Here is a 69,583-nt window from a genome sequence, read left to right as displayed (position 1 = left end):
CACTTATTTTGGGTTGCCCAAGAACACGAGTTTATGAGATGACCCTTCAGTGCATAGGTGTTGTGTAATGGGTTTTTGTTGGGGTTAATTCGGATATTAAGGTTGTGATTTTTTTAGTTTGGATTAATGCTAAGAGAAGTTGGGTAAGAACTCTATCCCGATCTCTCGATATATTAATTTAAGCGGGAGATGTCGGATAAGAACTCTCCTCCGATCTCCACGTATTTTATTAAGATTTAAGCTGAGAATTCCGGTAAGAACTCTCCCCCGATCTTGTAGTGTATTCTGTTTAAAATTTAAGCGGAAGATTTCGGATAAGAACTCTCTTTCGATCTCCACATATTTTATTAAGGTTTTTGGCCGAGAATTCGGGTAAGAACTCTTCACCGATCTTGTAGTGTATTCTACTTAAAATTTAAGCGGGAGATTTCGGATAAGAACTCTCCTCCGATCTCCGCATATTTTATTAAAATTTTAGAAACAGGATTCTGGTAAGAACTCTCCCCCGATCTCTTAGTATTGAGAATCTTAATTGAGAACTCGAGTAAAAACTCTCCCCCGGCCTCTTAATGTTGAGAATCCTAATTGAGAACTCGAGTAAGAACTCTCCCCCGGTCTCTTTAATCTATCGCGTTTAAACTGAGCTCAGGTAAGAACTCTCTCCCGAACTCTTAATATGTTTATTAGAATGGAGCTTTGTAAGAACTTAGAACTAAGAATTTTGATAAAGGGTCCTTCTTGACCCCTTTTGTGGGAATGAGGTACCGGGGACACAAGAGACCCGTGTATAATTTTTTCTAGCCTACAAGACCTTATAACTAGATAGTGGACAAAAAACCGAACTCCTTGCAGATCTTCCGCATGGTCACTTTATCCGAACTCTTTGGTCCGATCTCTTTTAGTTGCTCACTCGGGATCCGAGCTTATTTTGATTCCTGATCTATTATATCATCACTTGGGCTCATTCCGTGGCCCGACCTCTTAACTTATTTGTTTAACATAATTCTGTCCCCCATCCTATTCAGCCCTTTTGCTATGCCTATTTTCCCTTATCATTTTTTATTTATTCAGTCCCAAAACTCTTGTTAAGATATTCTTACCTATACTCTTTAGCGTATTCACAAGCCGCTGAGGACTCGAACATCTACTCTTGACGGAAATGAAAACTAAATGACGATAAATGGAATTTACGAATGAAATAAGAGAAGACACTGGAAATAACTATTGGTGTAAGTAATCTATCTTGAGTTGTAGTGCGACTGGATATAAAAGAAATTTTAAAAGACAGCTGGAGAAAACAAAACGAGGATATTTGACAAAATAACGGTTTAGATGCTTACCTGTAGGAAGTTGAGGAGACAAATGAGTTAACTCTAGTATCCAGAAGTCTTACAGAGGTGAAAGTTGACAGTAGAAGAGCTCGAATTTGCCCGACGTAATGGGAATAGGTCGGAACGAAGTTGAGCTTGGAGAGTAATGTACTGATATTAGAGCAGTGAGGATGAAACTGAACGAAATGGCTTTACAGAGTAATGAACAAGCACTGAAAATGAAAATTTCAGGGTTCAGAGCTCCTTTGATGAAGATACTTAAGAAAACTTGTTTCTAAAGTTTCTTAATGCTACAAAAGCTCAAAATGGAAAAGTAGCAAGACTGAATCAAATTTCAGAGTCTTTCCACTATAATCACCACCACCTTTTTTATCCGTCCCCTCTACAGTATTGCATGCAGGTATTTATAGGGAACGAGTGCCCATAATGAAGGGTCAGGATCTCACCAGGGGAAACGGAGGGTTTAGATTCAAAAGGACATAATTTGATGTCTGAGAATTAAAGAGAATCCAAATGGAGGGTCGGGATTCCGTTCAGAATATCTTTCCTTTTTTCTCTTAATCCAATGGCTCAGGGTCTTGCCTTACAAGATGGATCCAAAGGCTAGAAATAAAAAGCGTCGAACCTGTAGTCTGCTTTTTAATCCGAGGGCTCCGGATCCATCCTTACGATTATGATCAATGGTGGAGATCAAGACGTACAGGACTGCCTTAACTATTTTAGCGTCTGGCGGCTAGGCGGGCGTTTCTGCAGATAAGGCGTGTGGTGAGGATCTGATCACGCATGCAACGCTTTAACTAACTCGGATATGACAATGAAAAGAGTTAATTGAAAGTTATTTAATCCTTCTATGTTTTCCGATCTCTATAGGTCGTCCCCTGTTTCTTCTGATCTCCCCATTATGTCCCTCTCCTTTTCCGATCTCTCTCTCGTATCGGGTCCCCTCTCATTTCCCATTCTCTCCCATTCTAGATCTTTCCTCTTTATCTGATTTGCATTGGTCAACGCAATAAATTCTTCAGTTACCGATGTGTCCGCTTCGGGTTCTGTATGCAATAAATGCCAAGGCCCTATATATATACAGCGATAGGAAATTATCTTCACACCTCACTTTTCCTTTCTCAGTTTATTTTCAATGATCCCCTTCCCTAATTCTAGCCTTTTCGGTGAGAATTCTAATTATGAAGGCCCTTTTGTTCTTATTTCGGCTGTTTCCTTTGTTCCTTGCCTGAAAATTTATGATCCCAGCAATCAGAGAGTTATGAGAACGTCATCTAATGACAGTGAGGGAACCGGACTAATCTACCTATCAAGATCGAAAGTTACAACCGTGCCGATCTCGAATCGGTCTACCAGTTCAATTGGTAGACCGATCTCGAGCAAGAGGACTGCTAATTTCAATCTTAACATCGATGACCGCCTCTTGAAGTTCATTTAGCTTCCGACCACATTGGGCATCCCGACTGCAGCTCGATTCTAGTCAATGACATCAGCGATGACTCCGCTCAATATCATAAGAGTCATAGTCACCCTATCTGAGCTACACATCTATCCAATACTTGTGGCTGGCTTTCTGATCAAACACATCTTTTGATTCAGCCACAAGACTAGGCTTTGACATAGGCTAGCATCTGGAGTAGTCCTAAACTAGGTAGAATGTAGTGCTGATCTTTAGGGATTGCCTAAATGATGTAATCCGATCTTTAGAGATCGCCCCAATGATGTAATCCGATCTTTTGAGATCGCCCAAATGATGTAATCTGATCTTTTTGAAATAAAAGAAAAAATTTATTTAAATGTTTTTGTTTTATTATTGCATTAGTTATTTTCCGATCTCTTATATGTGTATCCGATTTGATCCCTAAACGAATCGCCATTAGGTAATCCGTGGTTTTGGAAGTTTGTTCAATCCGAAGACCTTGGCTAACCAATCTCATTTATTCGATTTTTATTATGTTTCTGGAACCTTCTTACGGCGTGTTAAGGAAGCGGCCGGTTCCGCTAACTGATGCGTCACTTGGGACTTCGCGAGTATTTAATGCTCAGATAGGTATAAATAGGGGAGAGGTGAGACAGTTGTTTCTTTATGTCATATTCAGAACGTCCCTAGCAATTTCAGCATTTTCTCTCATTTTCCCAAGTTTTCAGGCACCGATTACACTCCGGTAAGGGTTTTTATTCTTTTCTCGGTTAATTTCTTTTTGTTTTTCTGAAAATGAGTGGTGCCGAGGGTCAGAGAGCTGCTAGCCCACCTTCCGTCCATATCTCATGGACGTCGGACGAAGTTGAGGTGGTCAGGCTGAGTGGACAACCTGAACCTTCTGCAACCTCTGTCCCAGCCCGCGGTCGGGCTACCCAATCCAAATAGGCCTCTACTTTAGGAAAAGAAAATCTTCCCATGGATGAGTTGTCGTCGGTCCTTCAAGAAATCGATCTGTAGTCCATTAGTCAAGAGTACAACCTTCAGACCGACTCTTTCGAGCTTATCCGATGCCATGGCAATCTCCGAGCCAATCATTTCTTTGAAGAAAATGATGTGATCATGGTGTATGAGGAACAATTGAAGGCCAGACTTCGGTTTCCCTTGGACAATTTCTTGAAGGCCGTTCTGAAGTTTCATCATGTAAGCATAGCCCAAGTGCACCCGAACTCATGGTGGATCCTGGTGGCTTTTAGAGGGTTGTGCCGAGCCAAAAAGCTCGAGCCTACAGTAAAGGTTTTTGTTGAGTTGCATAGGCTCACTCATCGAAAGGACGACGAGTACTAGTTTTTCCAAGCTAAGCCGCACTGTGGGCTTTTTACCGACCTCCCCTCTTCGCTGAAGAATTGGAAAAACCAATTCTTTATATTGAGGAGCAAGATTCTGAATGACTTTGAGGGTTTCCCACGCAGTTGGCAATACTTAGTCTCTTCGGTTCCAAAGAAGATCGTCCTAAATAGAGATGAGGATGCTATAGTAAAGGAATTGAAGGATCAAGCGACCACTCTCAAGTATTCTTGTCTGGATGCCGTTATGGCCAAACTGAAGTGGTGGTTAATGCAGATGATCGCCAATGAAGATTATGAACTGCAGCTTTCTGATCTTGGACCCGAGATTTGTATAACCTGAATCTTTAGCCTCCTAATTTAGGTGATCTCACTAACTTGTTTTGCTTGCAGGTATGGCTGGAAGTGAAAGCGTGAAGGAAAGCAGCAAGAGAAAGAGAGAGGTCGCCCGGAAGGTGCAGAAAATGAAGATTTTTGCGGTATCCCAGACGCCAGGGCAAGATTCGGCAGGAGTGCCAGGCTCTTCGTCCTGACCTTTGGGACAACCGACCCCAGAAGTAGAGATTGCTTCTTCCCCTCCTCGATGTGAAGAACCGCTATCTCCACCTATTTTTTCAAGTGCGGAGGGAGGGTCTTCCCAACTTGCCGTGAGGACCCTTTCTCATGGCGCACAAGTCCTCATTCACTCTCTCAAGAAGAACCGCTCAGTTGGGGGGAATACAGGCTTAGCCAAAGTTTTAGGTGCCACCATATGCCTCCAGGATGACTGGAACAAACTGAGTCCTGATAGTATTGATAATCTCCTGGCTCAGACGATAAGCTTGAGCGTAGAGAGACTGGTGAATCATCACATAATCAGATAAAAGGCTCATCTCTTGAGGTAGGAAATTTTGAACGCGGTCTAGGACGCTGCTTTCGCCCAATCCCAGCTTTCGTCCGCTCAGGACTATATCATTGAGATTGAGGGTCGAATGAAATCTTACAAGGATAGGATAGCCGAACTAGAGCGTGAACTAGAAAAAGCTTGGGCCCTCCAAACTGCCGATGTCACTCGCCTTACCGAAGAGATCAAAGTGAAAGAAGAAGAGGGTGTGATGAGAAAAGTTGGTGCTTATGTGAATGCACATGGCGATCTTCTGGCCAAGCTCGAAAGGCGTTATCCTGAGGAAGACTTCTCTTGGATGGTGAATCTTGGTCCTAGAGATGAAGAGGGGAGCAAGGAGGAGCCCGAGAAAGAGAGAGAGAGAGAATGAGAGAAATGATGATGTACCTGGAGAGCAGGCTGGGGGAGACCCTCAAACCGAATGACTTGTAAATTTTTACTTTGAAATGAATTGAAGTCCTCTTTTTTTTTATGTTCAATTTTTTTAATCAGATCGGAAAGCGTCAAAATTGTCTGAGTACTTAATTGATTGAACGTTGTTAAACATTAAACTTGAAAGTGACTATTAATCAGAGTATAAGAGATCAGAAAAACATTACACGTGAATATGAGATCGGACTAAGTCATGAACAAATGCCAGGCGAGACTTTAAAATATTAGAATTACAAAGGTTTGATAGTGACTTAAACTTTTAAGATCGGAACTATTATTAGACTAGATAGAAACCTTAACTTTATTTTGGGGGAATATCTGGGGCATTCAAGCGAGAAGCCCGATCACAACATTAGTCAAGTGAAGCTCTGCGATGTTAGCACACAAAGAGATCGGAAGATATAAATAAGCAAGATTGGATGGTCTGGAGACCCAATATTGATTCGAACCCATCTGATAAGAGATCAGAAAACAATTAACTTGACCGTGAGATCGGTTTGTTGCTGAGATGAGTGATCGGTAAATTGGGAAAAGCTACTTTGTGATCGGGACATCGGTAGAGAATGGATAATAAAGTTTTGATTTTAAAAGACCCTTGCCTTCGGAGATCGGCCAAAATATGATGTCTACAGCTGCCCCTCTTTATATAATTTCCATTAAAGAGAATGAAATTCTCTTGTATAGGAATTATGTAAAGATTCGGACCCATATTTTGGGCGACTGGGATATTAGAACCAGAGATCAATAAGAAATTAAATGATGAAAGTTAAAATGCTGAAAAGTAAAATCAGCTTGGATGTAGGAATTCGAATATTGATAGCGGGAAATTAAATACTGAAAATTAAATTTAACAGGGAATTAAAATACTGAAAATTAAAATTAACTTGGATCAAGGAACCAGAGGTTGATGGTAGGAATTTAAAAATGCTGAAAATTGAAAATCAACTTGGATCAAGGAACTAGATGTTGATAGCAGGAATTTAAAATGCTAAAAATTAAAATCAACTAGGATCAAGGAACTATAGGTTGATGACGGAGAATTAAAAATGCTGAAAATTAAAATTAACTTGGATCGAGGAATCAGAGGTTGATGACGGGGAATTAAAAATGCTGAAAATTAAAATCAACTTGGATCAAAGAACCAGAGGTTGATGACGGGAATTAAAATGCTAAAAATTAAAATCAACTTGGATCGAGAAATCAGAGGTTGATGGCAGGAATTTAAAATGCTAAAAATTAAAATCAACTTGGATCAAGGAACCAGAGGTTGAAAGCAAGAATTTAAAATGATGAAAATTAAAATCAACTTGGATCAAGGAACTAGAGGTTGATGGCAGGAATTTAAAATGCTGAAAATTAAAATCAACTTGGATCAAGGAACCAGAAGTTGATGACGGGGAATTAAAAATACTGAAAATTAAAATAAACTTGAATCAAGGAACCAGAGGTTGATAGCAAGAATTTAAAATGTTGAAAATTAAAATCAACTTGGTTCAAGGAACCAGAGGTTGATGACAGGAATTTAAAATGCTGAAAATTAAAATCAACTTAGATAAAGGAATCAGAGGTTGATGACGGGGAATTAAAAATGCCGAAAATTAAAATCTACTTGGATCAAGGAACCAGAAGTTGATGGCAGGAATTTAAAATGCTGAAAATTAAAATCAACTTGGATCAAGGAACCAGAGGTTGATAATAGGAAATTAAAATGCTGGAAATTAAAATCACCTTGGATCAAGGAACCGGAGGTTGATATCAAGAAATTAAGAGTATAAATCCATTTTAATCTATTTATTGTAGATATTTTTATTTCATGTAATTTTTTTAATATTTTAATCTCTTATTTGAAAATTTAAATTTTAAAAGATTTAAATTTAATTAATTTTTTTATTAATTTTCATATTTAAAATGAAAAAATTTACATTTTTTTATTTTCAAAAATTTATTTTAAAATGAATAAAAATAAAAAAATAAGTATTTGATAATTTAATTAAATTCTTTTCCTTAAGTGAAAAGAAGCCTACAAGTTTTTAGAAGGACTGGCGATAGAATATAATTATATTCTTGAGCTCTTACATTATATAGCAAATATTTGATCTTATCAAGAAAATAAATTTGCACTCCGCTTGGCATGCTAGAATTCAAAATTTTCATGCATTTGAATTGAATTTCACAAAATAATATTTAAAATAAATACAAAATTGAAGATTCATTCATATTTATTTCTTAAAATATCGTTGACATACCATTATTAAGAAATAAATAATAAATTCATAATTATATTTATTTTACTTAATATAATAATCTTGTATCTATTTTTTGTTATTAAGATACATAATATACTCATATTTTATATATAACTATCTTTAAAATAATATTTATCACTACACAAATTAAATAGTTTAAAATGGCAAAAGAATATTTATGAATGACGCATCTTTTTCTTATGGCTTATTTTTTAAGGTTAAAAAATGCATCAATGCCCCCATAATCGTTTAAAAAAAAAAAGTCAGAATATACACAGATAAATAGAGGTGGCCAATGATATCCCTATAACAAAATCCTTTCTATACAATTGCCATGTACAATAACCATTATATTAATAACCATTATCATGTATCTCAAGAAGGAAAGATGAAGAGAGAGTTTATGGTGATTTGGAAATGAGGGCCAAAAAAATGGATTTTGTGATATGGGTAGTTTTGATTGACTAGTCAAGTCAACTTTTTAGATAGTTTAACTTTCAATTAGATTAAAGTATTTAATAGATAAAACTTTTGATTTTTTTTAAATCAATTATTTAAAATAATAATAATAATAATAATAATAATAATAATAATAATATACTCCTAGTGTATATAAAAGTAGTGTTTTCCCCTCACAAATAAGTGAACCCTCTTTGTAATATGGAAATTAGACCTCACATGATTGTGACAGATAATATATATACATCAGATAATAATAATAATAATAATAATAATAATAATAATAATAATAATAATAATAATATACTTTTATTGCACATAAAAATAATGTTCCCTATCACAAAAAATAGACCCTCTTTATAATATAAAAAAAAGAATTTCACAAAATTATGATAAATGGTGCATGTGCACTAAGTATACTTAATAATCTCTCTACTATTAATATAAAATTACATTTTTTTTTGACTTTTTACTGAAAAGTCTGATGATGTTTTAAACTTTTATTTTGATTTATTGATCACCTCAAATATTATGTGTATGTTTATTAAACACATATTTATATAGTAAAAGAGTACTAGTGTGAATTCAAATAAATAAGAACAAATGAAGTTGCAATAATATACTGAAATGACATTTTAATAAGGTTGTTATAAATAAGGATCATTAATTTAAGAGAGGAAAATAATGAAAATTAATAATAAATGAATGAAAAAAATTTAAAAAAATTGTAAGTGACATTAATATTTTTTACCATCTTAATATTTTATGATAAATGTATTAATAATTTAATTTATTCCGTTAAAAATTTACTAATTATAAAAATAAAACTATAAAAATCAAATAAATCATAATAAAAATTGAAAGTACCTTTCAAAGTAAAGTTTAGATATTATTTATGTATTCGATAATAATAATAATAATAATAATAATAATAATAATAATAATAATAATAATAATGTTGTTAAATTGTGGTGGACAGTGAGGGCATTGAACTTGCTATTAGGGGGATGGGATGCACAAGCTGTGGCACTATGGAACATAAGTGGAGAACCTTGCAGTGGATCTGCCATTAATGCTACAGATTTTGAGGACGGAGACAACAATCCAGCGATCAAGTGTGATTGTTCCTACAACAACAATAATACTTGCCATATCACCCAATTGTATCCCTTTTATCTTCCTCCTTTCCTTCTCATTCTAAACTAAACTAATTAACTATAATTATATTTATCATACCCATTTGTTTTAATTGATCTATAAGTGTTTAATTACTTGACTAATATTTAATATTGGAAGAACAAGTTATTTATGTTAAAATATTTATTATTGGGTATGTAAGTTTTATCATCATCATATTAATTATTCTTCTAGTTTATTATTTATTTGATTGAAGAAAATAACTATTTGTTTGAAACTAACTTTTAATTTTTTTCAGGAGAGTTTATGCTTTGCAAAAAAGGGGAACAATCCCAGAAGTAATTGTGGCTTTGAAATATTTGACTTTGCTGTAAGGAATTTCTCTCACTCCCATTATCATATCAGTACAGAGAGTTTATGTGTTGAGAGTTTATTTCTCTCACAGGGCAATAGCTCTCACTATGTGGGAGCCACTTGCTCTTCAGTCCACGATATAATTTCACTTTGTAAATGTTTTAAAAAGATATCTGTTCTTTTGTTCTAAAGCAAAGTTTATTATCTGATATTACTTTTTCTTTCATTAATTAAGTCAAAGTTTTTACATCTGAGTCCCATTATAAACATTGTGTTTTGAGTTCACAATTAATCCGATCTAGCAAGTATTTTCCGATCAATATTACCATATTCTCTTTAAAACATGACTTTTATTAGAAATATGACATTCTTTTTTAAGCATGATTAGAATGAACTATTCTTTTTTAATTTTTTTTTTTGTCAAACTTTGCAGGAAAATTGATCAAAATTACTTCACAGGTCCCTTGCCTGCATATATTGGAAATTTATCATCATTGAAGTCTTTGTAAGTAAAAAAGCTCTTTTTAGAACGTTTTAAAGTTTGATGTATTGGTCCTTATAAAACATGAATAACATGTTCATACATCATCTATCTGAAATAACTACACAAATAATTTAAGAACTTTATTTTCAAGATTTCATCACATTTAAATTTTAGTGACATAAGATTGAGAAAGTTCAAGTGGCAGAAAAGAATACCGATTTGAATATTTGTAATAGCATAGGCACAAAACAGGAGTCAAAGGTACCATGGCCTAGTTTTATTTTAGCTAAAAACCTTCACCTTAAAATATGGAAATAAGATCTCTTGTGAACAGTGCTTATTAGAGAGGACTGAGATGGTAACTTTACTCCATGATCAGCTTAGGAATCTTAGAATTATTATTTTTATGAAGAGAATTGCTTATAATTAATCAAAATATGAATTAAAATTAATCAAAGTTTCTAAGTCTCTAGAACAAAAATCACAGTAGCTTAAAGTCAAGAAGAACACTGAGAAAACTAAGAGCATGCCTTTTTCGTGAATATATTGATAGTTTGTGTACTTGAGGTTTGAGGTATTTATAGGAATTGTGTGTCCTTATTAAGGACTCCTAAATTTGAAGAAATTAAGCCCAATCCTTAATTATTAAAATAGGAATAAAATTGATTCTCTAAGAAATTAAAGTCACAAAACTAATGGGGGAATCCAAAATCAAGAAGGCAGTGAGCAAGGAGATGGGGGTGGGAAGGAGACTTTGATCAAGGCATACCAAAATTGACTGCGAATATCTTATACATTTTTACCTCAATTTTGCACGAGCCACCTATGGTTAGAAAGCTTGAGATGTACTTCGGTTCCAAATGCACTTGACCTCACTAAAAAATTCTTAGCGAATCAAAAGTTATCATAGAAACAAGCAAGGTTACTGATACGAAAATATCAACAAAATAAAGCAAAAGCACAAGCACACAAAGCATTATCTTTGCACGGCTTTTTCACCTGACAAATGAAGTTTAAATTTTATGAATTGTAGATGCATCTCAATTTATGGCTTTTGCAATAGCAAAAAGCATCAATGTGAATAGATAATCCACTTTTGCACTTGTTTTAAGCACAAGGTATAATTTCAAGACTCTCTTTTTTCTCAAAACCCATGCGGATGATGAAGGAATAAAAAGGGATTTTAACTTTCCCCCTTGTTAGGCATTAGAAAATGTTTTGAAAAAAGGGATTTTCAATTCCCACTATAGAATTGGGAAACTTTTTTTAAAAAAAGTGTTGGAGCACTTAGGGCATAAAGGATTGGAGCACTCAAGGTTGATAGGTCCCAGTCAAAGCCAAGATGGTATTCTACTTATGGTGAGAATGAACCAAAGAGATTTTCTCTTAATTGATAATTTTTCATTCATAATTACTGCTGCAAATACAAAAGGTTTAAATAGAAAAAGAATGAAACAACTTGATCCTATTTCTAAGGCCACCAACGGCACTTCTTGAAATATATTAGCCATGATCTGTTGAGAGAATCAAGCACTAATTTGACTTATTAAATGACAATTAATAAATGAATAATATTGCAACAAATAAAAAACTTAAGCAGCAGACTAAGTCCAAGTATAGACTTTCGAGTCTATCATTACTCCCCTCTTCCCAAAAGAACCTTGTCCTCAAGGTTCAAAGAAAGGAATCAAAACGTCAAAACTGGAGACTTCTCTGCAATTTTAGTGACTTTTCCGGTCCACCGCCATCATCATCTTCTTCGTTTTCAAGTCCACCATCCAATAAAAGCAGTTGGGGCGTTACACATTTATGTCCAGGGGTAAACTTTTCGTCACAGTTGAAACATAGTCCCTGCGTTCGTTGTTTCTGCATCTCTTCCCAAGTAAGACGTTTTACCGGCGTGGATGGCTTAATTTTTGTTGGTGAAGAAGAACTCATCTGAAAAGATGGGCGAATTGCTTTTTGACGTAGCAACTGCTCATCCTTCATCCGAGCCAAACTGATGGCGTCCTTCAACGTCTTCGGTTTGAACATTCTGATTCCCTCAGAGATCTCGGAATTAAGACCTCCCATGAAAGTCCCCACAAGTGCTTTTTGAGTCCAACCCCTAACTCTGTTCCCCAGTCTCTCAAACTCTCGTTGATAGTCACGTAAGTCTCCTGTTTGACGGATTTTGGATAATGATTCGTCAAAATCCTCAGAATCGGTGGGCCCGAAACGAGACCACAATTCCTCAGAGAATACTTCCCACGTTACAGCTGTCCCTGCTTCCGTGTGAGTTCTGCGAAGCCACTGCCACCATTCATTCGCTTCCCCACGAAGGTGATAAGAAGCCAAGGACACCTTCTCCGAATCTGGGGTGCCTTGATATTCAAAGAATTGATGCACTCTCGTGAACCATTCGGTTGGGTCGTCTCCGGAATATTTTGGGAATTCCAATTTTGCCAATTTCGCAGAATACAATGGTCGCCCTCCTTCTCTAGCGCCATCCTGGTGAGTGCGATTTTGGATACTCCGGTCACTTGCACTGCTGGACGCGTCTTTGCTAGGAAGAGAAAGCTCAGAGAATTTAGTGATGGCTGCTTTAATTTGCTGCAGTTCCTCACTAAGTCCCCGTTCTATTTTTGATAGGTTATCTTGGAGCTGGCCTAAGCCAACTTCCAGATTTTCGATTCTCTCTTTGTTGGTTGCCATAAAAAGAGAAAAGGAATAAGATAATTAGGATAAAAGGGCTCTGATACCACTGATAGGTCCCAGTCAAAGCCAAGATGGTATTCTACTTATGGTGAGAATGAACCAAAAAGATTTTCTCTTAATTGATAATTTTTCATTCATAATTACTGCTGCAAATACAAAAGGTTTAAATAGAAAAAGAATGAAACAACTTGATCCTATTTCTAAGGCCACCAACGGCACTTCCTGAAATATATTAGCCATGATCTGCTGAGAGAATCAAGCACTAATTTGACTTATTAAATGACAATTAATAAATGAATAATATTGCAGCAAATAAAAAACTTAAGCAGCAGACTAAGTCCAAGTATAGACTTTCGAGTCTATCAAAGGCATATGAAAGGATGGAGTAGTTAGGACATAGAAAAGGATGGAGCACTCAGGAATGGAGTACTCAACATGTAAAAAGGGATGAAGAACATATAGCCCAAAGGGAATGGAGCTCTCAGGGTACTAAAGGAATGGAATTTTGAAAAGTCATTTTCATTTAGATAATGAGAATACAAATGAATGTGAATGATTTTGGTGGTATGAATAATTCTTTTTAAGATGAGAATTCTTCTTTTAAGAATTTTTTTTTTTTGGTTTATAAATAATTTAATTGGAAAAGTTTTTGACTTCTTTAAAAGAGTAGGATTTAAACTTTGAGAATGCTTTGGCTCTTGGGCATGCTAATGATGCAATATCTTGTAGGAGATTTTTGAAATTATTGAGATGTGTCTTGAAGATCTTTGTCTTGTCTTTGGCTATTCATGCTCCTAATTTTATTTTGATGTCTGCTATGAAATCGGAACAGCAACTGGATTTAAGGAGAATCCTCCATTTTGGTTAGATGCATCGGCAGCAGTAGGTGAAGTAATTCCAGCAGCAAGTGCTGCTGGCTGGTCTGATTGCGTTGATAGCAACTCCAATAGCCTCATCAATAGTGTTGTAAGGGCTACCAAAGAGCTTTAGCTAAGAGATATTAAAGCCATTTTCAAGGCTGTGAAGTCTTGAGTTCAAGTCTCCGTTGAAGTCATTTGTATCAAAAACAGTGTTATAGGACATTAACGTTAAGATTCTTAGTTAATAAAAACAAAAACAGCAACAACTTTTTGAGGTCTGGTTTGATACTGGCCTGAAGGATATCCTACCCCTCAAGGTTCAAAGGACTATCCTGTTGGATTCAATAAACCTTTTGATTGATGTGCACTCAATACAACAAGGACACAGGAACGACAAAACAATTATTTGAATATTCATCAAAACACTTTTTTTGCCTATTGTGGCTGTATATGCATATCATATGAGTTGTGTCAATGCCTCTAATGTAGATACTCTCATCTTTTTAAAGAGATAAGAGAGTGAATTATCTTTAAGAAAAGCTATTGCATATTTGAAATTGTCACATAAACAAGGTAAATTGGAATTGACACACACACACACATATATAAATATATATGTTAAAATTACTTTTGAATTTCTGGTTTTTAGAGCCACTCTTAGCTTCAAATATAATTGCTGTTAATAATTATATTCTTTATTAATATTTGATTGACTTTTTTTTTTTTTAAATGATAAGGTCCATCGCTCATAATGCATTTTCTGGGAGCATTCCAAAGGAAATTGGAAATCTTAAGGAGCTAACCTTACTGTAAGAATGACAATTGTTTTCGCAATTAAACCTCAATCACTTGAAGAAGAAATCATCTTCAATATTTCTTTTTTACAAGCCAAATTAGTAGATATTTCATATTGCTTATCTTATTTTATGGTATACTAATGAAATTAGCTTACGATTATGAAATAAAATGCAAACTAAAAACAGGTCAATAGGAGTAAATAACTTCAGTGGAACACTCCCTCCAGAAATAGGCAATCTTGTCAAACTCGAGGAACTGTAAGTTATAATTCCCTATTCTTAGGTAGATTCAGTCTACCACATTTTTCATAAATTAAGTCATCAATTAAATCATTTAATGATAACAATAATCATATATAAATATGTGATTTAATTTTCATTTATTCTTTCCGTTTATATTATTATGGATAATGTAAAGTGATTTGAATGGTTTAGTGTATAGAATGTGGTGGGCTAAATCTATCTAAGAATCTCTTTTCTTTTTAATTAACTGATATATCTTGTGGATCCACAAATAATTAAAATCCTCTTTTTATATTTTATTTATTTAGGTCTGATAAGAACTTCAGCACATAGTGCACTTCTCTTTTATGCACTTGATGCATTTAATTAAGAATTTCTCTTTAATATGATCTTATGTCAGATGTGCCTATTAAAAACTTATATAATATGAGGTTGAGAACTTGGATAATTTTGCAGTTATATTAACAGCTGTGGATTGGGTGGTGAAATTCCCTCAACATTTGCCAATCTTAAAAGCATGAGAGTCTTGTAAGGAGAAGTGGAATATTCTATATTTGTTTGTTTGTTCCTCTTGCAATTGAAGGTTACATTACTATGAATTGGGCCATATATTTTCAGGTTGGCATCAGACAGTGCGTTCTCAGGCAAGATACCTGAATTCATAGGGAATTGGACAAAGCTTCAACAATTGTAAGCTATTTAAATGACTTATGATTTTCATGTTCAAATCATATAGGCTTTGATTAGCCAAGATCAAATTGTTTTATTATTTCTTTGTCATAATTAAAGCTTAATAATGAAAAAAGTGTAAATTACATATAATATTTAGCGATATTTAATTAGCTTAACATAAAATTTCCTAAATTTTAATTTAATGAATGAAGAACTCCTCATGATCCATTAATTCAATTTCTTGGTTGCTTTACCATACGAGGCATCATTTATAACCGAAATAAAAAAATTAAGATGGCTTTTATACCCCTAAATCAAAACTTACACATACCCCTCTCTCACCTCTTTGCCTCACCTCTCTTTCCCTTTGTTTTTCTCCTTACGACTTAATCTCGTCTTTCAGTTCCCCACCTCCCTTGTCGGCTGTAACTCCTTTCTCGTTCAACTCACTGGCTCATCTCCTCTCTTTGTTTCTTTCCCATCTCATCTCATTTTATTCAACTACACAGCAAAGGAAGATGCAGCGATTGTGAAACTTTTGCCATAGACTATGGCAACGGTTTACGGTCGCTGCCATAACCTTTTATGTGGTAATGCGTATAATTATTTGATTTTAAATTGATCCTTTTACATTGATTCAATTAATTGAAACATTTAAATGAAAATTAAATTAATAAAATTTCTATATAGTGATCTGATGTATAATTCGAATAAACCATCAACTCTGAAATTACTTGACATAAATTTGTCTGACCCAATCCATTCAATAAGATAAAATTATAATAAACTTTTTTCTTATAAGCAATAAATTTTATTAAAGGAGGATCTAGAAAACCTAAAAATTATAACCACATTGGTATGTAAAATTATAACTGACATTTGAAAGTAGGAAAAATTGTTAAAATTAAAAGGATTAAATATAATAGCAAAAAACACAAAAGCTTAGTTTTTTTTTTTTTACCCATTAAGCCTAAACAAAGACAATATTATGCATAATGATTTACCAACAATTTCCTGCAGGAGATTTCAGGGGAATTCTTTTAAAGGTCCCATACCATCCAGCTTTTCTAATTTGACATCTTTGGATTCCTTGTGAGTAGCAACTCTTGATTTTAGAAAATCTCTCTCTCAAACTCATACCATTACATATTCCATTAGTTACAAAAATAGAAGTTGTTTACGGTTATGTGTTCATGCCACTATGCAGGCGAATTAGTGATATGCACAATGTGAGTTCAACTCTTGATTTTATCAAGAATTTGAAGAGTTTGTCTGAATTGTAAGTTAATGCATACTCCTCTATTTGTCTCTTTTTTTTTTTTTTTTTTTTTTTTTTTTTTTTTTAACTTAATGGGGAGGTTATGGATTCAAGTTATGGAAAGAGCTCCTTTACAAAGTAGGATAAGATTGCATGCATCAACTCTCTCTAGAACCCACAAGTATGGGGTAGTTAGTGCACTGAGATTCTTGCAATTAACTCTAACTCAATATGTCATGTAGTTTTAAAAACGACTCCAGCACCAATGAATTAAAGTCCATTGGTGCATTTAAATACTATATTATTATCATAATAACATTTTTCTTAGTAATTACATTTTTTTTCCCACAGGTATCTAAGGAATGCATTGATCAGTGACACTATTCCATCTGACATTGGAGAATATACAAGATTACAAAGGGTGTAAGTTATAGCCATAATAAAGAACCTTAACTTGCAAAATCTTTACTGAAATTTAGTTTTATATCTAAGATTTATTTTGATGATTGATATTTCAAATCAAGGTAGAGTAAATGTTTTTTCAAAGAAAAATTATAAACTACTAACAATTCAAATATATATCTCATCATTTCAAAGATTTGTTTCAATTTTTTTTATAAGCATAATTTTTATTAATATATAATGAGAAAAAACTTAACGTGGGATCATCTAGCTAGACCTAGATCAATCGAATTACCCATACAAATCTCACTTAAGACGAATCATGTTAAGTGAAAAAGCATGGTAGGAAATACATCAAAACATGGCCAAAGGAAAAGGAAGATAAGCCAAGTAGACAAGCATCTAGTGAAAAGATAAGGACAGCAAGTTACAAGCCAAAAAGCAACCAGCCTAATGCAGAACCTGTTATAAATATGCAATGAAATCAAGTTATAAATCTCATTTCATTTGTTTGACTTCTTTTTGTCTAAATGCTTGCAGGGATTTAAGTTTCAACAACTTAACGGGCCCAATTCCAAGTTCTTTGTTCAATATGAGTTCTCTTGAATCCTTGTAAATACTGTGTGCTATTTTCCTGTCTAACGCTCTTGTATACACTTGGCTTTGTTTTTATTTTTCTTATATTTTGTTCCATTAATTGCATAAACTTGGCTTTTTTTTTTCTTATATTTTTTTCCATTAATTGCATAAATTAATGGTCAGGTTTCTTGGAAACAATAGCCTATCTGGAAACCTTCCTAATCAGAAAAGTAATACTCTTCAGACTATGTAAGTCCTCATACTAAGCTTAGGAAGTTTTTATATCTTTAACATACTCCTATATGAAATTCATTAATAAATATATATTCATTTTATCGTGTATTTAAATTTATTTAGCAATAAATGCACTCAGAATTCAAACTCTATGATTGTGTTTATAAATGCTCTGCTAATATGTCAAAGAACCACTCAAGTTAAGCTTGAACCTACATTGGAGGCCAATGATAGATTTAATAATTTATTACAAGCCTACTCACCATTGCTAATAAATTTTTTCATGCAGAGATTTATCTTACAATTATCTTTCAGGAAGTTTTCCTTTATGGGTATCCTCCAATCTACAATTGTATGTGTCCCTAATCATGCAATCATCTTAATTTTTTTGGGATTAGCTATATAATTGCTTGAAGCCTTATCACTGATCACCAAATTGTCTTGTTTCGTCATCTTTGCATCTTAACCATTGCATGAAACTATGCAGGAATTTAGTGGCCAACAATTTCACATTTGACAGCTCAAACATAAGGTGGATTCCCCTTCATTAGATAATTAGTTAATTATTCAATCTATAATTAATATTGTAAATTAAGAAAAAGCAAAGCTATTACAGTGTTACGTTTAGAATTGAATATATTTACTTTTACATTTTCCAATTTTAATAAATAATAGTATTAAATTTCTTATAATGCAGTGTTTTACCACAACTGAACTGTCTGCAGAGAAATTTTCCTTGCAATAGAGATCTTCCACGCTGTAAGTTATTTCATAAAAGACCTAATGATTAAAAAAAAAAATCTAACATTTGCATGCATTTTTAATTGTGACCAAAACTTTTAATTTTTATCTATTTTTTCCATTTTTTTATATTAGTTTATAATGTTATAATTTTGATGCTCAAACTTTAGCAATGGTTTCAACTATATAAAAATGGAACTAGTAAAAAGATCATATCACTATTAACTGTTACAGATGCAAATTTCGCAATCAAGTGTGGTGGTCCAGAGAGGAAAACTGGTGACGGAATAGTGTTTGAAGCTGAAAACTCATCTCTAGGTGCAGCATCCTTCAATGTGACTAGCAGTGAAAAATGGGCAGTCAGTAACGTGGGTTTGTTTACTGATAGAATTAGTCCAGCTTACGTTGAAAATACATTGGCACAAGTGACTAGCACCAATGCTCCGGAGCTTTATCAAACTTCAAGGATATCTCCAAGTTCACTTAGGTACTATGGCCTTGGTCTTGAGAATGGAAATTACACCATTAGCTTGTTCTTTGCAGAAACTGCATTCGACGATCGAAGCTCACAAACTTGGGAGAGTCTAGGAAGACGCATTTTCGACATCTATATCCAAGTAAAACTTGTTCTCAATCAAAAGAATCCAAACATTTTTTAAATTATATTTATATTGGGAAAGTATACTTAGATAATACTTAGATACCCTGTGATTCAAAGCTTTTGTCTTTACTTGAGAAAATTTTTGTCGCAAGTTAGGACTTGTGATTGTGGTTTTGCACGTTAGCACTTAAGTGATAAAATGCCTAACTGCCTCTAAAAATGCTGACATGGTGTTAATTTCCTTTTTTTTTTTTTTTTTTGTCTAAATTGGCAGTGTTCAATAACTCCATGTCAGCATTTTTTTAGACATCGTTAAACATTTTATCATTGAAATGCTAATGATCCAATATTATAAGTTCTGACTTGTAACACAAAAAATTTCTTCAAGCCCTCAATAACAAAAGCGCTAAACCACAATATAGCTAAATGTACTTTACCCTTAAAGGTTTTAGGAATTTTATTTTAATTTCAAAGAACACATAGTAGTAGAAAATATTATTTTCGGCTAGTTGCCACATAAATTCCATCAATTTAAATTTTGATAATTTGATCAAATTACTAATTTACCTTTAAAATTGCTAAAATTAGAAGTATAGAACATAATTATAAAAACGCAAAAAAAATATATATTTTTACCATTATGCCTAAGTAAATTAGAAAGTTTGCAAATTTATAAATGCAGAATCTCATTCATTGTGCTTCTTGGTTTCAAGGGAAGTCTCCGATTGAAGGACTTTGACATATCAAAGGAAGCAGGGGGGGTTAGGAAGGCACTTGTAAGCAAATTTAATGCTACTGTATCAGAAAACTATCTTGAAATTCACCTATTTTGGGCTGGAAAGGGAACTTGCTGCACCCCTGTACAAGGGTATTATGGACCAATCATTTCAGCACTCAGTGTTGTTCCAGGTAAAGCATGATTTGATCATATATGTTTATTTTTTGAACCAAGATTTTTGTAGATGTTTAATGTGTTTTCTTTTTTCCCATGTAAAATTTCTATGCAGATTTTATGCCTACTGTTAGTGGGATACCGCCACATACTCGTAAAGAGAAGGAAAAAACAGGGTTGATTGTTGGTGTTACTCTCTCTGCTGCAATTGTAGGCTTTATTTTGTTATTTGCGTTTCTTTACTTCAACAGAAAAACGAGGAAAGATGACGAGGATGGTAAGTTTTTATTTTATATTCTAAGTGCAAATAACTTACGAATTGCTTGGCTATTTACATCCTAATTTAAATAGAAAAATTGATTGGATTTTTTTTTGTCTATACTTGATTCACCATAAATCTAAAAGATAAGATGTATGGTGAAACTCATTTATTAAATATATGAGTCTCACATATTTTATGTTTTAGATCATAATAGAACGAATTTAGATAAAAATTTTTCACAATCATTATGCAAGATGGCCATGAGTCTAGCTTCTTAGCTCCTATTTAGAGATCGCTTAGTAAGAAGTTAAAAAAGCTTATAATTATTTTTTTTGTTCATTGCTTCACATTTAGTAATGTTTTTATTGTGATTCACTTTTTTTTTTTTTTTTTTTTTTTTTAATTACAAAGGAGGGCAAAGTTAAAAGGAAACAATACAACTATATATTCTACAAGGCAAATTAATTATACTATAAGTATCATATCTTTTCTGTGTGAATTTCAATTTTTAAATGATTAAAGTAGTGATTAGGGTATTTACTTTTTAATTTTTGAAAAAGCATAAATAAAAACAACTTATTCAAGCATTTAAAATTATTTTTTTAGAAACATTAAAAAGCAAAAAATAACTTTTAAAAAAAATATTTTTTTAAGGAAGCAATAATTCAAATGACTCAACCTATCACCGTTACCATTACTATTACACTATCACAATGAATAGATTAATGTAGTAAAATTTTTTAAAATATTACATATTTATTGTCAAACATTTTTTCAAATTACTGTTTTTATTTTATAGGAAAAATAAAAAGCAAATGAAAAATTATTTTTTAAGGACAAAATCAAAAAGAAAAAAGTTGAACCAATAGTGATGAATTTTACTTGAAAATAATTTAAGTTAAAAAGGGGATTTCTGATTCAAGTACTAAGTAGGAAAAACACAAAATTGAAGAGGTATTTTACTGTTTTATTAAAAAGGTCTTTAATGTGAATTTAAATAAAAGTTTCGAGGACTCAATGAACAAAGCATGCAAACTTTAAGTCTCAAATGGTTTATTCCTTAGAGTAATATTATTCATATTTATGAATAATGATTGATAAGTAATTAAGTTATCATAATGCTCATAAATGTGCAGTGTTTGTTGGGATTGATTATAAACCCAACACATTTAGCTATGCTGAATTGAGAACAGCCACAGAAGACTTTAGCCCTTCAAATAAGTTAGGAGAGGGAGGATTTGGACCTGTGTACAAGGTAATTCATCTTGCATTGTCATCTTTACAAAATTTTCCTAACTGGTGATCTCATAATCCTAATTTATGTTACTAAATTGTGGTTTTTTATAGGGTACACTTTTTGATGGAAGAGAAGTGGCAGTGAAGCAACTTTCAGTAGAATCAAGCCAAGGAAATAGTCAATTTATAACTGAGATCGCTACCATATCTGCTGTTCAACATCGCAATCTTGTCAAATTATATGGATGTTGCATTGAAGGAAATAGACGCCTGTTGGTCTACGAATATCTTCAGAACAAAAGCCTTGACAAGGCACTCTTTGGTATTAAGTCTATTATTTTCAACTTTTGCATTGATTTTTATTATGGTTATAAAACTTCAATTTATCTCAATTTGCTCATTGGATTTTAATTTTATTGCAAATAAGGTACTTTTAACTCATTCATATGAGAAATTCATTAGAAATTTTACATGTCGTTCAATTTATAGTTGGCCAATAAGATTATTGTTGAAATCATATTAAATTTAAGTATGAATATCTTAAGAAAAAAACAAAGAAAGTTATCAAAGCACAAAGTTACCCATACTTGTGGGTTTGGAGAGAGTTGATGCATGTACTCTTACCCCTATTTTGCAGAGTCTTTTTTCATGACTCACACTTATGACCTTTAGATTCTAAAATGAGTATTAATAAAATTAAGGTATGAATACCTTAATTACAATAAAATTAAAATTTAGTAACCATATTATAGATGATAAACTGAAGTTTTGCAATCATGATGAAAATCATTAGATTTTTTTTTTTTTAACATTTACTAATAACAAAAGCTATCTTTTACATATATTTGTGCAGCAAAAAATAGCTTTCAGCTTGATTGGCCAACCCGCTTCAATATATGCATTGGAACTGCAAAAGGATTAGCTTATCTTCATGAAGAGTCAAGGCCAAGGATTGTACATAGAGATGTGAAGGCAAGTAATATTTTGATTGATGCAGAACTCTGCCCCAAAATATCTGATTTTGGACTGGCAAAGCTCTATGATGATAAGAAAACCCATATCAGCACTCGAATTGCAGGCACCATGTAACCTCTTTCACCCTTTCTCTCTAAGTGTTTTTATTTAGTTGCTTATTTTCAAATATTTATGTTATGATTTCTATATGCTTGTAGAGTTGTGTTTCAAAAGTTTAGTTTTACTTGTGGAAAATAGTTGTTGGATTCATTATAATTTTTAAATAAGTTTGGGATGAGTAAATATTTGGACTATTTTGGATTCAAATTTAGAATGCATATCTCTGGATTGCTAAAATCAAGAATAATAATAAATAAGTTTTAATTTCAAACTAGTTGGAGTCAGCTATATAAATAATTTTTGTTATTTAATCTTATTTGAAATCAATTCCACATTGATATCCAGGAATTATAAATCTTGTCTTACTACTTCCTTTTACATCATTTTTGGTCTCCCAATTTCCCTTCTCACTTCTTCTACTACTTTCTCACAGCTTTGAACTTTGACATCGGTGCTCTATATTGGACATGGCTAAACCATCTTAATCAATTTTTTCTTATTTTATACCTAATGTGTGTTTTATGGACCATCTGGTAGATGTGGTCATTCCTAATCTTATCCATTCGTGTTACTTGATATCTATTTGAACATTTGCATTTCTAGCACACTCATCTTGTAGGTATGTTGTAACTTAGATAAACAACATTCACTTCTATACAACATAGCTAGCCTAATCATGATTCTATAGGACTTACCTTCCACTTTGTTAAGGATCCTGGGGTTGTGTAGCATATATACCCTTCGAAATCCTCCATTTCATCCATATTTTTTTGATCTTATGTGTTACATTATCATCTATTACTCCGTTCACCAATCAAACCTCCCTTCCATTTCATTTATGAGACTTTAACTTGTAATGCATATATTCTATCTTACTTATACATAGCCTAAAGCTCTTATTCTCAAAGAGTCTTTCACCATAACTCCAACATTTAATTATTTATATAAATAACATACACCATGGGACATCATCTTAAATACAACTAAGTAGCTCATCCATAACTAAGGTAAACAACTATAGACTGATGCATGCCGAATGCACCAATTAAATAAAGTATTCTACTAGACTAACTAGTAGCAAAAGTCAATCCCACAGAGAATGATTGACTAATTAGCAAATTGAACTCAAGTATTCGTACACACTAACAATAAAGAAAACAGGGAGTTTTGAATTTTATTAATTCTAAAGAAACAAAACTAATCAAATTAAACTAAAAGCTAAAAGTATCAAGAATGCAACTAACACAATATGATAATGGCTCAGTAGAAAGATATGTATCCACCATGAAAATTAAGTATCAATCATTGACATTACTGCAATAATTAATTCACTTAAACAAATTGGTTGTAGAAACCAAACAAGCGTTAATTTCCCTATTTCTCCTTACTTATTAGATTAATCAAAGCAAACGTTTAATTAACTCCTAACCAATTGAACAACCTTAGTCAAGCGCAAGATTTAGCTCAATGGCAGCTTTAGCATACTAAAGAAACATCACCAATTCTAGATAACAATTATACAACAAGTGGCATAAACATTTACCTTAGACTATGAATCTCTAAGCAATATGATGAATTCACACAATATCGCCTTTGGTACTGATGTAAAGTTAATTAAGCAATTATGGACTTAATCAACTATATTAGCATTAGACATACATGAATAATTAAGTAGTAGGCCTCCTAAATAATTAAACATGCCATCTTTTCATGAATCACAAGAGAAGCATAGATATTCAAGTGAAGAAAAAAACTAATTTAATTAATAGCTCAAAATAGTCTTATGACAATTATTCCATGGTTTCAACAATCCTTTCTACTGAACAAAAAAACTACTCACTCATGGTAACAAAAGAAAACACAATAAAAAATATCAAAGAAGAACATGTTGACCTTTTTGATTGGAATTCAAATAACTTGAATCTGATGTTGATGATGATGCCACACACTCCAAAGGGATGTAGAAGTGCTCCACAGGCCAAAGAAGAAGAAGAATAAATCACACCAGTAACTAGATCAAGCAATTGACACTTTTGAATGCATAAAGAGGATAGTTTGCCACTCTGAGTATAAGAGAATTGAAAAGCATCAAATATTTATTTTGGACCATTTTTATAGAGGAAAATAGTTAACAAAGACTCCAGATCTGATTTGGAAGTCCTTATTGCATTCTAACTTAAAACTCTCTCAAGAATCCTAGTTAAAATAGGAAAACAAGTTAAAAATAACTCTCCTTGTATAGATCTACCACTTGCACAACCTTGGGAACCTACACAACTTTATTTTATTTATTTTGGACTTTCAATAAAGCAATTAAACCCTCTAATTAATTTTCTAACTCTTAGTCTTACATAACTCAACATAAAGAGCCCAAACACACTCAACATGTAACCCTTAATGTAATCTGACCCGATTGATCTCATTTTTCATATATCACTTCAAATTATCTCAATTAAGGTCCTTCTAAGCCCATAAGGTCAGATTCATACTCTAAATAGTGAATCACATACAAGCTCCATTAAGGCTATCTAAAGAAGCTAAACATGACTAGATGTTCGAATCTGTTCGTTTTTCACCATTAGCCTCTAAATATCATGAATAAGACACTCTTAAGCTAATTTTGTCATTGGCTAAGTCCTCATTAAAATCACAGCTCTTGTTGCCTTAAAATGCTTGATGTGTGTTTTGCTCTGTTTGCGCTCAATTCATCTCTTTATGCTTTATAAGCTCTTACATGCTCTTGTAAACACCTAATAATATAAAAATAAGCAATAACTAGCTAATTAAATAAGAAAAAAACTCAAAACACTAAGTATTCAATGATAAAGATATGACATTTTAGGCAACTATCAAATTCTCCTACACTTAGCTTTTGGTCATCCTAGATCAAAACTAACTAAAATATAAAACAATGACTCGATCTATACTTTCCAAGATTATCAAAGATAAGCATATCATAAGCATGAATATAACCAAGCTCTCTAAGAATCATAAATATCATGAAAAAAATCTTTTCACATACATTAGAACTTTACTTAAGATAGCAATCTCATTAAAAAGCTAAACATACCAACATGGAGGATCCTTAAATAGGCATAAGAATCACTCCATCTCTTATTTTGGGGTAAAGTGTTTTCTCTCAAAATTCGATCTATGAACATAACTTACCATAAGCTTGCTTGTTCATCTCATCTCCACTACTTAGATCATAGGCATAAAATAAATCAGAAGGTCTTTATCAGGGTTGTAGTGGGGCTAGGGTAAAAGTGTGGAATAAAGGATAAACAATTTTAAAAATCGAAGAAATTAGTGGAGCATTCAAAACTCATGAATTCACAATATAAAATTTGTACCAATCAGAATTCGTCACATTACAAAACAGGCTCTTTTCTAGCTTCAACTCTTTTTTCACACCTTTTCAACAGCAATAATTATAATAATTGATGCCCTCTCATTATAGGAATGTCGGTATAGGAATGAATGCAAATTCACCCTTTATTCTTTTTTTATTTTTTTGAATTTTTTGCTTTTCATTCCTTACTTTTCACTTTTCTTTTTTAGTCACAAGAACATCCAAATGTATACTTTCGTACTCATATCCCCAATTCACTAACATTTTTACATACATTCTAACCAAAACCCATTAAAAAAGTTTTAAATGCTCTACTAATCCTATGGTAGGGTAGAAACACTTATTTTACAGGCTAAGGCTTATAATGTGGCTTAATTACAAAGAATAGGAATAATGTAGGCTCAAAATTAGCTCACTAGAGGGCCAACTTTCAGTTGTTGATAGGTTGACTGTTTAAGCTTAAGTGGTTACACCTAATTTGCCTTCAACACTTAAATACATACATATATCCATATAATGTCAAAAAGATTTAAAGCAAGTTCTAGAGATATATAATCAAGGAATGAATATGCACACAACAAAAGAAATAGATTGATATTGAAGTTTCAATTATAAGCTCAAAAGCTCACAAAAGGTATTGATCTTCCATATTAGAATATTCAACATTTCAATTAAATTATCACATAAAGAAAGCTTAAGTTGTAATTCAACTCATTCAATTTACCTATGCTCTCATCAAGCTAAATCAATCCATACTCATAATATACCTAATCTCATTAATCTTGGAAAGCACCTAAAACACATAAAAGGCATAACATGTAGACAAAAAAAAAAAAAAAAAAGCGAAAATGCACTAACATACATATAAACACATGCAAAAGACACTAATCCCTCCCCCACACTTAAAACTTGCATTGTCCTCTATGTAAGGGTAAGGAAATAGAAACAAAAATAAAAGTAGAAAGGATAAAAGCAAATATGATTATTAAAGATCCTTGGGTTGCCTCCCAAGTAGCGCATTTATTTAAAGTCATTTGCTTAACTTCATATCTTTCTTCATTCTCCATACTTGGGGCCCTCTAAGTCCATCTTTTCAACATTATGCTCTTAAAAGCTCTCATAGTATGGCTTCAACCTATGCCCCTTCACCTTGAACACTTCGTTTGTTGCTACACTTTGAATTTCAACTCCACCATGATAAAAAAACATTATTAACAACAAAAGGATCAACCCACCTATAATGCAACTTAGAAAAAGTTTAAGTTTCGAGTGGGATAAGAGTACTTTCTAACCAACCACAAACTTCTTTCTAACTATGTTGTCATAGAATGCTTTAGTCTTCTCTTTGTAGATTCTAGATTCTCATATGCATTATTCTTAATTTTTTCCAACTATTGCAATTGCAACTTCCTATGTATTCCATCATTATCAATGTTCATGTTGCATTACTTAATAGCCCAAAATGCCTTGTGCTCAATTTCCACAGGGAGATGATAGGGCTTATCATACACCAATCGATAAGGAGACATACCAATTGGAGTCTTGTTTACGGTCCTATATGCCCACAGTGCATCATCCAACCTCAAACTCTAATCTTTCCTTGAAGGATTAACTGTCTTCTCTAGAATGGGCCTAATCTCTCGATTTGAAACTTTAGATTGTCCACTTGTTTGCGGATGGTAGGCAGTAGAAACTTTTATGGGTCACATGATTTTTTTTTAAAAGAGCCTCAATAGTTCTATTGCAAAAGTGTGTTCCTCTGTCACTTATGAGAGCTCTTAGAATTCTATGTCTACTTTACAAAATCTATATCAACTTTAGCATCATCAGTTTGAGTAGCTTTAGCTTCCACCAATTTAGAAACATAATCCACAGCTAAAATAATATGAACATCACTAAAAGAAGAAGAGAATAGTCCCATGAAATCAATGCCCCACACAATAAAAATTTCACAAGCAAGTATAAGTGACAAGGGCATTTGATCATTATGAGAAAGATTACCTATTCTTTGGCATTATGCACGAGTCTTACAAAAAAGGCATGCATTTCTAAAAATGGATGGCCAACATTCAAGTACCTTATGTGCAGTTCTCTTAGGTCCAAACTGTCCTCCAACCTCATAAGAATGGCAAAAGGAAAGAATGGAATGAAATTCAATTTAGGGAACACACTCGCTTACTACTTGATCTGCATGATGCCTCCATAGGTATGGCTTATCCCATATGTAATACTTAGCATCACTCTTTATCTTATCCCTTTGAGCTTTAGTCAATTCTTATAGCAGAGTCTTGGTCACCAAATAGTTTACCAAATTAGCATACTAAGGTGCGTCACCACTAAGTGAAAATAATTGTTTATCAGGGAAGAACTCATGTAAGGGTAAGGCATCTTTCTCTTGTGGCAAATGACTAAGATGGATGGCCACTAAGTTTTCAACCCTTCTTTTATCTTTGATCTCCAAGTCAAACTCTTGTAGCAATAGTTTCCATCTAATCAACCTTAGCTTTGCTTCCTTTTTCTTCAATGGGTACCTAAGAGCTGCATGGTTAGAATACACAATCACTTTAGTACCTAGTAAGTAAGAATGAAATTTTTCTAAAGCAAAGATAATAGCAAAGAGTTCTTTTTCCATTGTGGAGTAGTTGCATTGGGCATCATCCAAGGTCTTCAAAGCATAGTATATTACATGAGGTGTATTACCCACTCTTTGTCCCAAAATAGCCCCCTTAGCATGATTCCTAGATCTCACATAATTTCAAACGGCAAGTCCCAATTTGATGGTTGGATCATAGGAGCCGAAGTTAAGAGTTCCTTCAATTTGTTGAATGCAACCTTGCACGCCTCATGAAAGCTAAATTCCACATCTTTTGTGAGCGAGTTGCATAAAGGTAAATCAATCTTGTAGAAGTCCTTGATAAGTTTTCAATAAAAACCTACATGACCAAGAAAAGAATGCACTTCAATGGTGGGGGTAAGGTAAAGATGCAATGGTATAAATCTTAGCTTTATCAACTTCTATACCTCTAGATGAAAAAACATGCCCTAACACAATATCTTGATCTACCATTAAATGACACTTTTCAAAGTTCAAGACAAGGTTAGCATCAACACATCTCTTAAGCACAAGTTTAAGGTTGTGCAAGCATGCATCGAATGAGTCACCATAAATAGTAAAATCATCCATAAATACTTCAATGATGCACTTAACAAAATTAGAAAAGATACACCTTTGAAAGGTAGCTAGAGCATTACAAAGACCAAAAGGCATACGGCGATTAGCAAAAGCACTATAAGAACAAGTAAAAGTCATTTTCTCTTGGTCTTCAAGTGCTATGACAATTTGATTATAACCAGAATAACCATCAAGAAAGCAATAAAAAGTATGACCATCTAACCTTTCACACATTTGGTCCATGAATTACAGTGGAAAGTGATCCTTCCTAGTAGCAACATTAAGCTTGCGATAGTCAATGCACACTTTCCACACATTTTGAACTCTAGTGGGGACAAACTCATTATCTTGATTCTTTACAACTGTGATGCCAGTCTTCTTAGGCACAACATGGATTGGACTCACCCAGTTAGAATAAAAAAATTAGGTAAATCACTTCGGCATCAAGTAGTTTCAAAATCTCCTTCTTCACAACCATGATCATGGGCAGATTTAGCCTACTTTGGCCCTCTTTAAATGGTTTTGCACTTTCTTTGAGTAGGATACGGTGCATGCATGTGGAGGAGCTTATGCCTTTGATGTCGGCTATGGTTTATCTGTCACACCCTACCCCTTCGTAAGGCATAACATGATCCCATAGTATACCTAATGAATTACCAACTTCGTTTACTGATAACCTATTAAATACACTACAAGGGATTTTAAAACTTTTCTTACTTCTTTTTACAGTGGTGAGCACTATTGACAGGTGTTAAAAATTCTTTTAACCAAAGTGAAACAAAATAACACATTTGAAGTATTAACAATTTCTGTAAAAATTTTGGCAGAATGCCATCTGTATTTTAAATAAAACTTTTCTTCAAAAACCTGTAAAAAGCACTTCAAATATATAATTCTTTAATCCCAAACTCCAATAACAATTCAACACAATAATTTTCTCAACATTATCAACTCAGTTCAACAATCAATTTTCCAGTGTTCCCAAAAGATGAGAAAAAAGAAATATGTCACAATATTTTTACAAGCCAAAATAATTTATAATTTTAGTTTACAACTGCTCAAGATCAAGTACAATATATACATACAGTGAACATATATTACAACAAAAACTACACAATATGATATACTCATTATACCCGGCGAAATCTCAAAATGTGGTACAAGCAGCCTACTCTGCTGCTCTGTCCATCTGTCTACCTGCGACAACAATGAAAAAGCTATCGCTGAGTAAAATTTACTCAGTGGTGCACAATAACAATTTAAAATGCGGTATGTAAAACTTTTATTGACAATTTACAATCTAAACAATTCACAATTTTTCAAAGCTCATATAACACAAATTTAATCAAACAATTCAATAACACAGTGTTGCCAATCAATAATACAACTTAGGTCATGACACAAATTTTCCGAACATGCCGTGTTGTACACCACGACAAGGCACACTCACCCCACTAATCGAAATCAATGAGGGAGGTGGCTAGCTAGCTAATGAGAACTCATCCATACTCACCTCAGACTGGTAAGTCAAAGAGGAAGGAATATAGTTACTCACCCCATAAATGGAGGAGGAACATAGTAATTGTCATGCCAAGTGTGAATCAAAACAATTTCAAATCACAATATTTAAATATTTCATACAAACCACAAATCATATTTTATCTCAAAATTTGCATTTGCAAAGTAGGCAACACAATAATTTCCGAATAAAATTTTCAAAGCCAAAATAATAAAAAATTATTCATAACTCAATTCTCCAAGTAAATTTTCTAGTAAAAGCAGTGAATATAAAAAGTATTGTGCACAGACCTCTGATAAATGCCTCTTGGCTCTGACTCAGTGTTCCTTATGCTTCTCAATATCCTTTTCAACTGAAACACATAATTTAAAGTGTTTCAGTACTCAATGAATTTGTTTCTAATAATAAAATCTAATATTTAAATTTTCTTGGTACTATTCCCTTCAATTCATTTCATTAGTCAACCTATAATGTTGACCCTTGATGCACTCTAAGTGAGTCGATTCTAATGTTACCAATATGTCAAATTTTATAGCCCTTTAGTGTCGGTATATGTTACCAATTTCATTTCCAAGTGTATTGCATTTTATTGCAATTTACCAGATTTCGGTGTACTATTTTGACCTAGCCGAACGACCTAGTTCTCTCGGTTTTTGGGTTCCGGTCCAAACTACAAACTTGTAGGTCTCTGTCTTATTGCACGCGGGACAAAATTTCAGGTCATTTTGAGTTGTATAGACCAAGATATGGTTAATTTACCAATGCTGGACAGAATGCACTAAAATGGTAGGCTTAGGTTATTTTTAGGTCACTTTTGGTTTGGCCAGTTTTGGTACCTGAACTTGTGCAAGCTATTGGCTTGGTTCTGGCCATTTCTGGGCTTTGGTGTCCTCATAAGAATTGTAGATCTATGTCTAAACTATTCGTGGTAAAAATTTCAGGTTGTTTGGACCTGTTTTGAGTAAGTTATGGTCAAAATACAAACTGCTGCCCAAATGATCAATTTTTAGGCTTTCAAGTCACTAATCCGGATTTGGTCATTTTTCAAGTTACTTTCTGGATAGAATTTAGGTAGGCTTTCTTCATGAAAGTTGGCACATTTTGTGCCTGGTTTCACCTCCAATTGGCCTCATACCAGGAGTCACAATTCACCAACTACCTTCTCACTTCTCCATACCATTATGCATTTGGCACTAACCAAAACCATTCAATTCTCTACATTATAGGTCAACTTGGACAGAATATAACCACTTCCAAAATACACAAAATGCAGTCACAATTCACAAGTTCAATCCCAACAATATATACACATAAATACTTCTAATTATCACACAAACTTCCATCATCAAATTACATACCTATCACTACTATTCCACATACATATATGCTATCATTCTTTTGTATAATATTTCAACAACATTTCATGAATTTGAACCTTACCAATTTCCATTTTGAGGCTTTCCAAAAATTACACATACACATCAACTTCCATTTTTACTTTTCAAGCTTACAAATCAAACTTTATACATGAAAATTAACTCCAATACATTTAAACACTTAATTTAACATCTCAACAACCATTTACATGCAAAGACAAGCTATACACGATGAAGTTCCATGGCTGCCAAAATGCTCCATCACCAACAATTTATCAAACCTCAAAAATTCTTCAATAATTCAACTACCCACAACCTTAGTTACACTTTTAATGAAACAAGAATTGAAAATAACCACTTACCTCTTTTGGACTTCTTCAAAACTCCACCAAAACTTATCTTTCTTGCTCTCTTATTGCTGCCCAAGGTGTGTAAGCAAAGATTAATGAAGGAAGTTCAAGAATTTAGCTTGAAATGAAGGTGATCTCAAGCTTGCATAGGTGGTTTCCATGGAGGAAAGTTGGGACACCATTTTCGGCCATGGGAGAGCTTGGTGAGGATGATGAAGTGAGTAGAAGATTCTAACCTTATTTTAAGTATTAATATATCCACTTAGTGCTTCACTAAACCTAGATTAATGATATTATAATATAAGGTTTCAAAAATTGCAATTTTAACATTAATTTCTCTTAATTTACATTTTATCTTTAATTCCATTTTTCATTTGATTTTCCCAAATGTAATACCATTTATTTTTCATTGACATTTAGGTCAAAAGCCAACTCTTAGTGTCAAATGACCACAATGCCCCTATTCGGGTTGTATTCCCGATTTTTCGGTAACACCGAGTTTTGTCGTTTTCTCGATTTCTCGTTTTTCTTTGTACTAATTAATTAATTTTTCTTTGATATTTCTAATGACATTTATACTTCAATAAGCCTTTAATTATGTCTCGAAACTAAATTCTGAGGGTTCCCTGCAGTCCTGGGGTCGGCTATTGCCTGTGCCATAACTTCCCCGTGCGGTCACCCATCGCTGCAGTGCTGGCTCATTTAACTTAGTTTCATTTTATTGCCATTATTTTTCCTTTGTTTTTCTTGTATTTTCCTTTCTTGTATTTCATTATTCTATGTCTCCTCCCTAACATTTAAATGTAGTTCTAGGCATCCTAGCTGTCCGGACAAACACTGGTCACCGGAACAGTAGAACGCACTACCGAACATAGGGGTGTTACATTATCCAATAGCACTCTTGTGCTCTTTCAACACTCCAATAAGCCTTTGCTCCTTATTTAAGGTAAGCTTCTTAGATATGATAATAGGTAGTGTCTCATCCTCACTCAAATATAATACTTTAAGTGATCAGACAAAGGCTTCAACTCAAGCTTAGGTGCCTGCACGATAGAAGGAAAAAGTTTTGTGTGAAAAAGGTAATTTAAGAGTTATAGCTACATAACTTAATGGAGACGAATGGTGCAACTCCATAATACTCTCATCCATGTTCTTACTCATAGCAGACTCCACCTTTGAGTTAGTAAAGTCTTCTTGTTTCATATCATGGCAGAATGCCACCTTGAATATATCCTTATCACCTAACTCAAAAATCCCATCAACACAATCATCAATCACATCTAAATGACAAATAGAATGCACATCACTAGGATATCGCATGGCATCAAAAATATTAAACCTATAAATCTCACCATCAAATTCCACAGTGAGTGAACCATCATGCATATTTATTTTTGCCTTAGATGCTTTCAGAAAAGGTCTAACTAAAAAATTGGCCATGAACTGGAAGAATGATCATCCTCCATGTCAAGAACATAAAAATCAGCAAGAAAGACCAATTCATTCACTTGCACTAAAACATCCTCATTCACACCATCAGGATATGCATTTAACCTATCAGCCAATTATATAATAACACCAGTATTTTGTAATGATTCCCAAGTTCAATGAAGCATATATAGATTTAGGCATGACATTTATAGATGCACCTAAGTTTAACATAGCTCTTTCGAATTTAGTGTTACCAATCTTGTAAGGAATAAAAAACATACTTGGATCTTTGCACTTTAGGGGAAGTTTCTTTTGTATGATAGCTGAAACCTTCTCCCCCACACTTACCTTCTCATTGCCTCTCAACTTCCTCTTGGAAGTGAACAATTCTTTTAGAAATTTGGCATACCTAGGCACCTGCTTGATAGCATCCAAGAGAGGAATGTTTACTCTCACCTTTCTAAACATATCAAGAATCTCCTTCTCCTCTTATTTCTTGGAATTTGTAAATCTAATAGGGAAGGAGGGTGGAACTTTAAAAACAGAATTAGGAGCAGGAGGTGTTACCTTAGATATGTAGATGATGCACTCACCTCTTTTGATGGTTTAAGCTCCTTTTCAACTTCATTGGCTTTTTATTTTTCTATGGTTCTTTTTGGTGGTTCTTCCAACTCTTTACCACTCGTCAACACAATTACACTAGCATTTTCTTTGGGATTGACAAGAGTTTAGGAAGGAAGCTTGCCCAACCCTTGAGCTTCTAATCAACTTACTCAAGAAGCTAGATGGCTTATTTGATTTTTCATGTTTTGAATACTAGTCATTGTCTCTTTTTGGAATTGTAAAGAACTAGATGCAAGAGTTTTGACCATATCCTCGAGTGACATACTTTGGCTCTGAGATGGCATAGTTGGTTGCCTTTGGTGGTATTGTAGTTGTGCTTGTTAAAAAGCTAGAGGACCATTAGGAAAGTTTCTTTTTAGAGCTTAACCACCATAGCTCAAATTGCGGTGATCTCTTCATCCTAGATTGTATGAGTTATAGTAAGGATCATATCTCCTTTGTGGTTATTCAAGAAATCCACCCATAGCACTAACTTGCTCACTTGGCTCATCTTGCAATGTTAGACACATGCTAGTTGGGAACATGCTAGTTGCATGCCCTTTTAGTGAGCAAATTCCACACTTTTTGACTTGTTGCACATTACCTATAACCAATTGGCTCACAAGAGAGGTAAGATTGGCTATTTGATTTTCTAAAGAAGAATGGCTTACCTCACTAACTCTCTTTTGTGGTGCTTCATGCCTAGTGCTAAATTATTGAGAATTGGTAGCCATATAAAGTTCCTAGGAGCTTTAGGTGTCTTATCAACCAATGCACCACCACTTGCAGTATCAATCATGCTTCTATCAGTTGGGAAAAGTCTTTGATAGAAGTACTGGATGAGTAACTAATCACTAATTTGTTGATGGAGGCAATTAGCACACAATTTCTTAAACCTCTCCCAATACTCATGCAAGGTTTCTTCATTATATCGCATGATGCCTCAAATTTCCTTCCTTATATTGGCAACTTTAGAGGCTGGAAAGTATTTCTCTAAGAAAAGCCTCTTTTTGTCATTCCATGAGTTAATGGATCTTAATGGCAAATAATAGAGCCAATCCTTAGCAGAATCAGCTAGAGAGAAAGGAAAAGCTCTAAGTTTAATTTGCTCTTCAGTGATCCCTGTTGGTTTCATGGTCGAGCACACCACTTGGAACTCCTTTAAGTGCTTATGAGGTTCTTCACCTGCAAGACCATGAAAAGAAGGCAAAAGATGTATTAATCTAGAGTTCAATTCAAAAGGTATTGCTAAAGCAGGATACTCAACACACAATGGTTATTGGTTTATGTTAGGAGCAGACAACTCCTAGGATTAGCATTTTGATTCACAGTCATTGCTATTGTTTTAGATTCTTGCTCGGAAGATTAAATGAAAGGATTTTCAAAAGGGATGTTTTGAGATGAGCTTGTAGATTCTGATTAATGTTTCAAAAAATCCTTAATGCATTGAAGCCTTATGTCGATATCTCCACTACACATATAACCTGAAAGAGAACACTAAAAAAAAACTTTAAACACACTTGAATTCAGATTTACTGATCAATGCAAAATCACTCCCTACCAATGGCACCAAGATTTGATCCGTGCCGAATGCACCAATTAAATAAGGTACTCTACTAGACTAACTTGTAACAAGATTAAGTAAAGGTCAACCCCAAAGAGAATGATTGACCAATTATTAAAGTGAACTCAAGTATTCACACATACTAACAATAAAGAAAGCAGGGGGTTTTGAATTTTATTAATTCTAAAGAAACAAAACTAATTAAATTAAACTAAAAGCTAAAAGTATCAAGAATGCAACTAACACTATATGATAACGGCTCGGTAGAAAGATATGTATCCACCATGGAAGTTAAGTATCAATCACTGAAACTACTGTAATAATTAATTCACTTAAACAAATTGATTGTATAAACCAAACAAGTGTTAATTTCCCTGTTTCTCCTTACTTATTAGATTAATCAAAGCAATCATCTAATTAATCCATAACCAATTGAACAACCTTAGTCAAGCACAAGATTTAGCTCAATAGCAGCTTTAGCGTACTAGAGAAACATAACTAATTCTGGATAACAATTACACAACATGTGGCATAATCATTGAACCTAGACTATGAATCTTTAAGCAATATGATGAATTCACATAATATCACCTTTGCTACTGATGCAAAGTTAATTAAGCAATTACAGACTTAATCAACTATACTAGGATTAGACATACATGAATAATTAAGTAGTAGGCCTCTTAAATAATTAAACATACCATCTTTTCATGAATCATAAGAGAAACATAGATATTCAAGTGAAGAAAAATACTGATTTAATTAATAGCTCAAAATAGTCTCATGACAATTATTCCATAGTTTCAACAATCCCCTATACTGAATAAGAAAACTATTCACACATAGTAACAAAAGAAAACACAACCAAAATAACATAGAAGAACATATTGCCCTTTTTGAATGGAAATTGAACAACTTGAATCTGAGGTTGATGATGACGCCACACACTCCAAAGGGATGTACAAGTACTCCACAACCTAAAGAAGAAGAAGAAATCACACTAGCAGCTAGATCAAGCATTCGACACCTTTGAATGTAGAAAGAGGGAATTTTGCCACTCTGAGTATAAGAGAATTGAAAAGCTCCAGATTTGTATTTTGGATCTTTTTCATAGAAAAAAATTGGTTAACTAAGACTTCAGATCTAATTTGGAAGTCCTAGTTGCATTCTAACTTAAAACTCTCTTAAGAATCCTAGTTAAAGTAGGAAAACAAGTTAAAAATAGCTCTCCTTGTACAAATCTAATATTTGCATGACCTTGGGGAACTACACACCTTTATTTTATTTATTTTAGGCCTTAAATAAAGTAATTAAACCTACTGATTAAAGCCCAAACTCATGGTCCCACATAAAACATAAAAAGCCTAAACACACTCAACATGTGACCCTTAATGTAATCTGGCCCAATTTTATATCACTTCAAAATATGTCAATTAAGGTCCATCTAAGCCCATAAGGTCAGATTCAAACTCTAAATAGTGGATCACGTAGAAGCACCATTAAGGCTGCCTAAGGAAACACATTATGACTTAATGTCCGAATCTATTCATTTTTCACTATTAGCCTATAAATATCATGAATAAGACATCCCTAAACTCGTTTTATCATTAGCTAAATCCTTATCAAAATCACAGCTCCTTTTGCCTTAAAATACGTGATGTGTCTTTTGCTTTTTTTTTTTTTATGCTCAATTCACCTCCTTATGCTTCATAAGCTGTTATATGCTATTGTAAATACCTAATAACATAAAAATAAGCAATAAAAAGCTAATTGAACAAGAAACAAACTCAAAACACTAAGTATTCAATGATAAAGGTATGACATCTTAGGCAACTATCATAAACCCAAAACTGACCCTTGATGTAAACTTACTGTTATATGTAAGGAACTTGTCCATATCCCATCCCATTGTTCTTGCACTTGTGATTGTCCCCTCATACATGTCAATAATGATATTTATAAATTTGAGATGAAATATTTGTTTTTTAGCATCTACCAAAGAATTTCCCTTAATCTTATGCTTTTTCTAATTCAATAAATATAATTTGGAGATTCTTCTTCCTTTCCTAATAAATTTCAAGTAATTTTCTTAATAGAAAGATAGGCTCTATTGTATATCTACTAGGCATAAAGCCAAACTAATTCTCTGATACTTTAATAGTGTCTCTAAGTCTACGTTTAATTGCTTTCCCATAGTTCCATGTGACTCTCTAATTTAATATCACTATAATTTGGATAACTTTTGGATGTCTCCTTTGTTCTTAAGATAGGAACCAAAGTGCTCTTCCTCCATTCATTTGGCATCTTTTCATATTTCGTTATTGCTATTGAATTGTTTTGTTAGCCAAGCTACTCCAACCTACCTTAGGCACTTCCATACTTTTATGGGTATACAATCTAGGTTGCAAGCTCTCCCTATATTTGTATTCTTCCTGGCCTCTTTAATTTCAATAAACTTGATTCTATGAGTGTATTAGGGTTCTTATGTATTAAAGGAATTGTAAGGTTTGTAATTTCATACTCATGGCTTGCAATGAACAGTTAATCAAAGTAGCATCTTTATCTCTTTTTGATCTCACTATTTCTTGACAAAACTTGTTAATTATCATCTTTAATACATTTGACCTAAATTAGATCTTTGCCTCTCTTTTCCTTTAGTCATGCTAGCTTCTACACCCTCTTATGTCCCTAACTTTTAAAACAAATTGGCTAGAGATTTACATAAGCCTTACACTCTTCTTTCTAACTTATATTTCCTAAACTGTCAGTAACATTTTATTTCATTCTTTTTTATCTTAATAGCCCATTTAACCTCCTCACTCTACCTCTAAGACTTTTGTAGGAGTAGTCCTTTACCTTTAAATACACTTTAATATAACCATTGTTACTTTCTTAATGCATCTACTTTCTTAGGTTCCACCATCGAGTTATAGGTTGCATAAATCTTTTTTCCTTCTTCACTCTGCTTTTTATCTTCACATCTAAAACCTCAAGCTTATTTTGAGTACTTAGAGTCTCACCAAAGATAATTTTGCTATTTTTACATAGAGTTTTATCCCTTCTTTTAGTAAAGAAGAAGTCTATTTTGCTATGGCTTTCTCCACACTAAAAGGTAATCAAGTATAATTCCCTTTTTTCTTTTTTTGAAAATGGTGTTTGCCAAAACCATATCATAAGAGAAAGTAAATTGAAAAATGGTCTTCACTTCATCATTCCTACTCCCATATTCGAACCCTCCATGTTGCTATTGCCCACATGTCCACTCAAATATCCCCCTCAAAAAAATTTTGTAATCGTTGGGAATCCTTTAGATCAATGCATCTACATCTTCCTAGAACTTGCTTTTAGCTTTATCATCTAAACTTATTTGAGGTGCATATGCATTGATAGTGATAATAGTCTCCTTTTCCAATGTTAATTTCAAGGAGATGATCTTATCACCAATTCTCTTCACTTCCATAATCGTCAATCTCTCTCGCTTTTTCCCTTGTCTTTCTCAAAAACAAGCTATGTCAACCCTCTTCCTCTTCATAGTATTCACAATCACTATTGATTTTTTAGTCAATGATCCTATATTTCAACTACTAAAATGAACCTTACTCTTTTGGACTAGCTTTTTTGCACGTACTAATCCACCAAGATGCAAAAACCTTATCTATTTTACACTACATTTGAATCCGATAAGATGGATAGCCATTACTAAGAAAAGATGTCATAAGGAGGTAACACTTCAATATAAGAACATTATGTTCACACAACTCTATCATTATAATGATAGATAGCCATTACTCAAATAGGATATCATTACTTGAATATCGTTACTTGACTTCAATATATATATATATATATATATATATATATATATATATATATATATATATATATATTGTCGGGCAGGGGGGTTTGGCAGGTTAATTTCTAATCATTAGTTATTGTGGGTTAATTGTAAACTATTTATAATATCGATAAAACTGTTATGCACATTAAAATAAATAATTGAATAAGACATATATATGTATCCAATAGATTAAAGGATTTTTGAGATAAAAATTTGTAAACAACCATATTTTCCTTAACTTCAGAGGGTATTTGGCACCTGAGTATGCAATGCGTGGACATTTGACAGAGAAGGCTGATGTCTTTAGTTTTGGAGTTGTTGCTTTAGAGATTCTGAGTGGAAGGCCAAACTCTGATAATTGCTTAGCCAAGGAACAAATTTATCTTCTTGAATGGGTAAGGATAGAAAAAAATTAAAATTAAATTTTATTTTATTCTCTCTTACTTATCTAGCTTTATATTTTTCTAATAAAGTTTCCACTTATGCTTGTAGGCATGGAGTTTGCATGCAAATAACCAAAGTTTGGCACTAGTGGATCCAAACTTAACTGATTTTGATGAAAATGAAGCTCTTAAGGTCATAGGGGTTGCTCTCTTGTGTACTCAAGGCTCACCAATGATGAGACCAACAATGTCACGTGTTGTAGGCATGCTTGCTGGAGATATCGAAGTGAATGCTATAGTATCAAAGCCAAGCTATTTGACTGATTGGGATTTTAAGGATATAACCTCTAGCTTTTCAAATCAAGATTCTACTAAATCCATTGAAGCTGAAAGTAGCAAAAACAACAATAATAATACAGGGGTTGATACAATGGATACTCCATTAAATCTCACTGTGTCTAGCCTCACTGATCTTATTGGGGAAGGAAGGTGATAATTGGTATATATGCTATTTCTAAAATTTACATCTTCTTGTTGTTGAATAAAATTCCTCTCTTCCATTTCTTGTATATATGTTATAATTTTGAGAGTGAATAACTGAATATGATTTTTGTATATGTACTCTAATATGGAAAGTTCATGTTTGCTTCAATTTAAACTTTTAAGTTAGAATATATCTTATATATATTTCGATTTTTTTTTAATAAAAAGACCATTAAAATGTCAATCTTTGATCTCTTATATGACAAAATAAATTTTGTTATTGCATTACTACTCTCTCTCCTTTGGCTATTAGGGCCAGGGTTTATTAATCATGAGCTTAGGCTTAAGCGATTTCATATGGCCTGAAAGCCTCATGTACCTATATAAGTTTAAGCCTCTCATCTATATAGGTTTAACTTTTATTTGTGGATTAGATATGGAAGCTATTCGGTTGCTCATTAATTGGCCTGATAAGTCCACTTATAATTAGGATATAAAATTTTACATAATATTTATTGTAAATGTTGCTTTAATTTATATATAGTGATAATGGCATAAGTGACAATCTTTAAAAAAAAATGTCAATATAAGTTTGTAACAACATTTATTTGACTTATAATAACATTTGTTGAATGATAATATAGACTTAAGACTTTTTTGGTTATAGTGAAATCTTGTATATTAAATCTACTAATGTATTTTGTTTAAAATATATACTAATTATTGAAAAACAAATTTTGTTAACTAATAAGAAAAACTTTTGATGGTTTAAAGATATATACTATTTATTTAAAAACAAATTTTAATCACCAACGAAAAAAACTTTGGATGGTTGAAAAACTTGTGTGTGTTATCAATCAAAAGCAATGTATAGAGAAAATTACACTACAAGAAATAAAAACATTTGCTACCACTTTTAAAATTTGGTGATTTTTGGTCTGTAATTTGTGTTACCGATGAATTATTGACCAAAAATATTTGTCAACAAATTGGTGCGTAGGGACCTACCAAATTTATTTGGTCCATAATTTTACCAACCACTAATTTTGCAGATAATCTTTGATTTCTTGGTCAATAATTTAGTGGCAGGTCATGGACATCTTGTGAAGTTGCTACAAATTACTGACCAAAATTATGTAGCCGGTAATTACCAACCATAATTTTGATCTGCAATTTTTGTCTCATATTTTTTATTAAATTTTACCAAGGAAAGTCGTTGGTTGTTTTTTTTAATAAGTACAAAATAATATTACCGACTATTAAATTAGTAGCAATTGTTTATTTATATAAATTTATGCATAAAAAATTTAATATAGATAAATATAATTACTAGATTACCAACCAAATTGAATAGTAGTTATTTTTTAATTTTAAATAATTATATAATTGAAATTTAAGTTTGAAATTAATAATAATAATAATAATAATAATAATAATAATAATAATAAAAAGATTGTGGTTTATAATTAGATTCAAATGGAATAAGTTGAAGTTGTGGTTCATAATTAGATTCAAAGATCCAGCAGGGATAATTTGAAAGAATGTGCATTCAAGTTTTGGTCAAATCTACAGAAACAATTTAAACTCACAAATTTCAGAAGTTAAATTAATTGATTGATTGAATAAACCATTTTGTAGGTCAAGTTTTAGACTACAAATTGCATTTAATTATTTAATTTTATTTATCTATATCAATTCAGAACTCAAATCATTTAAAGTTTAGCGACAGGAGGTTATGTCACACCTAATCTCTTATAAGGCATGACATGTTTCCGTAGTATACCTAATGAATTACCAAACTACAACTACTGATAATCCATTAATTATACTACAAAAGATTTTAAACAAATTATAGCTTTTGATCTTATCAATTCTTTTGCGGAAAACTGCATGAGAATAGTTAAAATTTAATGTAAACATTCATTGAAAATAATGATAGACTAAATATCACAGAAGTTACATTTCCATAAGCTTCAAAATAAAATACAAATAGTTACAAACTCAAAATACCTTAGTAATGCAGTGCTTTTTAATACAAACTACTCAATATCCGTACATCCATACATATAGGTACAAAATACATCCAAAGGAATCACAAGGGTATACTTAACATAAATACCCACAATCAATACTAAAATGCTGCTTCTAAGTCTCTCACTCGGCAGCCTTCTCCTTTCCCTTACCTGCCACAGCATAAAGAAGCTATTGCTGAGTATATCACTTAGTGGTGTACAACTAATAACTTTAAAATTTAAAGTAAAACACAACTTGTAAAAGCATAATAAATCACATTTTTCTTAAGCATGAAAACTTCACAATAGTTCTAAGTCCAGAAGGACCATTTATTGGAATAACATTTCAAATGAGAAATCACACTTCATAAATCACAATTCACAAAGTATTAGTGTTGCCAACATCAACACACAATTTAGGCCATGACACAAAATTTCACGATCAGTGCCGTGTTGTACACCATAACAAAGCAATCTCAACCTCACTAACCGTTATTAATGAGGGAAGGGCTAGCTAGCTAATGAGTACTCATGTAGTCTTACCCCACTAACCGTTATTAATGGGAGACATAATCAATATCCATTATCAATCCCAAGTAGCCGTTACTACTGGGGAGTTCCGAAAGGGACTGTCATGCTAACTCCGAACTTCTGTGACATTTTTGGGTGGCTTCCAATTAAGAATGGCTTCTACTTTACTAGGATCCACTTGGATAACCTCTGAAGATACAATATGCCCCAAAAATGTAATCTCCTTCAGCCAAAACTCACATTTCGACAGTTTGGCATACAACTGTTTCTTCCTCAAAATCTGCAACACTATCCTCAAGTGCTTGTCATATTCCTTTGCATTCTTTGAGTACACCAAAATATCATCAATGAACACCACTATAAATTGATCCAAATATGGCCTAAAGATAGTGTTTATCAAGCCCATTAAAGTAGCTGGAGCATTAGTCAACCCGAATGGCATCACCAAGAACTCATAATGGCCATACTGAGTCCTGAAGGCAGTTTTAGGAATACTCTGCTCCTACACCCTCAACTGATAGTAGCCCGATCTCAAATCAATTTTGGAGAATACAGTTGCATCCTTCAACTGATCAAATAGATCATCAATCTGTGGTAGAGGATATCTGTTCTTTATGGTCACCTTATTCAACTGTATGTAGTCTATGCATAGACAGAGAGTACCATCCTTCTTCTTCACAAATAATACTAGTGCTCCCTAAGGTGACAGGCTAGGGCGAATGAAACCCTTATCTAGCAACTCTTGTAATTACACTTTCAACTCCTTCAACTCAGAAGGTGCCATCTTATAAGGAGTGATGGAGATTGGCTCCACACCAGGCATAGTCTCAATTTCAAATTGCATCTCTCTTTCTAGAAGTAATCCCGGCAAATCTTCCGGAAAGACATTCGAAAAATCCCATACTATAGGAATATCCTTAAGATCTGGACTCCCCACCTGGGTGTCTATCACATGAGCTAGATAAGCTTCACATCCCTTTCTAATTATCTTTCTAGCAAGTGCAGCTGATGATGTTAGATGGCAATAACTGTCTCTCCCCGTGTATCACTACGTCTGCATACTCAAGAAGACCAAAAGTGACTGTCTTCAGTCTACGATTGATCATTGCATGATTCCTGGCTAATCAATCCATGCCCAAGATGATATCATAATCTTGGAAGGGCATTTCAATTAAGTCTAACAGGAATGCATGTCCTTGGATCACCAAAGGACAATCTTTATACAATTTGTTCACCCTAACCTCTTGTCCTAAAAGACTAGTCATTAACACATCATAATCCAATTTCACACAAGGAATAGCAATAGAGCATGCAATACTGGCACTAGCATAAGAATGTGTAGAACTAGGGTCAAACAACATATATAAATCTCTACCAAAGATGGAGAAAGTACCAGCCACAACATCTGATGTCTCAGCTTCCTCCCTCTGGTGCATGGTGTACACCCTAGCTGGTGCACCACTCTGCTCTGGTTGGCTCACTGTGCCCTGGCTGCCAGAAGTGTTACCTCTACCCTACCTCTGCCTCTACTAGCTGTCTGTTGTCCTCAGGAAGTAGAGCCTTGAACAGATCCCTCAGTGGTAGTAAGTAACCTAGATTTGCGGGCACTAGTGTAATCTCTAGCAAAATGCCCACTTCCACCACAGTTGTAACAGGCTTCTATGGCCTTATAACATACTCTCCCATGAGTCCTGCCACAGGCTTCACAAGCAAGAAAATCTAATTAATCAAGAACTGGAATTAAAAGAGAACATAATGTTCATAGCAAATGGGGTTTGACATTAACCATGACTCCAGCTCGAATTGGGATTTTGTAACAGAGAGATTCTAGTGCATGGTAACATATGATTATAGGTTCATTTAAGGTATTCCTTGTTACTGATTGGGTGGCCATGGCACGCTATGCTAGGTGTCAACCATGGTCTATGAGATGCCTAAAATGATTTAGAGAAATCATTTATAGTAAAAAAGAGTTTTGATAATATTAAGAGTTAATATCATATCTCATTGCCAATTAGTGATGAGCCTAGTAAGTCACACATATACACAAGTTAATCACCAAGAAGAATGTGATTTAATTGATTAATTAAAGAGTTTAATTGATTAATTAAATAGGTTTGGTTTGCAATGAGATTGCAAAGTCCCTAGTATGGCTTGAAACCAAATCTAGGTTATTGGATGTATAGTATAAGTTAAATTTATATTTAAAGTGTTTAAATATGAATTTAATTGTGGGAAATTAATTAATGGAGATTAATTAATTAATTTATATTTGATATAAATTGATTAAAAGAGGAGAAATAATTATTTTGGGTTGAGAACTCAAAATTAAAACATAAGGGTAATTTAGTCATTTCACATGGTGACATGTGGCATGAGATGGTGACACATGGCACCATATAAGTTTGCCATTTGTCTTCTTATCATGCAAGGTGATCAAAGTCAAGATTAAGTCTAGCTTTAACACTTGGCTTAATGTGATTAAGTCAATTAAAAATAAGATGCAATGTGGTGATAACATGTGGCAAAGGGTTTAAGTGATTATTTGACCTAATTATAAAAGGGAAAAAGAAAAGAAAAAAAATAAAATAACTATTTTGTCTCTCAAAGGTGGCGGCACCTCTCTCCCTCTCCCTCTCCCTCTTCTTGCTTTTGTTCATCAATTTAAAGTGAATCACTCCATTCCCTTTGAATTAAAATTGCTAGAAATTGTTTCTAGTGTCCTATACACACATATAACCTCTCTAAAAGTAAAACCCCAAATTATAAATGGTTGGCAAGGCTTGAGAAGCAAAATTGGGGGCTGCCCATTGGTGATCTTGGTGTGGACAAGCTAGGGGGACAATACTTGGGGTCCTAGGAGCTTCTGAAATGTGTCAATTGCATCCATAGTGTATCAAAGAGGTTGTGCCCAAATTCCTCTTTCAAACTAGGGTTTGATTGAATTAATTTGTTAATTCATAATCTTTAATGGTAAATGTAGATCCTACTACATATTAAAAGTGTTTTAATATGCATTTGAGTATTGAAATTAATTAGGCACATAAGAGATGTGGCATGATGCATGAAACCCTAGAAGAAAAATTTTTGAAATTCAATGCTCCAATGCACCAATTTCCATGCTTCTGTCCCTGCAATTGGTATCAAAGCCACTATATTTGCCATTTAGATTGTATATGAGATTTAATTGTGTGAATTGATCAAATTTTGAATGATCTAAAGCTGTTTGGATGCATCAAGAGGTGGCGGTATGAAATTGATTCACACTCTAAGGGTGTGTTTCACCTATGCGCATAGTTTATGGGTTAATGATGCAATTATTATATATTTTAAGGCCCATAATTAGTGCCATACCTAATTAAATTGTTTAATTATTAATTTTTATCACACAATTAATTTTTAAAAATTGTTTTCAAGGTATTAAATTTGGAAAGAGTTTCTAAATTTAAGTTTATTTGAATGAGATTCAAATCTGAATTTTTTGGTTGAATATGTGATATTCAATTTAACTTTTTAGTATGTATATTTTATTTAATCATTAAATTTTAATATGCATGATGGATGATTATGGACAATAAAAGAGCAATGTGATTGGATTTATTTCTTTTATTTTTCTTTAGGTTATAAAATAATTAATTTTATTTTAGTGGCATGTATTATAAGTGTTGTAATAATTTGGGTTGTAATTTCATTTATTTGAGGACTTTAAAGTCCATATTCTTGTAAATTCACCTTGGTATGCCAAGGATTACAATGGATCAAGGAAGTCAAGAGCATTGGTGGGACTAGTGGGAGAAAATCAAGATCAAGTGTTGATTATGTACTCTTTCAGCAACTCTTGTAAAATGAATGAATGAATGAATGAAATACACCTAGAAATGCCCTGATTCAATTCTTGGTGGCTCAGAATTGAATCCCTTAGAAAGTTCATGATCATACCATATTAATTGTTTATCCATGTATGCATGAGATGTATGGGAATGTATGCAAGTATATGAAATATGCATGCTAATTGGATAATGTGCAAAGTGAGACCATAATAGTAATTAAGGATTGCAAAGCTAGAGAAAATGGGGATTTTATCCTCATTGGGTTCTGAACTTACTCCAACTTATGAATCCTACCTTCAAGCCAAAATGACTAGATCACCTTTTGTTGGACAAGGGCTAAGAGCTGAAAATATTTTGGAATTGATACATAGTGATGTATGTGGTCCATTTAAGGAAATGGCTAGAGGCCATTTTCATTACTTTATTACCTTTACTGATGATAAACCAAGCTTTGGGTATTTGTATTTGATGAAATACAAACATGAATCCTTTGAAAAGTTTAAAGAATTTAAATGTGAAGTAGAAATAAAACAGGAAAAAGTATTAAAACTCTTCGATTGGATCGTAGAGGTGAATACTTAAGTACTGAATTTGATAAATACTTGAAAGAGCATGGCATTGTCTCCCAACTGACTCCTCTAGGAACGCCACAATTGAATGGTGTATCTGAAAGAAGAAATCGTACCATATTAGATATGGTACACAGTATGATGAGCTATACTGATATGCCAATCTCCTTTTGGGGATTTGCATTAGAATCAGCTTTGCATATTCTGAATAGGATTCTATCAAAATCAGTTTCTTTCACACATTATGAGATATGGCATGGAAGAAAACCGAGTCTTAAGCATGTTAAGATCTGGGGTTGTCCAGCTTACATTGAAAAGCTGAACACTGATAAATTGAAAATCAGATCAGAAAAAGGTCGATTTGTTGGATATCCAAAAGAAATTTTGGATATTATTTTTATTTGTCTACATCACAAAAGGTTGTGGTAAACATAGATGCCATATTTCTTGAACAACAGTTTATTCAAGAAGGAGGCAAAGGAAGGCATATAGAGTTAGAATTAGAGAATTCTGACCAACCAATAGATCAAATGGATATAGATCCATCTAGTCAACCTACGCCTAGTAATGAAACATCTACAGTAATTCCTCGCAGATCGACTAGGATATCTCACCCACTAATGAGATATGATTTTCTTCATGAAGATGAACAAGAGTTGTTTACTCATGAAGAAGTAGATCATGGAGATGATCCTCTTACCTATGAAGAAGCTATATCAGATATAGACTCTTCAAAATGGATTGAAGCTATGAAATCTGAAATTAATTCCATGCATAAGAATCAAGTTTGGGACCTTATTAACCCACCTGAAGGTATTGTACTTATAGGGAATAAATGGGTTTTGAAGAAAAAAATTGGTTTTGATAGAAAGGTAGAGACCTATAAAGCAAGGCTAGTAGCGAAAGGGTTTCGCCAAAGGCAAGGAATCGACTATGAGGAGACTTTCTCGCCTGTTGTCATGCTTAAATCAATTATGATTCTATTAGCAATAGTTGCATACTATGATTATGAGATTTGGCATATGGATGTCAAAATAACTTTTCTCAATGGATACATTGATGAAAACATTTTCATGGAACAACTTAAGGGTTTTGAATCCCAAGATAGTTTCAAGGTGTGCAAGCTAAAGCGATCCATTTATGAGTTGAAACAAGCTTCAAGAAGTTGGAACATCTATTTTGATGAAGCTATTAAGTCATTTGGTTTTATAAAAAATGTGGATAGGCCAAGTGTATATAAGAAGGTTAGTGATAGTGCTATCACTTTCCTTATCTTATATGTGGATGATATTCTGTTGATAGGTAATGACATAGGTATGTTGACAACTGTAAAATTATGGTTGTCAAATACATTTTCCATGAAAGACTTAGGGAAGGCAACCTATATTCTTGGAATTCGCATCTATAGAGATAGAGCGAAAAGAATAATTGGTTTGTCCCAAAGTCTATACTTAGAAAAGGTGTTAAAGAGGTTTAACATGTTTAATTCCAAGAGAGGATTGCTACCAGTAAGACATGGTATCCACCTTTCTAAAGAGATGTCTCCAAAGACACCAGAAGAAAAAGATAAAATGGCCAGGATTCCATATGCTTCGGCTATTGGAAGTTTAATGTATGCAATGTTGTGTACTAGGCCGGATATTGTACATGCTGTTAGTTTGACTAGCAGGTTTCAATCCAATCCAGGTTTGGAACATTGGATAGCTGTCAAGAATATCCTTAAATACTTGAGAAGAACTAAGGATTTATTCTTGATTTATGGAGGTGGTGACTTGCAATTGGATGGTTATACTGATTCTGATTTTCAATCAGATATTGATGATAGAAAGTCTACCTCTGGGTTTGTGTTCATTTGTAATGGAGGTGCAGTCAGTTGGAAGAGTTCCAAATAGAGTATGACTGCTGATTCCACTACAGAGGCCGAGTATATTGCTGCATCAGATGCTGTAAAGAGGCTGTTTAGATAAAGAAGTTCGTGATAGAACTTGCAGTAATTCCTTCCATTCAGTCAATAGTTCCTCTCTACTGTGACAATAATGGAGCAGTCATACAGGCCAAGGAACCCTGATCTCACCAGAAATCCAAACACATAGAAAGGTGCTACTACATTATCAGAGAGATAGTTAGGCGAGGCGATATAGCCATGCAGAAAATAGAATCAGCTGAAAATCTAGCTGATCCATTCATAAAGCCTATGCCACAAACTCAGTTAGACCGACATCTTGAGAAGATGGGTCTAAGATATTGTAATGAATGGCTTTAGTGCTAGTGGGAGATTGTTAGTAGTATGCCCTAGAGCATATCATTTAGTATGTATCTTGTGCATATTTTATTAATAAAAGGCAATTTCACTTTTTCGTTTACAAAATGTATTTATGTGTAATAGAAAAGGTCCATTGATATTTTGTTAGAAATTCTATTCTTAAGTTGTTAAGAATATGAGTGACAGTATTTCTAGCACAAAGTATCATAAATTAGTTCACAATCGATGATACTTCACACAGGACATGACTTATCCAAAAAGGTTATAATCATGTTTGTTTCCAAGGTAGAGATATAAATAAGATGGAGTGGTGAGTCTCATGCCACATAACAAACATGATAGGCACTTATATATGATAAGTAGGCCAAACCAATGACGCATATGACAAGCACATGGAGTTTACTCTTGTCAATGCATTGTCATATATCATATCAGTGCATATAATCATTAGACCTGAGATAACACAGTTATCTTGTACATAGGTGGTTTAAGTTTGATACTGCTTTCATACTTATACTGTGTATGGGTATATGGGCATGTGTTGGCTCCTACTAGTTATATATGGAGATAGGTGTTGATCAAGATGGAATCTGTTACCCTAGGTGTTGATCAAGATGGAATCTGTTACCCTAAGTAAATAGGGATAAAATCCTATGTTCATTTAATTGTTCTTGATGTTTCAAGTTCCTAGCCAGGACAGACAGATTTCATTAGAAAAGAGTTTCTAACAAGAAAATCTAATTAATCAAGAACTGGAATTAAAAGAGAACATAATGTTTATAGCAAATGGGGTTTGACATTAACCATGACTCTAGCTCGAATTGGGATTTTGTAACAGAGAGATTCTAGTGCACGGTAACATATGATTATGGGTTCATTTAAGGTATTCCTTGTTACTGATTGGGTGGCCATGGCACGCTATACTAGGTGTCAATCATGATCTATGAGATGCCTAAAATGATTTAGTGAAATCATTTATGGTAAAAAAGAGTTCTAATGATATTAAGAGTTAATATCATATCTCATTGCCAATTAGTGATAAGCCTAGTAAGTCACACACATACACAAGTTAATCACCAAGAAGAATGTGATTTAATTGATTAATTAAATAGGTTTGGTTTGCAATGAGATTGTAAAGTCCCTAGCATAGCTTGAAACCAAATCTAGGTTATTGGATGTATAATATAAGTTAAATTTATATTTAAAGTGTTTAAATATGAATTTAATTGTGAGAAATTAATTAATAGAGATTAATTAATTAATTTATATTTGATATAAATTGATTAGAAGGGGAGAAATAATTATTTTAAGTTGAGAACTCAAAATTAAAATATAAGGGTAATTTGGTCATTTCACATGGTGACATGTGGCACCATGAGATGGTGACACATGGCACCATATAAGTTTGCCATTTGTCTTCCTATCATGTAAGGTGATCAAAGTCAAGATTAAGTCTAGCTTTGACACTTGGCTTAATGTGATTAAGTCAATTAAAAATAAGATGCAATGTGGTGATGACATGTGGCAAGGGTTTAAGTAATTATTTGACCTAATTATAAAAGGGAAAAAGAAAAGAAAAAAAATAAAATAACTATTTTGTCTCTCAAAGGTGGAGGCACCTCTCTCCCTCTCCCTCTTCTTGCTTTTCTTCATCAATTCAAAGTGAATCACTCCATTCCCTTTGAATTAAAATTGCTCGAAATTGTTTCTAGTATCCTATACACACATATAACCGCTCTAAAAGCAAAACCTCAAATTATAAATGGTTGGCAAGGCTTGAGAAGCAAAGTTGGGGGCTGCCCATTGGTGATCTTGGTGTGGACTGTTAGTAGTATGCCCTAGAGCATATCATTTAGTATGTATCTTGTACATGTTTTATTAATAAAATGCATTTTCACTTTTTCATTTACATAATATATTTATATGTAATAGAAAAGGTCCACTAATATTTTGTTAGAAATTCTATTCTTAAGTTGTTAAGAATATGAGTGACAGTATTTCTAGTACAAAGTATCATAAATTGGTTCACAATCGAGGATACTTCACAATAAGGACATGACTTATTCAGAAAGATTGTAATCATATTTGTTCCCAAGTTATTTACATGAGATGTAAATAAGATGGAATAGTGAGTCTCATACCATATAACAAATATGATAGGCACTTATGCCTGATAAGTAAGCTGAACTAGTGACATTTATGACAAGCACATAGAGTTTACTCTTGTCAATGCATTGCCATAAATCATATTAGTGCATATAATCTTTAGACCTGAGATAGCATAATTATCTTGTATATAGGTGGTTTGAGTTTGATACTGCTTTCATACTTGTACTGTGTATGGGTATATGGGCATGTGTTGGCTCCTACTAGTTATATATGGAGGTAGGTGTTGATCAAGATAGAATCGGTTACCTTAAGTAAATAGGGATAAAATCCTATGTTCATTTAATTATTCTTGATATTTCAAGTTCCTGGCCAGGACAGATATATTTAATCAGAAAAGAGTTTCTAATGAGAAAATCTTTTTAATCAAGAACTGGAATTAAAAGAGAACATAATATTCATAGTAAATGGAATTTGACATAAACCATGACTCTAGCTTGAATTGGGATTTTGTAACAGAGAGATTCTAGTGCATGATTAAATATGATTATAGGTTCATTTAAGGTAAACCTTATTACCGATTGGGTGGCTATGGCATGCTATGCTAGGTGTTAACCATACTGTATGAGGTGCATAAAATGATTTAGAGAAATCATTTATGGTAAGAAAGAGTTCTGATGATATTAAGAGTTGATATCATATCTCATTGCCACTTAGTGATGAGCCTAGTGAGTCACACACATACACAAGTAATCACCAAGTTAAATATGATTTAATTAATTAATTAAATAGTTTAATTGATTAATTAAATATGTTTAGTTTGCAATTAGATTGCAAAGTCCCTAGCATGGCTTGAAACCAAATCTAGGTTATTGGATGTATAGTATAAGTTAAATTTATATTTAAAGTGTTTAAATATGAATTTAATTATGAGAAATTAATTAATAGAGATTAATTAATTAATTTATATTTGATATAAATTGATTAGAAGAAGAGAAATAATTATTTTGAGTTGAGAACTCAAAATTAAGACACAGGGGTATTTTGGTCATTTTACAGGGTGACATATGGCACCATGAGATGGTGACACATGGCACTACACATAAGCTTGCCAATTGTCTTTAATCATGTAAGATGATTAAAGTCAAGATTAAATCTAAGTTTTACACTTGGCACAATGTGATTGGGTCAATTAAACTAAGAGCCAATCAAAAGGTGACATGTGGCAAGGGTTTTAAGTGGTGACCTAGCTATATAATGTGTTGTTATGAAAGAGTAAAATAATGAGCTGCTATTGTTTCATTTGTGCTGCCACCCTTGGAGTGCTCTTCCTCTCTTCTTCTTCATCTCTCATCAATTCAAAGAGAATAGCTAACATTCTCTTAAATTAAAAATACTAGAAATCGTTTCTAGTGTCCTTTATGCATCTATAACATCTTTAAAGGCAAAATATGATTTTTTAATTAATTGGAAAGACTTGAGAAGCTGTTCAAGGGGCTTTCATTGGTGATATATGTGTGGACAAGCTAGTGGGACAATATCTGGTGTCCTAGGCACATCCCAAAGGTGCCAAACACAACTGCAGTGCATCAAAAGGTTAGTGCACTTGTTCTTTATCTAATCTAGGGTTCTAATGAATTAATCTGTTAATTCTAAAATCTTAAATGGAAAATGTAGATCCAAAAATATATTAAAAGTGTTTTAATATGCTATTTAACATTGAAATCAAATAGATAAAAATGAATCTTACATGATGCATGAGACCCTAGAAGAAAAATTTTTGAATTCAATGATCTAAACTTATGTTTTTCATGCTTTCGCTCCTTCAATTGGTATCAGAGCCACTATATTTACCATTTAGATTGTTGATTATATGATTTAATTGTGTGATATGATCATGAGATGATTAATTCATTGCTGGTTACAAGGTCAAGGTGGCAGCATGGAGATGAACTCTATTGGTGCGCATGGTTTGGTGCATCCAACCATGCGCATGGCTTTGGGCTTGTTTGTGGGCTTGGTTTCAAAGGACCATAATTAGGCCCATGACTAATTAAAGTGTTTAATTAGGAGTTTTAATCACATAATTAAATTTTGATTCAAATCTGAATTTTTAAATTTGTTTGAATGTGATTCAGATTTGAATTTTTAAATTTATTTGAATGTGATTCAAATATGAATTTTTAAATTTGTTTGAATGTGATTCAAATCTGAATTTTTAAATTTGTTTGAATCATATTCAAATCTGGATTTTTAAGTTGAATATGAGATATTCAATTTAATTTAAGTATGTATGTTTTATTTAATTGTTAAATAGTGATATGCATGATGGATGATCATGGACTATAAAAGACCAATGTTATTGGATTTATTTCTTTTATGTTTCTTTGGGTTGTAAATTAATTAATTTATTTTAATTTATTTTGGGCATGTATTATAAAGGTTGTAATATTTTTTTTATTGTAATTTCATTTATTTAGTTCTTGTAAATTCACCTTGGTACGCTAAGGATTACTATGTAATTGGATTGCAAGAAGGTCAAGGAGGTCAAGAGCATTAGTGGGACCAGTGGGAGGAATTCAAGATCAAGTGTTGATTATGTACTCTTTCAGCAACTCTTGTAATATGAATAAATGAAATGCACCTAGGAATGCCCTAATTCAATTCTTGGTAGCTCAGAATTGAATCCCTTAGAAAGTCCATGATCATACCATATTTATTGTTTATCCATGAATGCATGAGATGTATGGGAATGTATGCAAGTATATGATATACGCATGGTAATTGGATAATATGTAAAGTGAGACCATAATAGTAATTAGGACGACCACAAAATCTTCCAAACAAATGATTAAGTTAGAAATGGTATAATTAAAGTAATTATAACATGGGCCCTCCATTGAGGCAATTATTTTAAGAAATTTTAAATACTTGCATATGATACAATTAATTTAAGAGATTTTCTTAAAGAATAATTGTTAAGCATGAGATGTTGTAAATATGTAAATGGTTTGGTGGCCAATATTGGATGTACCTGAGGACATTAAAATTATTTGCATAATTACTGGCTCAATGGGATCAACTTAACTAATGCAAGATAAGTCAATAATGGATGTACCTGAGATTTTGAGCATTAGGGGCTAGGTAAAGGATTGAACCTCACATGGGATGTGATGGGCAAGGAGTTGCTCACTTATAATTTATTGTAATTCCAATAATGGATGTACCTAAGGATGATCAATAGGATTATAAGAATTCAACCACCCACTAGAAATCCATCCAACTAGGATTTCCATTTTCTACTTTGGAAGTGTAGGATTCGCTAAGTTAATGGGAGGACCAATTTGATTAAAAGACTATAATCATTTTGGTTAATTACATGAGACATTTACTAATTAATCTGATTATTTTCTACAGTTAATTTTTTGATAATAATGAGCACACCACAACCACCACCATCCGATATCCTTGCAAGCATACTTGATCGAAATAGGTTGACAGGACCTAATATCTCTTATTGGTTAAGAAATTTGAAACTTGTCTTGAACCTTGAACATATAGGATATGTTCTAGACTCAAATATTCCTGGTCCCTTACCTCCAGAGACCACTCAAGAGGAACATAAAACTTTGGACAAGTGGAAGGAGCATGACATGAGAGCCAAGTGTTACATGCTTGCTTCTATGAGTAATGAGTTACAGAAGCAGCATGAGAACATGCAGTGTGTGAGTGAGATCCTCCTTCACCTACAAGAGTTATATGTTGAGCACAGCAGGAATGCTAGGTATGAGATATTTAGACAGCTGTTTCGCATGAGGATGTCTGAGGGACAGAATGTTGGGGATCATGTCCACAAGATGATTCGGTTGATTGAGCAGCTGGAACATCTTGACTTTAACATGGATTTCCAATTGCAAACTGATTTGATCCTTCAGTCCCTTCCTGAGTCTTTGGGGAATTTTGTGACAAAATTCCATATGACTAAACAGGAATACACCTTAGCTGGTTTACTCAACATGATGGTTATTGCCCAAAAGAATATGCTCGGCAATAAGGAAAAGAGGTAGCTTTGATTGCATCTTCCTCTGCTGGAAAGTCCAACAAGAAGAAGGGCAATAAGAAAAAGAAACCTCAGATTCTTGGTCCTTTCAAGAAAATAGCTAAACAGAAAGGGAAGACTAAAGCTAATAGAGGCAAAGAAAAGTGTTTCCACTGCCAGCAGGATGGGCACTAGAAAAAGAACTACCAAGAGTATCTTGCTTCTCTAAAGGACAAGAAGGATACACCTTTGGAAAGTATGTCTATATCTTGTTATTTAGATTCTGATGATACTCATAGTTCATCTACAGCTTGGGTTTTAGATACTGGTGCCAATTCTCACATTTCTTATGATATGCAGGAACTAGCAAATAGTAGCAGCTTGCGTTCTCAAGATGTTAGACTTTTAATTGGCGATGGCTCAACTGTTGAAGCTTTAGCCATAGGATCTAAATCTTTTTACATGTCTGGACATGTTTTGTGTTTGAATAATATCTTATATGTACCTGATGCTTTTACGAACATCATTTTGGTATCTAGTTTGACTAGAGATGGTTATGAATTTCAATTCATAGATGATGTTTGCAATATTTATTTTGAAAATAAATATATTGGTTCGGGTTATATGAATGATGGTCTTTATTATTTGGATAATAATGACAAACACAAATTGAATGCAAGTGATCTAAATGAATGCAATGCCATGGTGAAAATCAACTCAAGTTCAAAATATATTTGGCACTTAAGGTTAGGTCATGTTGTAGAAGATAGGATTACAAAACTAGAGAAAATGGGGATTCTATCCTCATTGGGTTTTGAACCTACTCCAACCTGTGAATCCTGCCTTCAGGGCAAAATGACTAGATCACCCTTTGTTGGACAAGGGCTAAGAGCTGAAAATATTTTGGAGCTAATACATAGTGATGTATATGGTCCATTTAAAGAAATGGCTAGAGGCGGTTTTCATTATTTTATTACCTTTACTGATGATAAATCAATGTTTGGGTATTTGTATTTGATGAAATACAAATATGAATCCTTTGAAAAGTTCAAAGAATTTAAATCTGAAGTAGAAAATCAAATAGGAAAAAGTATTAAAGCTATTCGATCAGATCATGGAGGTGAATAATTGAGTACTGAATTTGATGAATACTTGAGAAAGCATAGCATTGTTTCCCAGCTGACTCCTCCAGGAACACCACAGCTGAATGGTGTATCTGAAAGGAGAAATCGTACTCTGTTGGATATGGTACGTAGTATGATGAGCTATATTTATATGCCAATATCTTTTTAGGGATTTGCATTAGAATCAGCTTTGTATATTCTGAATAGGATTCCATCAAAATCAGTATCTTCCACACCTTATGAGATATGGCATGGAAGAAAACCAAGTCTTATGCATTTTAAGATTTGGGGTTGTCCAACTTATATCAAAAAGCTGAACATTGATAAATTGGAAACCAGGTTAGAAAAGGGTCAATTTGTTGGATATCCAAAAGATAGTTTTGGATATTATTTTTATTTGCCTACATCACAAAAGGTTGTGGTAAGTAGAGATGCCACATTTCTTGAACAATAGTTTGTTCAAGAAGGAGGCAAAGGAAGGCAAATAGAGTTAGAATTGGAGAATTCTGATGAACCAACAGATCAGATGGATATGGATCCATCTAGTCAACCTACACCTGTTAATGAAACATCTACAGCTATTCCTCATAGATCAACCAGGGTATCTCACCCACCAGTGAGATATGGTTTCCTTCATGAAGAAGAACAAGAGTTGTCTACTCATAAAGAAGTAGATCATGGAGATGATCCACTTACCTATGAAGAAGCTATATCAGATACAGACTCTTCAAAATGGATTGATGCTATGAAATCCAAAATTGATTCCATATATAAGAATCAAGTTTGGAATCTTGTTGACCCACCTGAAGGTATTGTACCTATAGGAAACAAATGGGTTTTCAAGAAGAAAATTGGTTCTGATGGAAAGGTAGAGACCTTTAAAGCAAGGCTAGTAGTGAAAGGCTTTTGCCTAAGGCAAGGAATCAGCTATGAGGAGACTTTCTAGCCTGTTACCATGCTTAAATCAATTAGGATTCTATTCGCAATAGCTACATGCTATGATTATGAGATTTGGCAAATGGATGTCAAAACAGCTTTTCTCAATGGATACATTGAAGAAAACATTTTCATGGAACAACCTAGGGGTTTTGAATCCCAAGATGGTTCTAAGGTATACAAGCTAAAGCGATCCATTTATGGGTTGAAACAAGCTTCGAGGAGCTGGAACATCCGTTTTGATGAAGCCATTGAGTCATTTGGTTTTATCAAAAATGAGAACGAGCCATGTGTATATATAAGAAGGTTAGTGATAGTGCTATCACTTTCCTTGTCTTATATGTGGATGATATTTTGTTGATGGGTAATGACACAGGTATGTTGATAACTGTAAAGGTATGGTTATCAAATACATTCTCCATGAAAGACTTAGGGGAGGCAACCTATATTCTTGGGATTCGCATCTATAGAGATAGAGCAAAAAGAATAATTGGTTTATCCCAGAGTCTATACTTTGAAAAAGTGTTAAAGAGGTTTAACATATTTGATTCCAAGAGAGGATTGTTACCAGTGAGACATGGTATCCACCTTTCTAAAGAGATATCTCCAAAGAGACCTAAATAAAGAGATAAAATGGCTAGGATTCCATATGCTTTGGCTATTGGAAGTTTGATGTATGCAATGTTGTGTACTAGGCCGGATATTGCATATATTGTTAGTTTAACTAGCAGGTATCAATCCAATCCAGGTTTGGAACATTGGATAGCTGTCAAGAATATCCTTAAGTACTTGAGAAGAACTAAGAATTTATTCTTGATTTATGGAGGTGTGACTTGTAATTGGATGGTTATACTGATTCTAATTTCCAATTAGATATCGATGATAGAAAGTCTACCTCTAGGTTTGTGTTTATTTGTAATGGAAGTGCAGTTAGTTGGAAGAGTTCCAAACAGAGTACGACTGCTGATTCCACTACAGAGTCCGAGTATATTGCTGCATAAGATGCTGCAAAAGAAGTTGTTTGGATATAAGGAACCCTGGTCTCACTAGAAATCTAAACACATAGAAAGGCGCTAAGACATTATCAGAGAGATAGTTGGGCAAGGCGATATAGCCATGCAGAAAATAGTATCAGCTGAAAAATCTAGCTGATCCATTCACTAAGCCTTTGTCACAAGCTCAGTTAGACCGACATCTTGAGAAGATGGGTCTAAGGTATTATAATGAATGGCTCTAGTGTTAGTGGGAGATTGTTAGTAGTATGCCCTAGAGCATATCATTTAGTATGTATCTTGTACATGTTTTATTAATAAAAGGCATTTTCACTTTTCCGTTTACATAATATATTTATGTGTAATAGAAAAGGCCCATTGATATTTTATTAGAAATTTTATTCTTAAGTTGTTAAGAATATGAGTGACAGTATTTCTAGCACGAAGTATCATAAATTGGTTCACAATCGAGGATATTTCAAAATAAGGACATGACTTATCTAGAAAGATTGTAATCATGTTTGTTCCTAAGTTATTTACATGAGATGTAAATAAGATGGAATGGTGAGTCTCATGCCATATAACAAACATGATAGCCACTTATGCATAATAAGTTGGCCGAACAAGTGACATTTATGATAAGCACATGGAGTTTACTCTTGTCAATGCATTGTCATAAATCATATCAGTGCATATAATCTTTAGACCTGAGATAGCATAGTTATCTTGTATATAGGTGGTTTGAGTTTGATACTGCTTTTATACTTGTACTGTGTATGGGTATATGGGCATGTGTTGGCTCCTACTAGTTATCTATGGAGGTAGGTGTTGATCAAGATGGAATCGGTTACCCTAAGTAAATAGGGATAAAATCCTTTGTTTATTTAATTGTTCTTGATGTTTCAAGTTCCTGGCCAAGACAGATAGATTTGATCATAAAAGAGTTTTTGATGAGAAAATCTTTTTAATCAAGAACTGGAATTAAAAGAGAACATAATATTCATAGCAAATGGAGTTTGACATAAACCATGACTCCAGCTCAAATTGGGATTTTGTAACAGAAAGATTCTAGTGCTTGATTAAATATGATTATAGGTTCATTTAAGGTAAACCTTATTACTGATTGGGTGGCTATGGCACGCTATGCTAGGTGTTAACCATACTGTATGAGGTGCATAAAATGATTTAGAGAAATCATTTATGGTAAGAAAGAGTTCTGATGATATTAAGAGTTGATATCATATCTCATTGCCAATTAGTGATGAGCCTAGTGAGTAACACACATACATAAGTAATCACCAAGTTAAATATGATTTAATTAATTAATTAAATAGTTTAATTGATTAATTAAATATGTTTGGTTTGTAATTAGATTGCAAAGTCCCTAGCATGGCTTGAAACCAAATCTAGGTTATTGGATGTATAGTATAAGTTGAATTTATATTTAAAGTATTTAAATATAAATTTAATTATGAGAAATTAATTAATAGAGATTAATTAATTAATTTATATTTGATATAAATTGATTAGAAGAAGAGAAATAATTATTTTGGGTTGAGAACTCAAAATAAAGACACAGGAGTATTTTGGTCATTTCACAGGGTGACATGTGGCACCATGAGATGTGACACATGGCACTACACATAAGCTTACCAAATGTCTTTTAATCATGTAAGATGATCAAAGTCAAGATTAAATCTAAGTTTGACACTTGGCACAATGTGATTGGGTCAATTAAACTAAGAGCCAATCAGAAGGTGACATGTGGCAAGGGTTTCAAGTGGTGACCTAGCTATATAATGTGTTGTTATGAAAGAGTAAAATAATGAGCTGCTATTGTTTCATTTGTGCCGCCACCCTTGGAGTACTCTTCCTCTCTTCTTCTTCATCTCTCATCAATTCAAAGAGAATAGCTAACATTCTCTTGAATTAAAAATACTAGAAATCGTTTCTAGTGTCCTGTATGCATCTATAACATCTCTAAAGGCAAAACCTGATTTTCTAATTAATTGGAAAGGCTTGAGAAGCTGTTTAAGGGGCTGCCATTGGTGATCTATGTGTGGACAAGCTAGAGGGACAACATCTGGTGTCCTAGGCGCATCCCAAAGGTACCAAACATAACTGTAGTGCATCAAAAGGTTAGTGCACTTGTTCTTGATCTAATCTAGGGTTCCAATGAATTAATCTATTAATTCTAAAATCTTAAATGAAAAATGTAGATCCAAAAACATATTAAAAGTGTTTTAATATGCTATTTAACATTGAAATCAAATAGATAAAAATGAATCTTGCACGATGCATGAGACCCTAGAAGAAAAATTTTTTAATTCAATGATCTAAACTTATGTCTTTCATGCTTCCGCTCCTTCATGGACAAACTAGAGGGACGACACTTGGGGTCCTAGGAGCTTCCTAAAGGTGTCAATTGCATCCATAGTGCATTAAAGAGGTTAGTGCCCAAATTCCTCTGTCAAACTAAGGTTTGATTGAATTAATTTGTTAATTCATAATCTTTAATGGCAAATGTAGATCCTAATACATATTAAAAGTGTTTTAATATGCAATTGAGTATTGAAATTAATTAGGCACATAAGAGATGTGGCATGATGGATAAAACCCTAGAAAAAAAATTTTTGAAATTCAATGCTCCAATGCACCAATTTCCATGCTTTCGCTCCTTTAAGTGATCCTTAGTGAAAAAGCTAGAGTGCATATCAAGATCAAATGGTCTTTGATACCTAAAAAAGGTAGCAACTGCCATCTTGTTTGTCCTATGAACAATTTCTCATACTCCCAAATAGAGACTGTGGGATGAAGGTGAAAGGCCATTTCAACCCAATTCTCCTTGCAATCATTGTTGAGAACTGATAATCACTTAGTATGGATCATCAAAATAGAGCAAATGAAGAATTGCTGGGTTTGATATGAAACTTCTAATATTTAATTTCTCTCCTAGTTCCTTCTCTTTGATTTTTCGAATCTTCCTTCTTCACCTTAAGTAGTGGTCTCCCCTCTATCACTTCACTAATGCTATAAGAATAACCAAATCTCACTCCTTTCATTTTTTCATTAGCCCTCACTCTCTCTCTCTCACATAATCTTCTTTATTAAGTAAAATGCCTCCCCAAATCTCATAGTATCCGCATATATTTGAGCCAAATCTCATCATATCTATACATATCTTTAAGAGATATCACAAAAACAGGGATGCAAAATGAAAGAACCCTCTGAATCTGGCGTAAGCTTGAAAGAGCAACAAAGCATATGGCCAAAGAATGCAGCAAGAGAAGCAAAACATAAGCTAACAAATGGCGTCTTTTTGGAAAGGAGCATGGGCAAAAGCATCAAGCAAACACAGGCAAAAATGTTAAGTAGTAAGCACAGATGAGATAAAGGAATTTCTATAGAGAAACACAGAAAACCCAAGTCCTATAAAAACAATAATCACATGCAAGAAAGGACAAAGTTGAAATTGAAGCATATCAAAATCAATTCCAATTCCAATGTTCATTCAAAACTCAATTTTGTTATATTTATATATAATTTCAGTCTGACATCATGAACCTGAGCACATAATGCACTATTTTTTTAAGCACTCGATGCATTTAATTAAGAACTTCTCTTTAATATGATCTTATGAAAAATGTGCATAATGAGACCTTATATCATAAGAGGTTGAGAATTTAGGTAATTTCGCAGTTATATTAGCAGCTTGGGTAGCAGAATGGGTGGTAAAATTCCCTGAACACTTGCCAATCTTCAAAGTATGAGAGACTTGTAAGGAAAAAGGGAAAATCCTATATTTGATTTGCTTGTTCGTCATGTAATTGAAGATTACATTACTATGAATTGGGCTGTAAATTTTCAGGAAGGCAAGAAACAATCCTTTCTCAGGCAATATACCTGAATCCGTAGGGAATTAGACAAAGCTAACATCATTGTATACTATTTAAATAACTTATGATTTCCATGTTCAAATCATGTAGGTTTTGATTAAGCAAGATCAATTTTTTTTTTTTAAGAATTAAAGCTTAAAGCTTGAGAAAAAAAAAAGTGTAATTGCATATAATATTTAGCAACATTTTATTTCAAAATATTCATTTTTCAAAAATGAGTTAAATGGTCTAAACTTTTACAATTTAGTATCTAAATTTTGGCTTTGAGCAATATGTTACTTATTAAATGAAATAAATTTCAATCCTCAAAAAATTTAATTTACTTAAAATGTTAGGGACTAACATATAATGAAAGAATTAAAAAACTATTTATCAAAGACTATTTAAATCACATTTATATTTTGGTTGAAAAAGAGTACAAATAGAGAATAAATAAGAATAGTACTTCAGATTTTTTCTACTTTTATATATTAATAACAATAACATAAAATAATTATTTTATTAAACTTTGAGTTATTTTTGTTAAACAAAAGGCTTATTAGTTAAAAAAAATAAATTCTATATGTTTTTATAATTTTGTCATTTCCTTTTACTTTTAATAATTTTATCTTCATTTAAAATTTTTTAATTGGTGATTTTGATAGATGTGTTAAATGAGTCAAGTTGAGTCCCACGAGTTTAAATTTGAGTATTTTGATTTTGATTTTTTTGAATTTTGGATCATTCACAATTTATCTTTTTGGGGTAGTTAAGTCCAGTCAGTTACAAATCAATTCAGGTTACTCATTGGATCATTTCACATAAAAATTATAAATTAAATTTAGGTCATTTTGTGAAAAAACAAACTCCAGGGGAATTCTTTCGAAGGTCCCATACCATCCAGCTTTTCTAACTTGATATTTGTGGAATCCTTGTGAGTACCAACTTTTAGAAGCTCTCTCTCAAACTCATACCATTACACACTCCATTAGTTACATAAATAGAAGTTATTATTATTATTACCATAATAACATTCTTTTATTATAATTACCATAATAAACTTGAGGCGGTAGCTCTCTGGATACGAGTCTTGTACTAAGCTCATATTGTATTATTACCATAATAAGATTCTTTTATATAATTACTATTTTTCCCCCCACAGGAATCTAAGGAATGCATTGATAAGTGACACTATCCCATCTGGCATTGGACAATATACAAGATTAAAAAGGTTGTAAGTTATAGTCATAAAGAACCTCAAATTGCAAAGTTGATATTGAAATTTAGTTATATATCTTAAGATTTATTTGATGAATTTTCATTTCAAATGAAATACAAGCAATTCAAATATCTTATAATTTCAAATCGTAGTCTCATTTCATTTGTTTGACTTTTTTTTGTCTAAATGCTTGCAAGGATCTAAGTTTCAACAACCTAACAGACTCAATTCCAAGTTCCTTGTTCAATATGAGTTCTCTCAACTTCTTGTAAATACTGTGTCCCATTTTCATCTCTAATGCTCTTGTATACACTTGGCTTTATTTATTTTTTTTTTTACCATTAATTGCATTAATTAATGCTCAGATTTCTTGTAAACAATATCCTATCTGAAAGACTTCCTAGTCGAAAAAGTACTACTCTTTAGACTACGCAAGTCCTCATACGAAGGAATTTTTTTTTTTTAAATTTTTTGACACTAAGTGTTTGTTATAAATAAACTGCTTAATCTATTCAAACTTGCAGGTGAGCACTTAATGATAGTTTTTATATTTTTAACGCACTTTTATCAAGTCCACATATATGTATATATATATTAAGCGAAAAAAACCTGAAAAGGCAAAACATCGAACCCAAGTCTAGTAACCATGACCAATAAGGAAACAAAGCAGCAAAGGTGAATAAAACAGAAAAACAAAGCAAGAACTTAAAAAAAAAAAAAAAAAGAGATTCTCAACCAAAAACATGTAACTCTTGAACAGCCTCGCATGACAAAGATATGAAGCAAACCCAAAAACTAGCAGAGAAACAAAGTCAGCAGTAAGGAGGAACAATAACATAAAGGGGGGTTGCTGACAGCACACCTACCCAAAGGGCAACAGATTCACAATAGCCAAGCTACAAAGTCCCTACTGCAATGAATGCCTTGTTTTGCCAGTGTGTCAACTACAAAGTTAGATTCATGCAGAGAATAAAAAAATGAAACAGAGGGCAACATATCTATTTTGCCGCAAATGGAATTAGAAATAGAACTAAAATGCCAAGGAACAAGACTTGCATTTTTCACCCACGAAACTGTAATTTTTGAGTCGGATTTAACAAAAATTCCCAAAGAAGAGGCCCAAACATCCACCTTCTGAGACAAAATTGACAGAGCTTTCTCAATTGTTAAGAATTCAGTGGCATTTGATTCTCTATTGCCAGCTGGGCAAGAAAACATGAAAAGAAAGTCGCCCGATGAGTTACGTAGAGCACCTCCCACCGCATATGGCCCAAACTTTCCAACTGAAGACCCATCTATATTCCATTTCAAAAAAATAATGGGCAGGTGGGGACCAAAATACTTTTGCCCCTGACTTAGAATGATTATTCCAAAGTTTAATGGATGAAGGTGAAATAATAAATCCTAACCCGTACACGGGAAACCCCAGTCTAAAGCCTTCAACCGAACAGAAACATGGTAAAGAATAGAGGTGAAAACATCAAGCACAATGGAATCTTTATCTTCAAACACCTTCTCATTCCTAGCAATCTAAACTGACCATAAAACTGCAAAAAAGAGAATGGTCCATACCTTTGATTAATTTACCCAAAACCATTGATCTCTATTATAACAAAAGAGAGGAAACTGATTTAGGAAGGCAAAAACTTAAGCCCCACCATTGCAAAAACAAACTCCAAACTGACCTGCAAATCTGCATGAGAGAAAAAGATGAGAAGGAGTTTCGGCCTCATCATTACACCTTGAACAGAGATTTTGTGAAGGAGGGATTATACCGAATTAACACAACCAATCTTTGGAACAGACCTTCTCATTGCAAGCCAACCATGCCAAGATTTCCACTTTCGGTGCAGCTAGACCTAGCCAAACATTTGGAAAGCTAACTGACAAATCACTTGAGGAGCTAAGAAGGCAATTGTACCTTAATTTCACTGAGAAGACACCATTTGTCACAGGTTGCCAAATCAGCTTATCCTCTCTTGTAGAGCACGGCTACACATGACTGATAAGATTAAGAAGTTGAGCCAATAGTTGAAGCTCCTAGTCAAAATAAATTTTTGTGCCATTCAGAGTTCCAGTTCCAATTACCACCTCTCGATAAGCCCATATCATTGACAGCTGCTCCTTGATTCAAAGAGAGATTAAATAAACTACTAAAGGGGAATTTAAGACGTGGGACCCATTTATTAGGCACAACCATTCCCAATACTGAACCGAACCTGGTCAAGAGCATAGACGTTAGAAGCAGTAGGCTTAACTAAGTTTTGAATATTTCTCCATTGCAGTGGGATAGCATTACCGGTATCCAAAGGAATACCACATTCGGACTGAAAATTGTATCTTGACTGTAGAATTTGAACCCATAGAAAGTTATGAAGTGTGTGAAATGCCACAACCACTCGAACAATAAAGCTTGGTTATGAAGCAATATATCTTTGATGCCAAGCCTTCCATTAACTTTTGGTTGAAGCAGTGTATTCCAATTTACAAGATGGAGTTTATGTGAAGTCACATCCCCATACCATAAAAAAGGTTGCATAAGCTTCTCATTCTTCGGGCAACCTTCGTAGGGATTTTAAAGATGGAAGGATAACAGATGAGCATACTGGATAGGCATTATTTAATCAAAGTAAGCCTTCCAACCATAGGGAGCACTTTGCCTTTCCAAAAAGAAAGCTTTTCCTCTATCTTGTGAACAATAGGCAGCCAAGTGTGTTACTTTCTTACATAACTCTCTTTAATTGTTTAAAATAGATGCTCTGCTAATTTGTCAAAGAACCAGACAATTTGAGCTTAAACCTACATGTGAGCCCAATGATAGATTTAATAATTCATTACACACCTACTCACCCTTGCTAATAAATTTTTCTACGCAGAGATTTATTGCACAATTAGTGAAACCCACTGCGCTTCACGCGGATATTGGAACTGATATTTATTTATTTTTTATTGAATTTGAATCAGAATATTCTAATATGCATTGTAGTTTTTATAAAAAAAAGTTGACCTCCTTAACTTTTTGTTGCATAACAGTAGAAAAGGGCAGCTTCCTTTGAAGTTTTTAAAAAACCACAGTTGAAGTGATATTAAACTAACTATTGGTTATTAATAATCTTTAAGTGTAAACTTAAATTTGGCAATAACTATTGTTAGTCAGATGATGAAGAGAAAGTTCATGCATTGTTGAAAAAATAAGCGGAAAAATAGTAAAAATATATAAGGAAAATGATATTGGCATTTTAATCTAAATTGTTGTCTTGATCCAATCATATTATATATTTTTAATGTAATTGAATTTTTGTGCTAAATTTTTTGTTTTGGGACTGATCAAATATCTATTCCTTTTGAGATTAATAAACTCCCACGTCCTACAAATCCTCACCCTTATCATCCAATCATTTCTAGTAGTATTAACCTAATCAAGAAAAGAATACTCCATATTGATAAAAATATGCTAATGCAAGTAGCAAAATGAATAGAACCCAACATCACCCATGCTCAACTTTATATAGTATGAACATATATAGGAAAATAAGCAAATGATAATATAATTTAATCAAATCAGATGACCAAAATCAAAAGATGGAAGCATAGAAATTTCATTAATCATCAAACTAAACATAAAAAACATGGTATTTCACTGCATATATATTTTTAATTCACTATATAGATTAGAATATTGCAGTAAAACATGAAAAGGTGCAAATAAAAATGACAATCTCATTGATAGTCATTTAGTCGACACAAAGATAGACAATGCTTCTGTAAGAAGAAATCAAAGGAAAAATGCTTTCAGACAAAAAAATATAATTCAATCATGGTTCACTAAGCACAACCATTTTATCAAACACTATAGGGATACATGAAAGAGAGATGAATAGCAAAGTTTAATAGCATAGTGCTTATATTGTTTATAGCTTTCACAATATTATGCTCCTTTATTGATCGTAACATTTTAAAAATAAATAGAGCTAATGATAAAGTTTTATGAGAGTATAAGAGCATTAACTATAGGAAGCAATGCTGTCTTGATACCAAACATAAAAAACTCTAAATAATTTTTTAAAATTTCAGGGAGATGGTCTTCAGAAAACACCAATATATATAAGTGATAAGGACATCATAGTGGATCGAGAGGCACCTCAATTCAAGGGAGCCATTACAAGATCAAGGGCTAAGGCAATCCAAGCCATGGTGTTGGAGCATTCGACCATGGAGGTCCCAATTCAAGGGGAAAGCTTGATTATCATGCAGGTTCACCTCCAAGAAACTTCAAGAGCATCTGAGGGCATTGGAAACCATTTTGGAGATTGCTAAGTAGGTTGCCACGTGGCAGCCACATAGGTGCTGACATGGCGGATGAAAGGTGATGTGGCAACCACATGGGATGGTGATTTGGCAAGGGGAGGCACTTAGGCAGATGCTTACCAACCACTTCCAGCACATACTTTACCCATTTGGCAAGAGAGGGGTGGAGGACGACATTATCCAACTTTTGGGCAAATAAAGAAAAAGCACTTTAACCACTTCTGGGCAAACCACTTGATGGGGAATTGATGTGATTAATGTCAGAATACAGAACTTCCTTTTGTGGATTATTAATTTGAACATTTAGGGTATGTAACTAAGTATTAACCAGACCATGCAGAGACCATTAGGCTTTGTTGTGCTTTGGCTGAATGGGGTATTTGTCCCCCATCTTCTTCTTTCTTTGTTCCCGACTTAGAATTCAGATTTTAGAGAGAACAAGAACACCATTGCTAGTGCTTGTAAGCTTTGGCCAAACTCATTTTGGTGAGGTATTTTATGTTCTTTGCTAAGTTTCACCAAGTGTCGCACCCTACCCCTCTGTAAGGCATAACATGATCCCGTAGTATACCTAATGAATTACCAAACTTTGTCTACTGATAACCCATTAAATACATGACAAGGGATTTTAAACTTTTTCTTACTTCTTTTTACAGTGGTGAGCACTATTTACAAGTGTTAAAAAAATTTTTAACTGAAGTGAAACCAAATAACACATTTGAAGTATTAATAATTTTTGTAAAAATTTTGACAGAGTGTCATCTGTATTTTAAATAAAACAGTTCTTCAAAAACCTGTAAAAAGCACTTTCAATATTTTCCTCATTCTCAAATTCCAATAACCAATCAACACAATAAGTTTCTCAATATTTGCCAACTCAAATCCACAATAATTTTTCAGTGTTTTCAAAAGCTGAAATAAAAGAAATATATCACAATATTTACAAGTCAAATTAATTTACAAATTTAGTTTACAACTTTAATGTATAATTTTAATGTACAATTTTAATTTACAACTGCTCAAAACCAAGAACAATATATACATATAGTGAACATACATTACAATACA

At 33.2% G+C, this 69,583-nt stretch overlaps 1 protein-coding gene and 1 long non-coding RNA gene across 3 annotated transcripts; one reads left to right on the top strand and one right to left on the bottom strand.

Annotated features, from left to right (window-relative positions):
- The first annotated feature begins 9,027 nt into the window (after positions 1–9,027).
- On the top strand, positions 9,028–40,902 carry LOC110663263 (probable LRR receptor-like serine/threonine-protein kinase At1g56140). Of its 2 annotated transcripts, XM_058135919.1 has the most exons (21): positions 9,028–9,280; positions 9,553–9,624; positions 10,042–10,113; positions 14,387–14,458; positions 14,633–14,704; positions 15,146–15,217; positions 15,308–15,379; positions 16,382–16,453; positions 16,569–16,640; positions 16,971–17,042; positions 17,562–17,633; positions 17,784–17,849; positions 18,532–18,593; positions 18,810–19,192; positions 19,890–20,085; positions 20,184–20,345; positions 21,467–21,585; positions 21,678–21,888; positions 22,420–22,651; positions 40,090–40,240; positions 40,338–40,902. In XM_058135919.1, the coding sequence occupies exons 6-21, from the start codon at positions 15,207–15,209 to the stop codon at positions 40,719–40,721; spliced, it is 2,337 nt and encodes a 778-aa protein (XP_057991902.1). In that variant the 5' UTR covers positions 9,028–9,280; positions 9,553–9,624; positions 10,042–10,113; positions 14,387–14,458; positions 14,633–14,704; positions 15,146–15,206; the 3' UTR covers positions 40,722–40,902. The 2 variants fall into 2 exon arrangements, with proteins under 2 accessions (XP_057991902.1, XP_057991904.1); XM_058135921.1 differs by lacking the exons at positions 9,028–9,280; positions 9,553–9,624; positions 10,042–10,113; ... (7 more) ...; positions 17,562–17,633; positions 17,784–17,849 and adding an exon at positions 18,161–18,366.
- Positions 40,903–64,985: 24,083 nt separating this feature from the next.
- LOC110663262 (uncharacterized) lies at positions 64,986–66,920 on the bottom strand. Its single transcript, XR_002496497.2, has 3 exons — positions 66,507–66,920; positions 65,983–66,426; positions 64,986–65,900 (listed from the first exon to the last, which is right to left on the bottom strand). It is a non-coding gene; the product is annotated as an uncharacterized LOC110663262 (long non-coding RNA).
- Positions 66,921–69,583: the final 2,663 nt, after the last annotated feature.

The sequence above is a fragment of the Hevea brasiliensis genome, chromosome 15, assembly GCF_030052815.1.
Source record: "Hevea brasiliensis isolate MT/VB/25A 57/8 chromosome 15, ASM3005281v1, whole genome shotgun sequence".
Taxonomy (NCBI): domain Eukaryota; kingdom Viridiplantae; phylum Streptophyta; class Magnoliopsida; order Malpighiales; family Euphorbiaceae; genus Hevea; species Hevea brasiliensis.
Note: the sequence above shows the minus strand (reverse complement) of the source record. Positions and strands in the feature narration are given on the sequence as shown.

What these genes read in the sequence shown, in the direction of transcription:
- LOC110663263 (XM_058135919.1), top strand. An exon ending in TGGACAAAGCTTCAACAATT is followed by an intron (nt 15,380 to 16,381) that starts GTAAGCTATTTA and finishes AATTTCCTGCAG; the next exon opens with GAGATTTCAGGGGAATTCTT. An exon ending in GAGGAAAGATGACGAGGATG is followed by an intron (nt 20,346 to 21,466) that starts GTAAGTTTTTAT and finishes ATAAATGTGCAG; the next exon opens with TGTTTGTTGGGATTGATTAT.